Genomic DNA, 72,089 nt, shown 5'->3' with positions numbered 1-72,089 from the left:
AAAAGGTTGTTAATGTTATTTAGGTTCCTTTTCTACAGAAATATTCTTAAATCTTTTCCCCCAAGGACTTCATTAATAATGAGGCCAGAAAACAAGGAATGTTGGTAAATTCTAAAAAGATTCAGGAACATATGAATTGCATAAATTTGTTTTTTAATAAGTTGAGTTTAGCTCAACTTTTAGTGAAAAGTAAACTTGTGTGGAATGCACATTGGGATAATATTTAACAATGCTATCTTAGTAAATAGTTTTTCTTGTAAAAGAATGATAGTGTAGCTTTGTTAATTAGCAGCCTTAATATTGCATCATTGTATCCTCAGCATATCTTCATATAGATGGATCTTTTATGGTTTCACAAAGGACTTCAAGGGAGTTGCCTATTGTGGTCCTCCAGCAGCCTGAGGAGCTGGCAGCAGAGTCGGACAATGAGGAGAGGAGGAACATGGGTCAGTCCTGGAGTTTGGGGAAGGCTTGGACGAGGGCTCTGCGTTGGAGGCAGAGATGGGGCCAGGGCCGTCTGGGAGTTATGTGTGGATTCCGGAGCCTCCAGAGTCGGACATCAGAGAGGCAGAGGAACAGGGGGAGCCTTTTTCTAGTGCGCGCATGCGCAGAACTGCCAGAAGACAAGAACAGTTAAAACAAAAGGGATGACTTGGGAGTAAGGCTTGGAGATGATTGGCCCCTCCCATAAGACATAACAGAAGAGAAAAGGCACATGGCCCTTTGCAGGAAGCAACGTTGTGGATGGTGTTGGTTTGTATTTTGAAGCTCCGTTTTTGACTCCGTTTCCATGTGGCCTTGCCAAGATAATTGCCAATTAGGTCTTTGGCAGCGTGTCAAAGAAGATAAAGGTGGGTGTTCACCAGCCTTATCCGAAGGACTGTGGCAAACTTCTGTTGGACTATTTGTAAACTCTTGGTGATTAAGCACATGCTGTGAATGAAAGGAATTCACAACCATTAAAATAAAAAAAGGGGTTGGTACTAATTGTGTGCTTTTTACTATATCGGGAAGCCTAGGTCAGAACACTGCCACTCTGTTCCCGTGTTTGTGTGTGTATGTGTAGTGTGTGTGTATGTGTAGTGTGTGTACCCACACAGGCATGGACACATATATTCTGTCTATAGGTGATAAAAGAAGAAAAGTTATATCCTATGGCATCTTTAATATGAAATATTCTTTATTACCTATATGAAGTTTCGAGGAGTAGATGTTGAGATTTGGAGTGGATGTTGAGAATATTCTTATTGGAATTATGATATTCAAACCTAGTTTTGTTTCTGTCACCTGATATTGGTGATGTACTGGAAATGTCAAACTGTTAAGTGGAGAAGTTTCGGAATGAATTGGTCTAAAATCAATGTTTATTAAACTTTTTGGTCTCAGGGCACCTATTTCACTTTTAAAAATTATGCAGAATCTCAAAAGGGCTTTTATTCATAAGGTTATATTTATATCTACCATATTCAAGGTAGGATGCGGTGGCTCAGTGGCTAAGATGCTGAGCTTGTCGATCAGAAAAGTTGGCAGTTTGAATCCCTAGTGCCGCATAACGGAGTGAGCTCCCGTTACTTGCTCCAGCTTCTGCCAACCTACCAGTTCGAAAGCATATAAAAATGCAAGTAGAAAAATAAGGACCATCTTGGTAGAAAGGTAATAGTGTTCCGTGCACCTTCGGCGTTTAGTCATGCCGGCCACATAACCACAGAATTGTCATCAGACAGCACTGTCTCTTTGGCTTAGAAACGGAGATGAGCACTGCCCCCTAGAGTCAGGAATGACTAGCACATATGTGTGAGGGGAACCTTTACCTTTACCTTACCATATTCAAAATTCAAAATTACACATTTGTAGGATATTTATTGAATATGTAAAAACAGCAATATAATGTCCACGAGATAGTAACATTGATAAAATACATTTCATGAAAAAGTCTACATTTTAAAAAAAACTAATAATGAGAACAGTGACATCGTTTTGCAAATATCTTTAATATTTGGCAAATAATTTTGATTTCACAGACCCCTGAGGGACTTGGGGACCACCATAGGTCATTGTACCAGTGTTAACCACTACAAACATTATGACAGATATTGGCATGATACAGATATAGGATTATCTGTGTATTGGAATATTTTGTAATGCACATTTTAATTCCTTCATTAAGAAAGTGCCATATAAAACACAGAATTTTCCAGAAAATAACCTTGTGCTGTTCACTATTGAAGTTAAATAGGTGTGGGCCTGATTACTAGAATGAAAGTTTTTTTTATTTACATCAATTTAGAAGTCTAATAAATGTCATTTAAAATATATAGCTAGGGCAATTTCAGGCATTGGAGTATTGAATCAAATAGTGGAGGATCCTCTAGGGCAGGGGTGTCAAACTCAAGGCCTGCAGGCTGGATACTGCCCATGGGTGCTTAGATCTGGCCCGTAGGGCTGCCCTACAAACAGCGAAGGACCAGTCCAGGTGCCTCTACCAGCACAAAAACGGAGTTCAGGAGGCCTATGTGCGACCCTCCCGAGTTCCTTTTCCCTGGCAGAGGGTTGCAGGAGGCCATCGCAGCCGAAAATGGAACTTGGAAGCCTGTTTTTGCTGGCAGAGCACTCAGGCCACCACAGGCGCCCCTGACATGAGTGATGTTGAGCTGGCCATGCCCACCCTAGCCACATATCCCCGACATCAAATACAACCCTGATGCAGCCCTCAATGAAATCGAGTTTGACATCCCTGCTCTAATGTAAGAGGCTATGCATCTTGCCACCAAAAACTGTATTTCCAAGGAAAGAAATCAGCTGCAAAGTATTGTTTGGAAACATAGTTTACCAGCTTGTAAAGTTTATGTTATTTAATTGTGTATCCATAAAGTACTATTTTTAAATTGGGTATCAAGTATGTATTTCTACATCTGCAGATCTTATACATCTCCTTCTGCTCAGCAGAACGGGCGTTCAGCTAAGACAACGCCCTATCTCCTTGACCTGAGATTATAATCTGCTGAAAGCAAACAGACTTCATCTTTTAAAAGATAGGAGAGTGCTTCAAGTACTAATGTCTCATTTGTTCTAGTAATAAGAATAAAAATGAAAAATAGATGATGGTACTGAAGTATAAGGATGATACTAAACCAAATATAGCTAGTTCAGAGCATTGATTGCAGAATGATTCCGCAGTCAAACTAAAGATGAAGGAGGGCTTCTAAACTGCAGTCTGCTCATTCATTGGCATCCTTCAGTATCAAAAGACTCTGGTATCGTAATTACAACTTTGAAGGACTTCCTGTTTGCTGCTGGCCGCCGCCAGACGTTCCTTTGGGATTGTCAGCTTCCACTGCCTGTCAGAGCCGCCTTCACAACGGAACGGCGGCTCGAAAAAACTCCGTTCCCATGAGGAAACGGAGATAGAGCCGGCAGGGGTGGGTAGAACTCTCTGCAGAGTCCCAAAAGTTTTTCTTTTACTTTTGGGATGGAGCGGATGAGATGCCCCATATCCCCAGCCGCTGCTCCGGGCTTTGGGAGACCTCTGCTAATGCAGAGCCAGGCGTCAAAAGCAAGCCTGCGAATTTGACAGATTACTCAAAGAAAATGTGAGCTGGACCTGTAATACTGAAGCGCAAGTATTTTACTTATCTTTTAAAAATTACTTAAGAGAATAGAGGAAGAGAAAGAGGAAAAAAGTTTCTTTTTAAAATGGCGTCTGCCGCGGCTGGAGAAGAGTTTGAGAGGGAAAGTTCTTCCGTTTTTTATTATTACAATGTAGCGGAATAAATACCACTGGCTACATTTGTAGACAAAACTCCGCTCCTGTTTTTGTTTTTCTCTTTTTCCCCTGGAGGCCGGATTGTTGCTGGCTGGAAGTCTTTTGTCTTGTTTTTTTTTTTTTTTTTTTTTCTTCTAACAAAGCCTGCTTAGGCGGAAACATGGCACTGAGGCTTGTGAAGCCAGACAAACAAATAGGTGGGGGGGATTCCCCCACTAAGAATTTAAAGGAACAAGTTTTAACTCTTCAGTCCCAGAAACCTGATTTTAATATAATAGAATTTCTCTTAGAGGAGATTGAAAGAAGGGATGAGATTGTGAATCAGCAACTTGAAAAATTTAAGCAGGAAACTAAGGAATTGGTGAAATCCAAGTTTGACTTTTTGCAGCAAAAAATTTTAAAAGTGTCAGAATTCATGATTCGGTTGGATACAAATACTAATTTACTAGAGTCAAAAATGGATGAAATTCAAGATAAATTGGACAATAGAATTCAAAAAATTGAAAATGATTTGTTAAATATTCAGGATTATAGTTCAGAAGAAAAATTTAAAATGGATGCTGACCAAAAGTCTGGTAATGTAGAAAATCTGCAACAGAGGATTGAAAAAGAGGTTCTAAAGATACAATATAATTTCACAGAATATGCAATAAGACTTAGAGGTTTGCAGGAAAATAACAGAGATGACTTAAGGAAAATATCTTCTGAATTTCTAGCTGGGATTTTAAAGATTCAACCTGAGGAAGTGTTTTGTAGGATTGACAGAGCTTATCGAATAAACTCCTGGACTGCCAAGCAAAGGCAATTGCCTAGAGATGTGGTAATCTATTTTTCAGATAAAGAAATTAGGAATAAAATTGTGCAAAATTCCTTCAATTCTAATTTGCAATTGTATGGAAGAAAGATTTGGATTTACAAGGAACTCCCACCTAAGATATTAATGGAAAGGAAGAAATTTGGCTTTCTGGTGTCTGAGTTAAAAAGGAGAAATATTCAATTCCGGTGGGATGTCCCAGTTGGTATTATATTGAGATATCAAGGAGAAAGATACCAGTTAAATACTGTTGAAAGAGCGGAAGAATTTTATCAAAATAGGTTGAAAATGAATTTAACGTCTTCAGATATAATACAGGATAAGCAGAAGGAGCTGGAACTAAAGACAGAGACTGTACCAGATAAATTGCCTTTGGATTTATCGGATACCCCAGCTGGATTATCTACAAATTTGAGAGAAGTGCCATCTGATTTTAATGTGATGACTTATCAAGGCAAGGACAAGCATGGAAACCAATTAGAGGATATACAAGGGATAAAAAAGAAATGCGAGACACAAAAAATTAGGATGGAAGTCAAACCCACAAAAAGAAAACAAAAAAAGAAATAGGTTGTACAAAAATAGAAATTTCTAATCCAAGCAACAGTGAAGCCAGTGATTTTAAAATATGAATGATTATGTGAAAACATAGAGGAGGCGACATATTGGTCAATATCATCCTGAGGATAGTGGCAGATCTCTGCATTGCCGTAATTTTGGGACATGGAAAGAGCCTCAAATTGATGGTTTTGAATTATCTACTTTGAAACTTCTTTTTGTGTTGATAAATATATTATAATTATCTTGAATTATAAGGCAAGAGAATCACATTGGGACATGCAGAAGATCGGGTTGTTACCCAATACGATGATGGAAATTAATAATCCTGATGAAACCCACAATTATTATTATATGGAATATAATTATAATGTCACTCGGGTGGTTGTTTTTACTTTTATATATATAAGAAGATGTTTACTACTGATGGGGGCAGATATGATTGGAGATCTTGAATAAACTGTTGCATCAGCAAGCTATGTTACCCTATTATGGATGTTGGCTTTAACAATCCAGTGGAAAGACTACAAGAAGATATTATATGGACTATAAATTTAAAGTTATTGTCTTTTCTTTTTTTATTTAGATATAATGGAATATATATATATATATATTTTTAAGTAGTGTGGGCAGTGAATTAAAGATATCAAGAATTGTTGTGTATGGTAAATTTGTAAGACAGTGGGTGAATAAGCTAGCTACAGACTGATTAGTTTAAGAAAAGGGATTTTTAAGTGATACATTTAGGGGAGTGGAGGAAATGGATAGAGTGGAATAAATGTTAAATTAGATTTTATGGGGAGTCCGCTTTGAAATGTTACTAAAGTAGGACTTATCGTATAGTCTTAAAGTGGAAGGTGGTTTTGAATTGTTGCAATAATGTATAGATATAAAACACTATTATGCTAAATTAGAAGTTATTTTATAATAGTTATAGTATAATGTGTTTGTTTTTTTTTTGTTTTTTTTCTCTTCTTCTTTTCTGAAATGTATGGATAAAGGGGGATTTATAACACTTTTAGTAAGTAAAGGTCAGTATTTTGAGGAGGGAGTAAGTAATCTGTTATGAATTAGGGTTTTTTTTTGTTACGAAGAAGTCACAGGGGGGGAAGGGTGGGGAGGGGGGGTTAGGGAGGGGGGGAGGGGGGGAAAAAGGGGGAAAAATTTGTATTTGAAAACCTTTTCAATAAAAAAAAAAAAAAAAGACTCTGGTATCGTGTTCTGGAAAGAGGTCCTAAAACAGCATCTAGTGTGACTAAAAAGGCCAATTCGAGAGTGGCAATTGCTTCCACACTGAGGGCAGATACATTCTGTCCCCTGCCCAGATTTCGCTGGTACCGGGACTGCCTTTTTGCCTCAGCCTGCCGAACAAGTGTCTGTTTGAATTGGAGAAGGCCATGCTGTGTCTTTAGCCTCCAAGCTGAACAATCGGAGGTCAAGGTTTCCCAATTGTTAATGTCCATTCCCAGGGCCTTTAGGTCCCTCTTGCAGATATCCTTATATCGCAGCTGTGGTCTCCCACTGAGGTGCTCTCCCTGCACTAATTCTCCCTGCACTAGATCTCTACAGGAGATCTTTCGGAATCCGACCATCAGCCATTCTCACAACATGCCCAAGCCAGCATAGACGTCACTGTTTCAATAGTGTATACATGCTAGAAATTCCAGCATGTTCCAAGACTGCGCTATTTGGAACTTTGTCCTGCCAGGTGATGCCAAGAATACGTCGGGGACAGCACATATGAAAGGTGTTCAACTTTCTTTCCTGCCGTGCGTAAAGGGTCCAAGACTCACTGCAGTACAAGAGTGTGCTTAGGATGCAGGGTCTTTAGACCTGGATCTTTGTATGTTCTGTCAGCTTCTTATTAAGCCATACTCTCTTTGTAAGTCTGGAAAATGTGGTGGCCACTTTACCAATACATTTATTCAGTTCCGTATCTAAAGAGAGAGTGTCAGAGATAGTCGAGCCGAGGTACACAAAGTCATGGATGACCTTCAGTTCTTGTGCAGAGATTGTAATACAGGGAGGTGAATCCAAGTCCTGACCCATGAATTGTGTTTTTTTCAGGCTGATTGTTAGTCCAAAGTCTTGGCAGGCCTTGCTAAAACTTTAGCAGTCTGCTAAACGTTTATAAACTGGTCTGACACATTTTATGCTGCCAGTGGTTAATAAATTGTTCAGTCAATACATACATTCTAGGAAAATTATGTGGATGTATCCAAGAGTAGAGAGCCACTTTGGCATAGTGGTTAAGACATCAGGCTTGAAATGCATGATTTCTAGTCCCATTTTTGGCATAAAGCTAGTTGGGTGGCTTGGACCAGTCATTCTCACTCAGCCCTAGGAAGGTGGCAATGGCAAGCCACTTCCAAAAATCTTGCCAAGAAAACTTGAAGGACTTGCAGAAAACAAACCAAAGGTAGCCCTGAATATAGAATTCTATTCTATCCTATCCCTCAGTGGGGATCTCACTCAGTGGGATATATAGTGGTACTGACTTTGCTTGCTAAGACTGAGCTCAGTTCAAATGAATATTGAAACAAATTACCATGTAGTACTTTTAATAATGAAAAAATAAAATAAAATGTTGGTAGTATTGTTCCAATGTTTCCATGGATACAATATGTAACTTCTACATGAAAATTTATGGATAAAATTGGATTCTATAATTAGGAATAATTAGGAATATAGTTGATGATATAATAAAGGATTTATTATTCATTAGATAGTTTTGGATGCTAAATATATTTCATCTCCATCTCTTTCTCGTTATCAAATGTTTTCCAATTGCTTTGCAAACACCTTGATGAAGATTTAGATGAAAGCCTTATAATCTACTTTCCCAAAATGTCCTCTGTTGCTGAATAGTATCAATAGGAGCTAGGGATCTCAGCAGTACTTGTTTATCAATGTATTTATCCAAGGGAAGATGAACGTAAGTCAAGGACATTCCCTCAGACTTTTCAATGTCTCTCTGCCCTTATTTTTCCTTGCAATATTCACATCTTTGGTAAAGGTTGCTGTCTCCAGGGAAAAAGTCCTACAGCTCTAAAACAAGGTTTGTCCCTATATTACCTTATAAATGCGATGGCTTTTAAAGAGGCTTCGGCACGGTTTTAGTTTCTCTGTGAGTTAATGTGAGATCTGGTTGTTTCATTCTTTAGTTGCTTATTAATAACCACGGTTTCAAATGATTATCTATTTACCCGTTCCCTACACAGACATTTTTATCTCAGAGCATTATTTGAAATGTATTGGTATTGTATTGGTTGTTTTAGTGGTCATATTGTTTTAATATATTACAACGATTGTTTGGATGGTACTATTCGTTTGTTGTGTTCTGAAATTTTATTGAATTGATTTTGTGTTGTGTTTTCCTAAAGATGCATAATATATATTAAGAGTGAACTGATTAGTCTAGATCAGAACCATCTGGCATAAGGAGGGAGCATGTTGCTCCTTTCCCCTTGCCCAATTTTTCCTTTGTCTGGAATTAATTCATAGATCATTTGTATCTAGCAAGTATTGCTCAGTATAGTTTTTTAGCTATCTCGAGAAAGGGAGCTCACTTGATCTTTGCAGCTTGCAACGTCTTCATAGTCAATTTGTTAGCTTCTCCATTGAATCAAAATCTGAATTTTTAGAAAGCTTGAAATCCTTTAAATTGTCAACTCTAAGTTTATTAAAGCTATTCTTGACGTTGCAAGTTACAAGTGAAGTTGGTTATGGAGGTTTTCAGTCATCCAGGTCATGGTAGTCCCAAAGGTGCTTTTTCAAGAGGCAACTGGACTTTCTGGTTTGAGAAACCAGAAAGTCCAGTTGCCTCTTGAAAAAGGACCTTTACACGTGAAGTTGTATTCATTTAATACTGCCTTGTTTAATTAACATAATTACAATAATAATGAAAAAGTAACTTTACAACCAATCCGTGCACTTTTGCAGGTCTGTAAACAGGGTGGATAAAAATCAATGATTTTTTTAAAAAAATAAAAAAAAACAGATTTTTTGATTTAAATCGGATTTTTTTGATTTAAATCGATTTAAATCAGATTTTTTTGATTTTTATTGAATTTATTTTAATAAAAAACTTTTGGGGTAAAAATCTATCGTAAGAGTTTTCTATTTAAGATACATAAATAATTTAGTTTATTCAGCATGAAATGGAGCTTAGTTATGTAGCACAAGGCTGTATATTCTGCAACACTGGGACTATCGGTGAGTCAACATCTCTCTGAGATGACAGTTGGTCTTTAAAAATTATGATTTAAATCGAGTTGATCTAAATCAAGTCTTTTTACTAGTGATTTAAATCGACTCAATTTAAATCAAATCCACCCTGTCTATAAAACAAAGGAAAACTGAAGTAACAATATAAATACAGTTGTAGTTTCACTTAGGATATCTTATGATGACTTTTGTTAATTATACAGATTTTTCTTTGGTATTATTTGTACCTCTTCCAAGCTATTGAGTAAGATGTAATTGTGTTGTTTCATTTTTGTGAAATAGATTAAACTAAGAGATGCATTATCCAATATACCTAGTGATTGATTGGCTATAGAAAGCAAGCCTAAATTCAATACTCTTCATCCAAAACTACAAGAATATGTTAGACTCCCTTGATTTATTTAGCATACAGTTAGGTTTCTCCACACAGAGGCTATATTTTATTATTTTATACTAATAGTTGTTTTATTGGAAGAATAACTATCATGTAGTGGTCACATTTATTTTATCCAGTTTTATTGGTATTTCTATTGAAGAAATTTCTAATTTTAGTCCAAAGCAAAAATCTATCTTAAGCACTATATGAGTTGCATTCTTTATCTGCAAACTAGAGTAATAAGTGGTCATTAATACTTACATGTAAGTCTTGCTTTTAGTGGTAATACTAAAAAAAAATATTCCTGTTGATGCATCTTGTAAAGAAATTTGTATCTTTTTTTAGTACTTAGGTGTTTTGTGGGATAGGAGGTGTTATGTCTTTTTTCAAATAATTTTAGAAACTACCTAAATTTTCTTGAAGGGGTTGTTCAACTGAGTGAATAATAACTATGATGACAAATGTCCTCTTCTTAAAACCATTGCTGTTTATTTGATTAGCATATGAATGGAGACTCTTGAAAATAAATGACTGGGACGAGTATAAAAAAGTCAAGGAATGGTTTCTCTGCCTTGTGACCGCCCACAGTTGAATTTTGAAAGAGAGTTGTTGCAGTAGAAGATAATATATGTAACTCAGGGCTGAATTGGTTGAATGCTTAATGCTTAATGCTTTCTGAACTTGGTTTACAGATGTTTCATTACCCAACTATGTAACATAAGTGCCTTCATCAGAGAGTTGTTGATTATTCTTTACTTCTTAACTAATTATGTTAATTACATGGATTTCAAAGCATGGCATACATATATAGTTCTATATTGTCACACAATTTAGATTTTATGAAACAATTTCCCAATAAATATCTTTTTTTTAAAAAATCACACAATATAATTAATCTCTAATTAACAGAGTCCTTATATTCTTTCAATTTCTTTTCCCGCAATATATTCTTGCTAAGTTATTGTGTGTATTCTTGCAGATCTACCTTAGCCAAGAAAAGAAATTGCATGCACACAAACACACACACACACCCATGAGCAAAGCAAATTAGAAGAGGGGATATTTAATAAAGAGTTGCCTTAGGAACAAGCAACGTTCAGCCAATATGGGCTAATTTCTTAAGCTAAGTAGAGTCAGAATTGGTTGGTATTTGGATCAGAAATTTCCTGAAGATTTTATGGTTTTGGGTTAGATTGAAAAGTAAAAAAAAAATTCCACAAAGCAGTAGAGGAAATCCATAACATTTCTTAGGGGGTTTATGCAGACATCAGAAAATATACTTGATTCCATTTTTGTTTGGCTCCATTTTATGTTAAAGCTCAATATTCCAACTAACACTGAGCTGCTTAATGTTTTCAGATGCAGATGGAAACCTGTGTAAAAATTACCAGCTCCTGACAGTAATTTTAACCATGCATCGACTTATCATCTCCTCATCTGAGATACTACGAAAACTAATAGATCTATATCCTTTTATATTTTTTTAAATTAATGCCTTAATTGCTGATCTAAAGCTATGACAACACAATGATTTGAAAATAATATTCCAACAAAATATTTTTTCTTTGGATTAGAAATAGTATGTAAATCGCTATAATTTTTATATATTTAATTAAATTGTGTCTCAAATATTCTTGATCTTATTTCAATCTATGATTTTGAAAAATCTGAACTTTAAGAACAGTAATGGCTATATACACTAAATCTTCATATCATAAAAATATTGTAATGGTTGTATGTATGTGTTTCTACTTCTACCCCTCCCCCCCCCCCCCGCCTTCCCAACCTTGTATTACTTGGAAATGTATCCTCCTTGGAAAATATTTTCCAAAAAGATTTTGTCTGTTTCAAAATGAAAAGTTACTATTCCTTTTACATTTGCCAACTAGTTTGTATTGTTTTCAGTTTCTGTTTATATTAATTTGCCCCACAGAATTTGTTGTGGATTTTATTCACAAACTTTATTTAATTTCAACTTTGTGATAATATATTTGATCAGATTATTCCTCATGTAGGGTTTTAATATATCAAGCAGCTAGTCCTTTGTCATACTTTTGAAATTAAAGTAGATGTTAAATACAAGCTATTTTCAATCAAAATAAAAATATATTTAAGCTACAAAAAAATGTATGTTGGGTTAGGTAGGACCACATAACAAGGGAACTCTTTATCAAAATGCAAAAGTAAAAAAAAATGACCTACACAGCTGAATTGAAATAGAAGACTGATTATTCTATTTTCCTAACAGGTATATTGAGAACCCTTGGTGCAAGCTAACAGTACATGTACCCAGTGGTGAAATCCAATTTTTTTTACTATTGCTTCTGTGGGCCTGGCGTGGTGGGCAAGGCGTGGTGGGCATGGCAGGGGAAGGATTCTGCAAAATCCCCATTCCCTGGGATTATAAAATACCGCTATGGTTGGATCTTGGTCATACCCTGTGGAATACAAATATAATGTCACTCGGGGGGGTTTTATACAAAGAGGTTCTTTTTACAGATGCGGGCAGATGGCAGCTGAAGAATTTGCAGACACTGTTGGACGAAGGGATTAATTTAACTTGGTTACAATATAATCAATTACAATTGAGATGGAAAGAGGACCAAAAAATTGGTATTATGTTGCATGAGGAAGAATTGGTTAGACATATAAGAGAGAAAGGTCCAATGCATATTAAAAGGCTTTATAATGTTTTGCTAGAAAGAGATTCAGAAACTGAATTAGTTAAAGACTGTATGATTAAGTGGGCACAGAATTTTGAAGAACCAGTGATGCTGGAAACATGGGAAAAAATTTGGGTCCAGAATGTTAAATTTACACAGTCGCAGAATTTGAGGGAAAATTTTTACAAAATGTTTTATAGATGGCATCTAGACCCTAGGAAACTGTCGTGTATGTATCCTAATGTTCAGCCAAAATGTTGGAGGTGTGATTGTACAGATGCTACATATTTTCATATTTGGTGGACCTGTAAGAAAGTTAAGGCTTTTTGGATAAAAATTTGGTGGGTTATGCAGAACGTTTTGAAGAAAAAAATTCAATTTTCTCCACAACTGTTTTTATTGGGTATAGCTAAGGGTTTTACAGTGGATGAAACAAAGTTGATTTTGTATATGATTACAGCGGCGAGATTGTTGATAGGTAAATATTGGAAAAATGTAGCTTTGCCCACCGTTCAAGAATGGACTTTGAAGATGGCCAGTTTCGCTGAGATGGCGAAGATCTCAGCATATTTAAAAGACCGCTCACAAGAGACTTATGAATGTGAATGGAAAAAATGGATAGATTATGTGCAGAACAAATATCAAACTAGGAAGTATCAAATAGCTTTTTATTGATAGTATTATATTACATTAAGATAGAAATATTTGAACTATGTGAAGATGAAAAATGATATGGGGGTTGGAGGGGGTTTAAAGTTCAAGGTTTTTTTTTTATATAAAGGGGATAATGATGGGGTACATTCTATGGAAGTCCGGGGGGGAGGGGAGGGTTAGGGGGGGTTAGGGAGGATGGGTTGGGGAGCTTGGGGTGGGTTAGGGGGGTGAAAACGGGGTGAAAATGTAATTGTAAAACTTTTACAATAAAAAAAAAAAAATCCCCATTCCCACCCCACTCTGGGGCCAGCCAGAGGTGGTATTTGCCAGTTCTCCAAACTACTCAAAATTTCTGCTACCAGTTCTCCGAACTGCTCAAAATTTCCGCTACCGGTTCTCCAGAACTTGTCAGAACCTGCTGGATTTCACCCCTGCATGTACCTGATACGATCCAGTCTGTATAACTAGGTCCTTTTTTATTTCTGGATTTTAATTACCTGGTCTGCTGTAGGGCTCTTGTAAGCTTTTCCATTTTTCTTATATGATTGTGAATGTATATCTTGTTGTTTTTAAAGTATAAAGAGAAATGGTCCTAATCTGCAAAAAAAGATTAGATTAAAAAAAACTACTTATCTGGAGGGGCACCCCCACTCTAAATAAACATGTAAAACATATCTAAATTAGAGGAAAAGGTCATGTTTATCTAAACAGAAATAGGCACTTGGAGTTCATATGTGACCATCAGGACTATATTGTACCCTTCCTGATTGTATCATTTAAGTTGGTGGCAGAATTGCCAAATTTTAGCAACATGATTTGAGGTCTTTTTCAAATTTTTGGTTAGCTTTGAAGATGGAAGTGGGAAGAGTTTGCCTGTGGATATTCTTCCTTTCCCATCTAACCTTTTCAAGCCAATATCCCTGGCCAAGAAAAGGAATGAAAAAATGGCTTATGTTTCTTTTGATGAATTATAGCTCTTCAGACACTTAGAAGGCTGAGTTGCTGTGCCAGTGGCATATATCCCTATGATTATTTCCCCCCCCATATCTGATTTTTAATTGGTCTTTCTTTTCTATTTGATAGTTCAAATTCCTTTGTACAATTTTCTTCTGGAATTTGCATTCCAGGAACTAAAGTTCCGAAAGACTTTACTTAATTTTTGTAATAATATCATGGTAAAAATGATGCAATACGCATAGCTTGCATAATGATATAATGATGCAAATTATATAAATCACTGCAAATTATATACTTCCACATTTGACAGATATTTGTGAATAAGCTCCTAATATAAAAAACATTTTCTGTTCTAATTAAAATGGTATATTTTCATTGTTAATATGGCATTTAATTTCTTATTTTTCGTGTGTTTTAACATATTTTCCTTAGCATATACCTACATATAAGGGTGCCTTGGAAAATAATTCTTTGCTCTGCTGTAAGATATGTTACCTTGTGAGGTGAGAACACGTTTATTTATAAGAATTAACCTGCAAAATCTCCTTTATTAGACCTCAGTGCAATAGCTTTTGCATGCAATGGACCAGATATCTGTGGCGATTCATATAATTTACATAATTCCATCAATTTGCAAATCAAAAATCAGGTAATGTATATCATTTTGTTTCATCTTGCAGGTTTGTGTATTGACATTTTTGTTCAAATGAGCAAAATTTCTACAATGACATGCTTAGAGCCTTGGTGGTTCAGCGGACTAAGGGCTGTTATGTAGCACTTAGCTGCCAGCTGCCTGCAATTAGTGCAAATTCAAGTCTCACCAGGCTCAAGGTTGACTCAGCCTTCCATCCTTCCGAGGTATGTAAATTGAGGACCCGGATTGTGGGGGCAATAAGCTGGCTTTGTAGAAACACCACTTATGGGGGGCCAAAAGCCCTAATAAGCAGGTATATACAAAAGAATGAAGGCTATTGCTATAAGTGCATTGTAAGCCGCCCTGAGTATATAAATTGAACTAATAAATAAATAAATAAATAAATAAATAAATAAATAAATTGACATATAATTTGCTAGTTTGTGAATCCTTCTTGTGAATATCCCAGAGCCACCTTTCATTTTTTTTGTTTCTCCATATATAGTTGGATGTACTGATAGTCTTGGCCATACACATTATGCTTTAGATTGTTACAAATATAATTTTAAGCATACTTAACGTATTGGGAATGAGCTAGATAGAAAATTGATAGAAATAAATTTTAAGAAAACCTCCATAAGATAATACCGTAAGAAATGGAAAGCAGTCATATTATAACCTTAACCTAATATATAACTATATTTTAGTTGTTAATTCTTTGGAAATCACAGCATTTTTAAATTAAATATATATAAATTTAGAAAAATGCTCAGAAAGTGCAATACAGTCATATATTTAACTTCAAAAGGGAATATTTCCCAGAAATAAGTAGAAGTAGAACTCAAAAGTCTGAAGCCACCATAAATGAAGAAGGAATTTGAGGAACACACTGCTAAAAGTGAAAATGCGAGGTATTAATTCAAATTTATTGTCAGAGTACAACATGTGTATTAAGAGATTGGCTGAGCCTCCCTTCGCGCACCCCCCCAACACATGCAGTTTGTTTTAGTCATAAGTAGTAATCAAATCTATTCTTTGCCCAGGTATTTGAAAGATATGTAATTAATTAAGTTAAATTAACTCTGCCATTACCTATTAATTTTTTATGCTACATTCATTTGCAATGCCTTAAGGAAGCACATATATGAAATATATAGGATAATATTCTTATTTGTATAAATACAAATAGTATCCTTATGCTCAGCCAGAATAATTGATGAAAGCTTTAATTAGACAAAACAGACTGAATTTGTGATATGGCTCCATTATTAACATCCTTCCATCTATTTTTTTTTTTACTTTTTTATTTCCACTTTAATAGTTTCTAATATTTTAATAATTTTTATATAATGGTTTTGGGTAATGATTGTTTTATATTTATTGTGTTATTGGATTATTGTATGCTGCCCAAAGTCACTTTCCATGACATGGGCAGTCATATACATTTGAAAAATAAATAAATAAAATTGTACAGAAAAACAATAAAACAGAATATTTTTTAAAAAAACAGTGTAACACAAATTCTGGCTAGATTATATATGTCTCTTTCCACCAAAGTAGCTACATTTTTTTAAAGAAAGACCCACTCTTTTCTTTTACCTTCCTTTTTTCTGGAAATTGTACCTTTAATATGAAGTTCTGGAGAACAATATTAATCTTATATTACCAATTTTGGAAGAAATGATAGCAAGGTTCTGAAAAAAAATCTGGAATATATTGTTTCTTGAAATAAAGAGCTGCAATTTACAATTATATATGGTATATAATTGCAAGTACAATTTACAATTATATATGGTATATAATAGCAAGTACAATTATATATGGTATATAATTGCAAATTTCTTTCTTTTTTGTACACAGATATTGGATAAGAGAATTCTGGATCATGTTTAAAACAGATACCAATCTTACAAATACTATGGAAGAATTTCAGGAATTGGTGAAAGCTAATGGTGAGGAGTTACACTGCCGCCTAATTGACACATCTCAAATGTGAGTGTCAATGCCTTAGTATAGAATCCCCAATAAATAATTTATATGGCCATTGAGGTGTGTGTCAGAAAGAGGGAGGGGGAGGAATTGGCTTTTTTTGTATGAAATGACTTCTTCATATTATTAAATGGCAGTGATTAAAACCATACCTTTTAAAAAAATTTTGTACTGTATATCTGTGGTAATTACAGGTAGTCCTTGACTTATAACCATGCATTTAGTCCATTTGATGTTACAATAGTACTGAAAAAAGTAACTTATGACCATTTTTCAAACTTACAACTATTGCAGCATCCTCATGGTCATGTAATCAAAATAGTTTAGGATGTTTCCAATATAACTAGGGATATTTTTTATTACTAAAATAAGTAGTATATTTTTACACTTTTGTTGTAAGCCATCCAGAGTTACTTGGATAGTAAGATGTGGAAGCATATCAGTATAATGAATAAATATTAATCCACACAGACAAATATTTTTTCAGTGTGTTGAAAATACAAAGCAACCTCTATATGGATAAAATCAGAAAACCCCACAAGAGTTACATATTGTATGATTTTAGCTTGATTTTAGCTAATTACAGAAATTCATGCTATGAATTCAAATCTATTTTCTACCAATAATATAACATTCATTTGCTAATTCAGTCAGATGATGATACCTTATTAGATAAAAAGAAACAATTTCTAAACTTCTCAACTTTCAAGTACATATAATTTTGCCATTTTAGATTCATCTACTATAGAGATATAAGATAGACCTGCTAGAAGTTATTAAACATTACAGTAGCATTTCTTTTCATTGCTGCTCTTTGCATGATTTTGAGACAAAGGAATATGCTAGTAAATATTCTTGTGGGTAAAATTTGATTTTCTTTTTCCTTTGTAAAGAAATGCTCGAGATTGGTCGAGAAAGATAACCCAGAGAATAAAATCTAACAGCAGTAAGAAACGAAAAGTTTCACTGCTCTTTGATCATCTGGAACCAGAGGAGTTGTCAGATCACCTTACCTACCTTGAATTCAAGTCCTTCCGACGAATATCAGTGAGTTAATGACTTTTTATAATTTCAATTATAATTTATTATAATTTATAAATAACTTATAAATTATGCAGTTCCTTTGAATAATGCATGTAGTGAGATAAGTTCAGTATAGAAAGATGAAGGTAATGAAGTAATGGTGCTGAAGCGGAATACATTTTCCATCTAGTTTTAAATTTCTGAGAGCAAGGAAAGAGATGTGATGAGTGTAAATTGCTACATGCTTAATAGTATCCAGTGATCTGTTGTATAACTGACAGATTTTCAATAGAATGCAAAGGTAATTAATTCAAATAATTAAAATTCAAATAAGCTCAAAGTTTTATTATGGAAGATATGGATATTATAAGGAAAGGTTTTCTTTTAACAAGCACACTTCTTAAATATTTTGTTTAGAATATAGAGTCTAGACAAACACACTATTTTTAGAGTCCATTTGTTAATCAAAATGTTGAAGGTGTTGGAAGTATCTCCTTCCCATTTGGTCTTGAATTAAAAGTGGTTCAAAAAAGCAGTGATATAGGGAACAACAGGTGGTGGTGTGGGCAAAGTTAGAAAGTGCACCTTTCAGTTGTGCTCCTTAAACTTTAGTTGGTTGAAACTTGACTGGCCCTCTCCCTGATTATCATTCAAGATAATGTTGGAAATAAATCTTTCTAAAGACAAATGACACTTTTGCTGTGTCTGTGTGCTTAAGTACAATTAACTGAAATTATTGTTTGGCATGACTGGTTTTCTTCCATTTCTAATTTCTAATTAAAAATTTCTAATGATTTAATTTGGAATACACACACACACACACACACACACACTTGGGATGTTTTAGATGTTATGCTTATGGCTGCCAAGTTGTTAAACTGTGATTGAATAAATGGAATAGATGGTTGATAATAAGGAAGGAAGGAAACATATTGTATTTGTAAAAAAAATCGGTTTTGATTGCATTGAACAGGCCACTCGGTTGCATAACAGAGTTGATGATAAATGAATGCTAAGATAATTTTGTTTATGTACAAATGAAAGAACTATTTTATGCACTGATGTAAAATAAATAAGCATTTGCTTTTGGAAGAGCATATTTCAAAGTAGTGTCTATGTTCTGTTGCTTTCTTTTGTTCAGGTCCTCATTCCCATAATAACTCTGTCAAATGTTATAAAAGCCAGGGGAGGACATTTTAAATGAGGCAATATACCTCAGTGTGGATCTTGATGTAAAAATAGAGGGAAAATCTCTGTCTGTATAGAAATTGATAACTAAAACAAGTATCTTATTTTAGTAGATGATTTTTTTTGAAGCAAGTTTCAGCATGGAGATTCTTAATGTAGGAATTTTCTGTGAAAATACTGTGTTCTACTGGAACTATTCTTTGTCTGCCATAAACATCTTTAAGGGTTTACAGCATTGACATAGCATTAAGAGATTTTCCAAGCAGTTTTCTAGACTATTGTTGTTTAATCCTGGCTAACTAGCTTGAGATTATATTTTAATAACCCTGTTTCGATTTCCGTAAGCTAAATACAGGCAGTTTTCCACTTACGACTACAGTGGAGCCCAAAATTTCTGTTACTAACTGAGACATTTGCTAAGTGAATTTCGCCCCATTTTACAATTTTTCTCAATACAGTTGTTAAGTGAATCACTGCAGTTATTAAATTAGTAACATGGTTGTTAAGTGAATCTGGCTTCCCTGTTGACTTTGCTTATCAGGTCACAAAAGGGGATCACATTACTTCAGGACACTGCAACCATCATAAATATGAGTTAGTTGCCAAGCATCTGAATTTTGGTCATGTGACCATGGGTTGCTACAACGATTATAAGTGTGAAAAACGGTCATAAGTCACTTTTTTCAGTGCTGTTATAACTTCAAACGATCAATAAACAAACTGTTGTAAATTTAAGACTATCTGCAGAGGTTACATAGAATAATTTAATTTAATTTAATAATAATTTATAAGCTGTCAATTAATGCTTATTTTACCTGAAGTTTCCAGATTATCAAAACTACATCATAAATGGATGTGTGAAGGACAATCCGACAATGGAACGCTCAATCACACTTTGTAACGGTATTTCACAGTGGGTACAACTAATGGTATTAAATAGACCAACACCACAGCTTCGAGCTGAAGTATTCATCAAGTTCATTCATGTGGCCCAGGTCAGCTCTGTTATGAATTGTTTTCAATTTATTGTAGTCTTTATTTGTTTATTTAATAATTAGCGTTACATTCAATTCACCATCATCAGCATACCCCTCAAGGCTATCAGTGCCTGCTGCTAAATGGGGTCTTTAGAAGTGCTGCAGTGATCAGTCATTTCCCTTTTTCAACTGGCTTAGCTGACATTGCCAGCATTGTTGGGATCGGGGCTGAATGGATTGATACTGAGTATTGTATTGTGAGAAATGCACAAAAGCTGCCAAGAACGTTGGTACCACTGTCCATAGAATATGGGGAAAGGAAATGGGCAAGATAAACATATGCCTGGAGCGGGGCAGGAATCTCTTGCAGCATGTGGCTTGGTATCCATCTGTTTATATTAGATACCCATGCTAGGTCTGGTTCTTTTATCTTATCAGATCATGTTTTCTAGGGGGGAGGGGAAGTCAACATTAAAAGATTTGTAAACTAAAAAAAAGCATTTATCTAATTCAGAGCTAGTGGGTTAGATAACTACAGAGCAAAATTTTGTTAATAACAGTGAATAAAATGTATTTAAAGCTGTATTAGGAAAAAGTTCCTTTAAATATTATTGAGATAACATCCAGTTCAATTATATTAATCAAAAATACTATATTTTTCATCAAATAATTGTACTTCCTTTTTTTTTAATACAGAAACTTCATCAGTTGCAAAATTTCAACACATTAATGGCTGTGATAGGAGGTCTTTGCCACAGTTCCATCTCTAGACTTAAAGAAACAAGTTCTCATGTTCCTCATGACATCCATAAGGTTAGTTGTACTTTTTCCTGGTTTTTGTTTATTTCACAATATCTCTGTTAAAGTTGTGCAAGCAATTTAGAAAGACACTGGGCAAAGTGAGCCCCAATTTTCTGAACGTGCTGTTTCAAATGTTTAGGTACTGTTTCTTCTTACGAAGTTACTTCATTTTGGTGGCAATTCCACAGGAAGCGTCTTTGTTATATATCACACATGCTGAGATGGTATCTTGTCATTTCACACCTTGAGCCAAAGGTTGGACAACATCTCTGCCATTTTGTTATGCATTCCTGTGAATGATTTGCAGAGTTTTAATTAATACACCATCTTTCAACTATAAGACCATTGAAAACAATTCACCAATGTGTTTCAAAGATGAATACATGATAAAGATGATGAAGTTCATAAATATTTAAAAATTATTATTCTATTGAGCAGTTTGGAAATAATGATTAAGTTGTTCTGGTCAAAGTTTGCTATTGAAATTGTATTTTCAAAAAGAGATCATTTATATAGGATTCTAGTATATGATTGCAAAATGCTTAAATATATGTCTCAAATGGCTATAATGCTAAGCCATAATTTAATAATATCAGAACATGTCATAATGACTCTCTGCAAAGAGTCATTATTGCAAATTTGCAATAATTGCAAATTTTAGATTAACTGAATCTGGATAAGTGAGTTTAATCTTAAATTTGATGACTGAAATTCTAATTTGTGCGGCTGACTTTCAGTGGACAATAGCAGTGGTTAATTTAAATTGGAAGCAGAGATTTTTAATCACTTCCTTGCAGTTATGTCCAATGAGGGGAGTTTATGAATTTATTCTTATTATGCTTAATTATTACTGCGCATTATATCAAAACATAGATGTTATACTTGTGTTTCATTGCAAACTTGCTACATCTATTTATTATACTATACTAAAGTGATCCCAAATTATGAACAAAGCTGACTGAATTTGCTTTTGTTGGTTTGCCTTTAGATATTCAATGAAATGACTGAATTGCTCTCATCTGGTAGGAACTATGATAATTACAGACGTGCTTATAATGAGTGCAGTAACTTTAAAATCCCTATACTTGGAGTACACCTGAAAGATTTAATTTCGCTTTATGAAGCTATGCCAGATTACTTGGAAGATAAAAGAGTTAATATGCACAAATTGTATTCTTTGTACAATCATGTCAATGAATTGATACAGCTGCAAGAGATAGGCCCTCCTCTGGAAGCTAACAAGGATCTTGTCCATCTCCTTACAGTAAGTTTCTATATTTATAGATTGTATTTTATGTAATCTGCTTTCACTTTTTTTAAAGTTAAACCAGCCTGAACTATTTTAAATAGCTCAGACACTTTGAAAGTCTCTGCTGAACTCTATATAATGCAAATATTTAACTGATAGGAAAACAGTTTCTTTCATTTCCAAAAAAAAAGTTAATTTGTTTTCTCCATACTCTTTAGTTCCACTGCTTTGTGAGTCAGCTGCTACTTTAGTTGCTTAGTACTGTAACACATATTTCTGTAGAATACTTTAGTTAGTGCCAGAAATGGTTTTCATTTATTTTGGATTTCTGAATGTTTAGAATTCCTGAACTATATTTCTTAACATAGAAGTCCTGAACTACATTGCTTAACATCCATGTCAATGGTCCCTCACTGTGAATGTTGAATGGATAGTAGTTGTATAACAGATAATGAACACATGTAGTTATATAACCAGCTATGTAAGAAGCTGGTTCAACATTATTAGTACAATTTCTTGGTGCTTTGAGCCTTTGATAACAGATTTTGACAGCATAACACCCTGGTACTAAGATCTGAATTGGCTCTAAAACCTTAATCCTAAAAACATTTTTCTAATTATATTTCAGCAAAATGATACCTGCTCAGAATTAATAGATTGTAATCTTCTACAAAGCTAGTGTAAAGCTAAGTGAGAGTATAAATACCAATGCTTTGTTGTGAAAAATGAAATAGGATTTTAATTGGTAATATTGCTCCTCTAAAAATATTGTCAATATTTTTTAAAGCTCAATTCAGTGATTGAAATGAATCCACGCAATAGTTAACATATGATCAGGACATTTCTGGGCTAGGCCAGAGATAATGCTGACTGAACTTTCAGTATTATGATTACTCTAGCCTTTCCTAGCTTGGTATTCTTCAGGTGTATTGTGACCAGAACTCCTAGAATTCAACAGATTGGGGAGAAATGGTCTAGCCTGTCCTGACTTCTGCAGCCCCAGTCCTGTTTCAGTGCAGCTATGACAAGCTTCTGGTTTCATTTGAACTTCACTTATGGTTAAACTTAACAATAGTGAGTGGAATCATACCATGCTCCTTGAGGAGAAATTGATTAGAGACTTTATATTAGGATTTGTACAGGTAGCCCTGGACTTACATTTGGTTGCTTAGCAACTGTTCAAAGATACAAGAGACCTGCCTTGAGGCTATTTATGACCTGCATTTAAAGTTCCAACAGATGCCCATCCCCCAATAATCATGTGATCAAACTTCAGGCACTTGGCAGTATGATGATTTTCAGCATCCCAATTACCATTTTATTATGGTTTTGGTAAAAAAAAAAAAAACCCATGCCTTTGGGGAACAGTTGGTTTGCTTAATGACTAGGATGTTCACTTCACAACTGTGGATTTGCTTAACAATCACTATAAAAAAGGTGTAAAGTCAAGTCGATCATGTAACCAGCCCATTTTATGATTGTCATGACTTACGACTGTAATAGGCAGACTCTATTACAGTTTTAAATTGACTACACTACATATAGTATCTTATTCTTTTATTTAACTGACTCAAATCCTCCCCCCCCGTATCTCTCTCTCTCTCTCTCTCTCTCACACACACACACACACACACACACACAAACACACACACACACAGAAATATAGTATTTTTTGGACTATAAGACGCTCCAGACTATAAGACACACATTAGCTTTAGAGGAGGAAAACAAGAAAAAAAATCTGCCTCTGCCGCCCGTTCGCCACCACCACAGCCCATTCACCACAGCCGTTTGCCGCCGCTGTGGCCCGTTTGCCACCAATTGCTGTAAATGGGTAGCAGGGATAGGCAGTGGCGGCAGTCCCCGCCACCTAGAACAGCTGATCGATGCTGCACCAACGCCCCTCCACCCCTGCAATATTTGCTGTATAAGACGTACAGACATTTCCACCCACTTTTTTGGGGGGGGGGATGTGTCTTATAGTCCGAAAAATACGGTACCTCTTTTTGGATCATCTTGAGCAGTCAAAGGGGAAGATTGTAGGAACAATGAAGATTATATATTAATTTGCCCATGATCCTTTCCTGTCTCATTGTCATAGTTTCTAGAAAACGTTGGAATCAGGGACAAGGGAGAGAACTATATAGTTGTCTTTCCTGATATCACAACTAGTAAATGTGAGCAGATGTCACAGAATAAGGCCTGACAGGAGGTTATTTGACTGAATTGGAAAGTTTACATTAATGAACCTGAAATCCTCATACGTAATTTATTAAGATTTGAAAGTGGGTAACTTTCCCTCAAAAGAGATCTGGACTATTTTGTCACTGCTTGCGTTTCCAGAATTTTTTGTTTCCAGAAAAATATATTTAAAATGAGAGTACAGTTTGAATAAAATGCTTTCGGAGTAAGGTCAATTGCTGATATCATATCAACTGGAAAAATGTGTTCATTTTTTGTTTGTAATGTCTAGGCTCATGATATCTAGGTGTTTGTCCTATATTAGAGACCTCAGATTCAGAAAAACACATTTTTGGAGAATACTATGGCATTTTGAAAGTAAAACTGTTTTTGTATTTATTTTCAGTTGTCACTTGACCTTTACTATACAGAAGATGAAATTTATGAACTTTCATATGCTCGAGAGCCAAGAAGTCACCGGGCTGCAGTAAGAAATTTTACTCCAAAGCAGGATGTAGAGATAATTTAATTATATTACAACAACAATTATAATAATTTAATATAGACTATAATAGTAATTATTAAATACAGTAAGTGCAATGCAAATGCACTTATATATTGCAAACATAAATTTATATGTTGCAATAGCAGTATTAGCTATTAAGATATGCTGAGGGCAAAATTTAATAGGCAGGAAAAAGCAATTCAGTATCCAAGTACAACAACAACAATAACAACAAAACCTTTTCATAGCCAGTCAGTCTGCTAGAGCAGGGAACCTTCCACTGACCAAAGACTTCACTTAACTTTTTTGAGAGGCAGAGGCATGTGAAAGTAGAGTTTCAAGGCATTTTTTAAATTATGATTTATTTGTTAAGTATCAGAAGATATAATACATACAAACCAAAAATATTGCCCTACTAGTGAAATATTTTAGTAGTTACACAATAATCTTTAACTGTGCCATCATTTTCAACAGTCCTGACCAGAATTGTCTGTGAGGGCTATAAGAGCTGCATGTGCTAATGGAATCATAAATATGAAATATCCCCGAATCACAAAATATCTAAGTTTAGAAACTTCTGAACCACAGTTTCTTTTTCACAAGATCAGCAGTATCTTGGAAAAGGCCAGTCCAAACTTCACACCATCAGTAATAATGGCAGGGGATGATGGTTGTGAATATATCCTTAAGAGATCTTCTAAAGCAGAAGGTCTTAAATAATAATAAAGCAGAATGTCTTCTTTGTATTACAGGATTGGGCAACTCCCAATTTGCTTTTGTGACTTTCGGTGTGTTCCTTTCCCCAGTAATGCCTCCATTTCTGGTGACATTAGTTATATGCCCCCTCAGAAACAATATTTTTTTTAAAAAATGAAGGGCAGTCTCCTAGTGTGCAGAGTTCACAAGTGGCTGAAAAAGGAGGATAGATTATGATCCACTAATTTGCAACCCCCTTTTTGCCTTTTTCAAAGGCAATCTGCTTCATAAGAGGTACTTTGCTCTATGGTAGTGGCTAATGATGCTATCCAATGTTGTTCTGGATTGAGATTTTCAGACACAGAGTATTAATAGAAGTGCTGATAATATGGGAAATTAATTAAATTTATGTGTCACCCAACTCTCAGCAACTCTACATAAAATATGTAAAAGGAAAATATTACATAAAGTAGAGTTACCCAAACTATCTGGCAGTTTTGCTTTATTAATGCTTAGAAGTACCATACTAAATATTGAAATATTATAAACATGTAACTGCTTTTAAACATTTATGAATGCTTTTCCTCAATAAATATCCAAATACATTTTACATTTTAGCCCTTGACACCTTGTAAACCACCAGTTGTAGCAGATTGGGCATCTGGAATTGCCCCCAAGCCTGATCCAAAGATAATTAGTAAGCATGTCCAGAGAATGGTAGATGTAAGTATGCTATTTTATTTATTATAAATGTTTTGTGTAGTCTTCTGAGTCTTGATTTATGGTATATTGGTTATGGGGTCCATTGCAGAATTCCCATTTCCATTTGGCTATTACTAGAAGATATGTTTATACTACTGCTGTGCTTCTAGATCTTAATAACTTCTTTTTCATTTAGTTTATTTCATTCCAGTCCTTTGTTTGGAAACCCCTGTAAAAGCACTTTTTCAAATAAAGAGGCTGGAAAGAAATATATGGCTACCACCTATCCATATACCACCATCCTTATGGGAATTAGGCCATTACAATAAATAAAATCTAGGCATTGAACTTCATGATAAGATGTTGTTTAACCCTTTGTCTCAATTCCTGATGTGAAGGAACATTTCTGCTAGCAGCTTCCCATGACACAAACCCGTAGAAATGAGTTTCAGAGTAACCTGAATTAACACTTTTCCCCCCCACACGATTACAAATCTGAGACCTGGCTACAAATCTTTGAAAAGTGTAGCTTGAAAATCATGGTGCATAAAATCTGAGAGTAAATGGTTAAGACACCAGACTAGAAAGTAGGAGGTTCTGAGTTTTATATTTATTTATATTTCATGTTTCTAGTCGCGCCTTAGCCATAAAAGCGACTGCGTGTCTTTGGTCCATTTCCTCTCTCTCTCAGCCTAACCCACCTCATAGGGTTGTTGTTGGATATGTTCGCTGCCATGAGTTGTTTATAAAAATAATAAAGGTGGAATACAAATAAATAAAACAGCAGTTTAACAATTGAAGGGAAAGAAGGAATAGCACTGCAGAAAAAGGCATTGTACCATTTGATGTTAGAACTAAATTATTTGCCAAGTTAAGAAATTTATTTGAAATTTTTAAATAAGTACTTGACTAAGCTACAGATTGTGCATTATATATTATGCAGAGGATTACGTGTAGACCCTATATAGAGAGAGTACAGAAGCTAAGTACTGCATATAAATGAAACACTTTTAAATGCCACATAATTTTTAATGAATTTAGAGAAAAGGAGAAATTTATTTTTTTCATTATATGATACCATTTTAAAAAGTATTTTAAAATTAAACCATATAAACATACCAAATTTATATAGCTATTTGTATATTAAATGCTATTTCATAGAACTGGAAGGAACAATGTAGGCAATATAATACAATTTCCTAGTCAATTAAGGGAACTGCAAATGGTATTTGGTTTATTTTAACTACAGCTTTTCTTATTTTCCTATTACTTCATTGCAGTCTGTTTTTAAAAATTATGATCATGATCAGAATGGATATATTTCTCAAGAAGAATTTGAGAAGATTGCTGCAAGCTTTCCTTTCTCCTTTTGCATAATGGACAAGGACAGGTATTCACTTATAAATGTTCTCTGATTATCTTTATATGTGTATCATTATTCAAAGAAAGTATTGGACTTGTATAATATGTCACAGAATTGTATGTACTTATATTGCCCCCTTATTCTTATCTTCTTTGAAGCCTTAAGTTTGATTCTCACTGAGGATAGGATTTCAAGATCATTCCTTGAGCTTTTGACCAGTTGACAAGGCTTGTCCACTCTCTTTGTGTGGTTGTTGGATAATGTCAGCGAAAAGCTTACTTACCATGCTTGGTCTCAAATAACTGACCTTAGAGCAATAAATGCTTTTATATTTAAAGGATGCCTAGTGTACATATTACCTTTCCCTTTAAGCGTGTTTATTCTCTCAGTCAGAATTAGAATTCATATAATGCAATTTGAAGGTACAGTGCTGGTAATTATCCCCCAGCCTGCTTCTTTGTTTTGATAATTGTACAGCATGTTCAGGATTTTTTGTGAAGGCTGCTTCTCAAGCTGGTTTTGAAGAACTATTAAGGAGCCCTTGTGATCTCCTTGGCAGGATCGTGTAGGGTGTGTGCTTGTGTGTTTCATGTACTTCTAGATATTCTTTGCTGTGAAAATGAATTAGTGCTTTTATATTAAATGAGCTGGCAAATGTGTGGCTGAATTGAAGTGAAGGGGGGGGGGGAGACACTATTAACTCCTTCTGCTTTAGATGCATTAAGCCCCAATTGACCTTTTTGTTTGTTTGTTTGCAGGGAAGGTCTGATTAGCAGAGATGAAATTACAGCTTATTTCATGAGGGCCAGTTCAATCTATTCAAAATTAGGCCTTGGCTTTGCCCACAATTTCCAGGAGACCACTTACCTAAAGCCGACATTCTGTGACAACTGTGCTGGATTTGTAAGTTTGGGGATAGGGGGTATTTGAAAAGTAAAATTATATCTCATGATGTGTGTAACAAATTGTTATCAGGAACTGTTTGGTTGCAGTAGTAACTCCAGCTTTTTGTTACTATGGAATTTGTTTCGTTTCATTTTTGTGCCTTTAATACTTTAATTACTGTTAATCAGAATGGGCCATACCTTCATTATGAGATGCATGGTTTGCATAATTAAGGTTTTAGGTCAAATTTCAGAGATTTTCAGTTTTAGCTGTAGAGCTCTGAGTTCTCTGATGTAAATCCTGAAAAGTTGCTGCTTCCACACCATATTAACCATTGATCTGATTTAATAGAGGCATTGTTCCATCATGGAATTCAATAGTATTGAATGTAAATAGTAGATGTCAACCAGTAGATGTCCTTTGAAGGCAATGACTAGGCCTTCTAACCGTCTCACCTTCTATCAAATGGCTGCATCATGTGTCCTTAAGCTTTAAAAATATATTTCATTATTGAAACATCTGTATTCTTACCAAAGGAACCTTACTATATCTCAGAGCTCTTACTAATCTCCAGACATTTCTGGTTGACTTTTTGTTTCATAGCCTTCAGTTATAATTTATGGCGGCAGTTCCTTACAGTTTCATGAAGAAAAGATTTAATACTTGATAGGAACCATTTAAGCCATCTGGTTTAACTTTTGCTATGCATAGGAATCCAAATTAGTTGCTACCTAACCTCCCCTTCAACACATTAATAAAACCACTTAATTGTTAATTGTTCTATCACTGTGGAACCACTGTTACTCTTAAGGATTATATTTAACAGTCAGTACTTTGCCTTCCTTTAACTTAAATCTTTTATTGCATGTCCTGCACTTCGGAATGAGACAGGAAAAATATGACTTTCTTTGATGTGTTACCCTTTCAAGTATTTGAGGAGTGCTTTCATATCCTCATCCCACAAAATAATGTTTACTCATAGCTAAATATACCTACCTCCTTTGATCTCTCTTCATAGTTTTTAGTTTCTTATGTCCTCCTCTGAATCTGTTTCTATTTGTCTGAATCCTTGTTAAAGTGTAGTGTCCAGAATTGGATACAGTAGTTGGGGTAGGAGACTGATCAAAGCAGAATAAAATGGAATTATTACTACTTGTGATTTGGAAATCATGCCTTTTTTTGATGCACTCTAAAATGTAATTTGCCTTCATTACAGTCAAATCCTTTGTCTTCTTTGCAACTATATCATTCACTTTTCAAACAACTGCTATTCTGAGACCTCTTTTGAAAGTATTTTTGCTAAATTAGATAGCAAATCTCCCTGTCTCCCTTATTATAACTGCATTTGATTTTGATTTTTCTAACTGAAAAACTTTGTAATTATATTTGTTAAATTTCATTCTGTTACTTACAGTATACCGGTATTTCTCAAACCTACTTGATTATTGTTTTTCATTTCATTTCTCTCAGGTGGTATATTACCTATCCCCCAATTTTTGTTATTCTGAAAATTTGATAAGCATTTCTTCCACTTCACTTCACCATTCAAAATAATAATAAAAAAAGAGTAAAATTCCAGGATTGATATTTGTGGAAACCCCACTTAATATCTTTTTTCAATTTGATGCTGAACCATTGATGAGCTCTCTTTGAGTATGGTTTACAAGCTATTTATTTTGCCATGCCATCCATTCCACATTTAAATAATCAGCGTATTATAGGTACTTTGACAAATTCTTTGCTGAAGTTAAAATATACCTATAGTATTCCTGCAATTTATGAAGGAAATTACCTAATCAAGAAAGTGACGAGGTCTGGCTAGATTTATTAGTCTGGCTTTATTAACAAATTCATGATGACTTCTGATAATTTACTGCATGTTGTAATTTTTGCAATGTTTGTAGACTTATACTTTTACTATTTCTAAAATCTTCTCAAATATTGATGCCACAGATCTGTAGTCTCCTGGTTCTTCCTCTCTCCTATTTGTTTTTTGTAGATAAAATCAGATTTTTATTCTTTCAGTCATCTTGTCCTTCATTGTTCTTTGGGAATATTTCAAAGGTAATGCATAAATATTACTTCAGTATTTTAGGAAATGATTCATTTTGTCCTAGAGATTTACACTCATTCAAAATAAAGTAATATTCCTTATCGTGTTTCTATCTGATTCAAAGTTTAGTCCTTCATTTTGTGCTTCACTATTTCTTAATAGAATATATATTTTGTTGAAGAATACTGAACCAAACAGGAATTCAATAGTTCTATGTTTCCTTTGTTTCCTGCTACACCTTTGTGTTCTTTACAAAGCAGTTGATCTTTTGTTTTCCAGTGTACATATCTGAAACCTTTTTGTTATTACCATTATTTATTAGCTTCAGTGCATTCTGCATTTTCCCTTTCCTGACACAGTTCTAGAGTTTTTTGTTTATATGATTTTTTTGTAATTTGACCCTTCAATTTTCTGTATGTATCCTCCCCCACTAAATTTCACAATTTTTTTTCATAGCTACATTGATGCTTTTCATTGGAATTTTGTGCTTTTGACATCTACTTTAGAAATTTGCATCCATCTTGAGTTTTTTTCTTCTTAGCTTCACCTACTGTGGGATCCTATTATCATTGCTTTAAGTTTATTAACATTTGTTTTTTGAAGTCCAAAATGAATATTTGAGAATGCTCAGTTTTAGATTGTCTTAATAGTAAGGACTTCAGAATTACATGATTTCCACCTGTTCCTTTTAGTTTCTTTTCTAAGCCCCCGTAAAGATTAGCGTGAAGTCAAGAATCTTCTTATGCTTTTCCCAACCTTATATATGAGAAAATAGTCATAAAGACAAGTCCAGAATTTCCTCCCAACTGATAGCAGATAATTAAAGTCCTCCCTCACTACAACTTCACTTTCAAAGATGTGGTATTTGCTTCTGGATAGTTTTGTCCTTCTTGGTTGGGACAATAGATTCCAATAGTTTTTATTTCCTCCTCCACTAATTTAAAATCCAGATGCTTTTTACAGCATTGCCAAATTAATTCACTTAGACTTCTAAACAGGAATGCATACAGTGTAACTCTAATACATGCAGTATATGTATGTATTAGAGTTACATAACTTCCTTTCTGTTGCTTCAGTTCATGGAATAAAGTATATGTTTCATTTGCTATATTCCAGAGCTGTCAAACTCACGGCCCACGGGCCAGATGCATCACATGTTGGCCACGCCCACGCCTGGTTTAGCGAAGAGGGAAAAAGTCACCATATGTCACATGACGCTGTGATGACATGTGTTTCACACCCCTGCTATATTCCAATCCTTGACAGTCTCTTCAGATGATTCATTATACCTGTTAAATCATATATTTTCTTCTGTACTACAATCGCAAACTCTTTTTGGTTATTTAGCATATTCTGAACATGAATATGAAGGCATGGAAGGCTACCCATTTCTACTTTTAATCTCAGGGATTATTTAATAGTATTATTCTAATACTATTGAGATTTCTCTGAAAAACAGCTTTTTGAATTCCTTGCACTGAAAATAGCTATAATGTGAGTCAGGAAAAATGATTAGTATTTAAATCTTCATAATGATCCACAAACCAGTAACTAACTGTTCTTAAACTTGTATAAATTAAGTTGAAACTCTTGCATCTTCTCTTGATCATTTTAAATGCAGTTCACAAATCAAAATAAAGTTGGAATTATTTTAAAATATTCTAAATGCTATGAAAATTGTAGAGAATGGTTAATAATTAACTAAGATAAATACAGAATCAGAATATTTTACACTGTGTCTGTTGTATCGTACCGTTATTCCGGGGGGGGGGGGGGGGCGGGGGGGCGGGGAAGATAATTTCTTCTTTCATTGGTTTTCTGCATGGCATTTTGCCTACTTATATTGAGGAAAAATACTGCTTTGAAATAGAAATAGCCAATACGTCTTACATTTTTGATGACTTAATGAAACTAAACTTTGAAATAAGAGTTGAAATGCAGCTTAAATGTATGGTTTAACTTGAATGCAATATTATAATGTGTTTTTCCTTATTTTTTTTTTTAGCTTTGGGGTGTTATTAAACAAGGATATAGGTGCAAAGGTAAATAACTTTGTTTGAATTAAATAATCTTTTGATGGCAAATTGTCCATTGTGGTATGGACAATTTTTTCCATTTGAATAACAGATTTTAAATTATTTTAGAAATGGGATTTTTAGCATAAATAACCTAGAACCTAAAAATTTCCCTATCTATATCTATATTACTCCATTGCTTTGTTAGTTTCCTGGGTAACTGCAAAATCTGGGAACAAACCATCGGGAAAATATGCAGAGATTGTTTCATCAGTTCATGTTCATCTTAGATTATTAACTGGCAGGTGATTTTATTGAAAGATGTAATTTGACTTTTAGTTAAGTAGCAATGCCATATAATACTGTTCTATATTTAAAAGTATACTTTAAATGCATTAAAGGTATGAAAAAGGCTTATCTCTGGTAAAACCTACATAGACCTGAATTAGTTCATGTAGCGTTTTCTTGGTCTTTGGAAAATTTGGAAAGAACAGGACAGAATAACAGAGTTAGAAGGGACCTTGGTGGTCTTCTAGTCCAACCTCCTGCTCAGGTAGAATAAGCCTATGCCATTTCATACCAATGGTTGTCCAATCTTGTCTTAAAAACTTCTAGTGTTGGGGCATTCACAACTTCTGCAGGCAAGTTGTTCCACTGATTAATTGTTCTAACTGTCAGGAAATTTCTCCTTAGTTCTAGGTTGCTTCTCTCCTTGATTGGTTTCTATCCATTGCTTCTTGTCCTGCCCTCAGGTGCTTTGGAGAATAGCTTGGCTCCCTATTCCTTGTGACAACCCCTGAGATACTGGAACACTGCAATCATATCACCCCTAGTCTTTCTTTTCATTAAACTAACTGCTTTAATTTAGGAAGTAGGAAAGGAATTGAGATAGAAGAGGAATTAATATGTGGAATTAGTATTTTATTTTTTGCCACTAATCTAGTAAACTGACTTTGTTTTTACTTGTTTCAAGATTGTGGAATGAACTGTCATAAGCAATGCAAGGATCTAGTTGTATTTGAATGCAAAAGAAGACCCAAAATGACCACTGTGGATAACAGTCCAACATCAGCTCTTGCATCTAGCCTCTGTCCCATGGGACTTAAAGAGCATATGCATGGTAAGTTCAGTTTAATGAAACATTCTGGTATCGTTTGTTACTCAACAGTTTGTCTATTTTTTAAGAATAATAATAGCTAGCGATAGTGATTTTCAAAATGGTGTTCCATTGTTAATACATCAGCAAATTCCATTCACTCTGCAAAAATTCATCAGGGCTTCCGAAGACATATCTACTTAGGAAACAAATGTTATGTGTAACCTTGGATAGTGGATGATCACCCTTTCTATGCAATATTTTTGTTTTTGAAGCCAACACAACTAATTATCGGTACTAAACCAAGTAAGCAGTAAGTAGAACTGTATTACAGGGCAGGGAGATGCTCCTTTCAATGTTTCAGCATAAAGACAATGATAGTAATTAAAATATATTATTTGTAATTAATGTCTGAATTCTAGCTAGAATTCACACAGATTTACAAAGATATGTATCATTGAGGTGGTTGTTTTTTTTTTTTTTTTTGCATTTTATGTGTAATAGATAAACTTTCAGGTTTCTGGGTTCTATAATCTCCCAGGACTTGAAATGGACATCTAACATTAGAACCATCATTAAAAAGGCACAACAAAGAATGTGTTCTTCCTGTATCAACTCAGAAAGCTCAGACTCTCCAAGGAGCTGCTGATACAGTTCTACAGATGAATTTTTGGAATCTATTATCTGTACTTCTATAACAGAATAGGTTATAGGTACAGACTTCAACAGATAGTTAGGACTGCAGAAAAAACAATTGAAACTAGCCTGCTTTCCACAGAAGACCTGTATACTGCATGAACCAGAAAGAGGGCTGAGAAAATAAACTGGACACAATTGTTTCAGTTCTTCCCCTTAGGATGCTGCTACAGGCATTGCATACCAAAACAACTAGATACAAAGACAGCTTTTCCCTCCTGCCATCACTCTGCTGAACATCTCATTTCTACAGCACTCTCTTATGTCTAAGGATATTTACCCATGTAGTAGGGCTATATTACTATTATCCTTCTCTTCTTTTGCCTTCTATTATTAGTATCTTATGATTATATTACCTTTTTGTTTATATATACACTGAGAGCTTACGCACCAGAATAAAGATTCTGTTCTGTTTGCTATTATTTCTATTTCTATTTCCTATTCTATTTGTATTCCTATTCTATTCATATACCCTAGCTCAGAGATAAATTCTTTAGAGTTTCATAGTACAATTGATGGATGGAGATTTAATGAAAAATCCTTTTGGACACGCAGCTTATTTTGCCAGCACTTTATTAGAAGGTATTTATGATATATATATTTTAGACAGTAGTTCCTTCTAATTCTCATGCACTTTTTATCCAAACTACAATTTCTGTTTAAGGAGTTTGTCTATCCCTGTGTCCAATTTTTCTTTAGATGCCTCAAACTTACTTTCTGACCTTGACTTTGACTCCTTTTCTAGACTATAGAACTACCTTTCCCAGGCTGGTATTCTCTGTTGTGTTTTGGGGGTGTTTGGAGAAGTCCAGTATATCTGAAGAACAGTTAAATGAAAGCTACTGCTGAATTTTTTGAGTTGTTACTTTACAAATAAGAGATTATATTCTTGCTTAATATTGTGAGTGAGTATTGGTAATGAGTAATGGAGCATGTCAGAGAGAAGAAGATGCCTTATACTGACATAGACCTTTGATTTGTTAGTTCAGGCTTTCTGACCCAAGTATCCTCTATAAGGGTAAACTTTCGCTCCCAGAATTCTCAGACATAGCCTGGAATCACAGATCTGGGACTGAAGTCTCTGTTCAACTTTGAGTGGGCTGATCCAATTCAGTGCAGGAAATTGGAGTGTCAGGCAGGAATGTTTTTCAGTTCTTCCTAGAGATTTCAGAAATTTAATATGATTTTTAGCATGTGTATATATGAACCCAAGTTATTGTTGTTTGTAAATTATAGATAATATGATAAGATGTGTTATCTAACCACAGTTGTTCATTAAGAAATAAGGGTGAAAACAAGCCATAGCTTAATGTCATGTGTGAGATCTGATTGAGTACCCTTTATTTAGCAGTGATCATTATGAGCATGTCATTATATCCGTTATTTTTTTCTGTTGTAAATCTTGCATACTCTTAAACCATCACTAGTAGGATATAAATGTTTCTCACCAGAAAGCATTAAGTTGTAAGGCCAATATTGTTAATCTAATGGACAAATTACATGATGAAATGTATAGTAATGCTAGAAATAAAGTTAAGGAAGTAAAATAAATAATGGTCTTTAGATATTGCCTTTATTATTTTCACTTCAGAATATTGTGTAACACATTATGATCCCCAGTGCTCAATGCTTGTGTTCTACGTTTTTCCCCACCTTAGGGCTGGAGGAAGGAGGATATCCATTTCCTAATGGCGAGGTGGTTGAACATAATGAAGGCAGCAAAGATAGAACTATTATGCTCATGGGAGCATCAGCCCAGAAAATCTCAGTAAGGCTAAAGCCATCTGTGGTACACAAGGGTATACAAACTGATATAATGATGGCGCTCGGTAATGAAGTGTCTAATCTACAAAGAGAGTCTGGAACATCATCTGAAAGTAGTTTTCTCCAGCCGTCTCCTATGTTTCCATGTCCAAGTCCACTTCTTGCCCGGAAAAAGGCGTATGTGAAATGGGAAAATAAGGATTGCAGTCAAAAAGTGAAGGAAGATCCACAAACACTAAAACCCACATATCAAGAACTAGAAAAGGTATGAAATAGCTTTGAAAACTGCACAGAATAATTGAGATTATGCGGAAACCATGTAAACTCTCTTGCTCTGAGTTTAAAGTATATAAACGAGTACTTTTTTTAAATAGAAATTTTCAGGTACACCAACAGCCCTTTATGACACTAAGAATAAGTGAAATAAGTGCAAAAATCCTGTGGCTAGGCTCCTTGAATTTCTGGTTTTAAAATGGCCATTTGAATTAAAAAGGATATTTCCAAAATTAATACAGGTAGTCATCAAGCTACTAACAAGCATTTAAAGACTCCTCCTCCAAACTACCGTGTTTCCCCGAAAATACGACCCTGTCTTATATTTTTTTGAACCCTGAAATCAGCGCTTGGCCTTATTGCCATGTGCTCAAAAGTGCATGGGCTTATTATCAGGGGATGTCTTATTTTGGGGGAAAACAGGGTACATATGACCCCATTTCAAAGTTACAACAGATGCAGCGGCCCAGCAGTCATTTGCCCTTATCACCCACCACAAGGTTGCTGCAGCACCCCTCCACTTCTCTCTCCACATCCCACATCCCACCCCGCCAGAACCCAGCAATTCTTGGCGCCCCTCCCCCACCCACATATGCTCACACAATGCTTACCTTTTAAAGCTCTCCCTACCTCATATTGTGGAAGGAGAGCAGACTGTGCGTCCCCAGGATGTGATCCAAATGTGGCCACCATTTTGTTCTCTCTGCTTGTAGGCCAGACAAACTGCTTCATTTTGCTGCCTTAGAGAGTTCTGCACAGTGCTTCAGAAGCTTCTGAACATCACTGTACAGACCTGGGTCTTGTGGCAGCAACCTGAATGTGGCTGCCATTTTGTCCCCACACCCACAAACTGGTGGGGACAAAATGGCAGCCGCAAGACAAACTGCTTTGTGTGGGGTGAGGAGGAGGGTGTGGGATCCAGGTAGGCAGGGAAACAGGTCCAAGACCCGAGGCGACCCCAAGGGGTGGGAAGTTGTTCTGACCTAGGCTTCCTTAGAAACTATAAAGCACAATCTTAGTCCCAGCAAAACTTCTTTTATTTACATGGCTGTGAATTATTGTCATTCACAATCCACAAGGCTTCACAAAGAGTCTTTCAGGGGAATGTTTATAAACACCCACCTTATCTCCCTTGGAATGCTGCCAGAGAACTAATTGCCAAATGCAGGGCAAGGCCAAACTTGGCACAGAGTCATACAGAACTTTTCAAAGCTTGAACCGACCAGATGAACTAATTGCTTCCTGCAAAAGCTCACATCCCTTTCGCTCCTCTGTTATGTCTTATGGGAGGGGCCAAACATCTCCAAGCCTTACTCCCAAGTTGACCCTGTTTTCATAATTGTTCTTGTCTTCTGGCAGCTCTGAGCATGTGCACACTGGGAACAGGCTCCCGCTGTTCTTCTGCCTCACTGATGTCAGACTTCGGAGGCGCTGGAGACTCCGGAGGCAGCACATAACTATCAGATGGCCTTGGCCCCCTCTCTGCCTCTGATGCAGAGCCCTCATCCGAGCTTTCCCCAGCCCCCAGGCCTGACCCAAGTTCCTCCCCAACCTCCTCATGGTCCAACTCTGCTGCCAGCTCTGCTGGCTGCCGGCAGGCCACAACAGAAGTGAAGTAGAGGGTGCCTCAGGAGCTGGAGGAGGCCTGGGGCAGGCTACATGGGGGCTGGGGAGATGATGCAATACGAACCTGGGCCTGCTGTAGGCCCCCAAGACTTCCCCCATCTCTGAAGCACTCCATGCTCCGCTTAATAACCTATGCAACTTGAGTTACGTGGAGAGCCATTATCCATCACCGCCTTCCTCCTCTCCTGCGGAATGGAAAACTCGGGTGGCAGAAGATTCATCAGTTAAAATATTTTCTTCCAATTACTCAGAAGATGCTGTTTGCAAATGAAAGCATGTGTTCACCAAGCTCTCTTTTCTCAGAGTCAGTTGTGGTAATTGCTCTCCTCTTGGGCAAACAACTGTGTATTTTTCACTCCATTTACTGTTCAAGTCACATAATTCTTAAACTAACATGCCATTCAGGCAAGTGTTCCTACTAACAAAACTAAACATTCAAAACTATTCTGTTCTGATGGTATATTTTTGTTTAGGAAAGAAATGTTCTGACTGCAGAGAATGAAGCTCTCAAGCTGCGCCTTAAACAAGCTCATAAGAAGATTGAATTCCTCAGCATTCAACGAAATCACATACTGGACACTAGGGAACATGGAGATTGCTTGTAGCTTAGAAGAAAGACATAGTGAGGAAAAGGATAAAACCAGTGGGTTTTCTGAGTGTATTTAAGTGTATGTAATTAAATGTGTGCAGCATGGCAGGAATTTAAAGTAAGGTTGTCTTATTTTGATTGCTGTTAGTACTTGTGGATGTATATATTTTGTGCTATCAGTTTAACTAGTTTACCTTCTGTTTGGCTGAAACTGCATCGTTTGGAGTTCCTGTTATTTTTAGAACAAGGAACACACCTGTTGCCAAAGTAACCAAACTGCATTATCAAATAGGAATGTGTACCTTGGGCTAATTGTTGCTAATTTTGGTAATGCAAACTTGAAAATGGGTATGGTTTTTTATTTGAAACTTAACCACAAATGTTGCTGCTTGAATGGGCATATGAGTCAAACAGCCATTTCCATATTCTTTTTGAATTGGTTAGTCTCTTTTTCTAAGGATGCACATTTCAGATAGGCAGTTCCAAAAGCTTCCTCTTGGCAGCGGTGCACAGAATATGGGCAAAAATATAAAGATGCTAGCCACAAAGGTACAATCAAAGTTTCATTTGTTTTTTATGTACATTGCACACACACACACACACACACACACACACACACACACACACACAGTGGCATGGTAGCTCAATGACTTAAAAGACATTGGAGAAAGTCTGTATTCCAGCAGTTCAAGTCCTATCACTGTGTGACAGAGTGAGCTCCTGTCACTTGCCTCAGCTCCTGCCAGCCTAGCAGTTCAAAACCATGTAAATGTAAGTAGATAAATAGGTACCACTTCATGGGAAGGTAACAGTATTCTGTGTTTCATCAAACACTTTTTGCTGAAGCATGATGTCATGTTGTCCATATAACTACAGAAATGTCTTCGGATAGTGCTGGCTCAATGGCTTAAAGAAACGGAAATGAGCCCCCCCCCCAAGATGGCTACAAGTAAACCCCACAGGGACTCCTTTTCCATACACACACACATACAAACCAAACTGACAGAACTGTGATGGCCTTGGCACTACACCCTCCAGTCTCACTATGCGAAAAGATTTTCAACTTGGATTTTGGCACTGACATTCTAAAACAAAGTCAAAATGAGCAATTTCACTGGCTATAGATTTGCATGATCCAGCTTTAAAAAATACCTTTTTTAAAAAATATCCCCAGAAAAAGGCTCCTGATACTGATGGTTTTGATTTAGTTTCTATTGTAGTCAATAGACCAGATTCCTTTTGCTTGAAAATCTTTAATCAGTTCAGGCTTTCATAGAATACCTTTTAATGAGAAGGAATGAACCAGATTAGCAGCATTATTTTTTTACTGTGCCACATAGATTATTTCCCGCTGACAGTCAAGTCAATGCTGGTCAGTTTTGGTCTGTTATGGCCATATGTTACAAGGTAACTTAGCTATAATCTTATTGCTTTTTTTTCTATCGGGTGGGAAAATGTGGCTCTTTTACAACCTGTGGACTTCAACTCCCAGAATTCCTGAGCTAGCTTGGCTGTCTCGGGAATTCTGGGAGTTGAAGTCCACAGGTTGTAAAAGCCACATTTGCCCCCCCCCCCCTGCCCTAGCTGGAAGTTGTAGGTAATTGTTGACTTGACTGTTGAAAGATACAATGCATCTTCCCTGGGAATACTTATTACTCAGTTCCAAAATTCTGATGACCACCTCTCCCTGCGTATTTACAGACATTTGTAGCACCCTGTGATCACCTGACCATGTTTTAGAATGGTTTTGCTGAAAACTGCCATTTACTTCAGGTTTTCAGCACACACACAAAAAAACCTATAGCAAACCATTGCTTTCCCTAAAAGCCTCAGCATTTGCTTAGTGGCCAAGGTAACTGCTTTATGATCGCAATGGTTGCTATACAGCTGTCACAAAAAGCTCATAAAATTAAGTCAGTCATGTGGATGAGCCATTTTACGATCATCATTAGTTATGACCATGATGGGCAGGCTCCATTATAGTCATAAGTCAAGTAGCCATACATGCAATGTATTGATACAGTTAGAATGCAAAATGAGAAGAAATAATGTGTAAATTCAATGTGTACCAATGTGGTAGAAACTAAGATGGTTTGCAAGAATAGAAAAGAATGGAGAGTTATAGCAAATTGTGATTGTGCAAACTGATTTAATTGGATTTCTTTTCTCTTTTTGCACACCACTTCTGTGCTTTGCATAACATTTGGCTTGCACTGAAAAGGAATAGCAAAAAGAAATAGCATGTTGGGTGTGTACAGTACGTATTTATGCGTATAAATACAATATTTATTTGATTCCTAGTGAAAGGTGCTATACTTCTTTTTCGACCATTGTGAAAGAAAATATTCTCTCACTTGCCAAATCAAGTGTGCAAGATTCCCCAGTCCCTCTGCACTTTTGCCAACCCAACCACTTATAAATATCTGTGTACCTTCCTTGACCTGCAGAGCACCTCTTGTGTATATCTCTCTGACCATAATTCAAGAACCACCTGATAAGCACAAGCGATGCTAAAAGCCACTTTCATGTCTCATGTCTACATTTCTTTTTTAATAGTAATTTTATTAAAAATTGCAATTAAAATTGCAACAATAAAAATACAATTAAAGAAAAAAATAGAAAAGAAAATATATAAAGAAAAAGAAAATATATAAAGAAATGACTCCTCTCTTCAACACAACAAATATAAACAATTATAGTAACATATTACCCTTAAAAAATAACTATGACTTCTTCCCATATCCTATCTATTATCTAGAAACAAATAAATAAAGCCTCATCATTTAAGCCCTGGTGTTAGCAAAAGTCAATTAAGGATTACCAGAGATAACATATCTATTTTAACCTAGATCAAATAAAGCAAATTTATATTCCTTTGTTTTACTTCTAATGTTGATCTTTAGTCCCTTCAAATAATGTCCTAGAACTTGCTTTCTTTTCACTTTTTTCTCCTGTCACAAAATTCTTCAAAGCTTTAACAAGTCTCTTTTGTAAATCCAAAATGGGAAAATTATCCAGCTCACTCTATTGATTTGTTATTCGTACATCCCTTTTAATTGTTAAGAAATGAGCTGGGTTTTATTGTATTTTTAACATAACGTCATTTTCCATGTCATTCTTTACAATTTCTGAAGGTGATTACAAAAGAAAAGTATGCAAAGCTAGTGTTCTTTTAAAGGCACCGACTACGATTTGAGCAAGTTGGCTATTCCCTCATCTGCCAGAGCTCTAAAGCCACTGGTGACTGCTGTCTTGTAGTCCTCTCACAAGATGGAATTGTCTGGAACACTTGTGGGTGATCTCAAGTGTTCTTGTCTGGAGGGGAATTACAAACAGCTTTGTTAAATTGTCTCTTCATTCTGCCATGGTTATTGGCTCTGCTTTTCATGGAACTGTCTTGAGTTCTTCTCTGGAAATGTATACATTTGCATTCCATAATGATTCTAGAACTGACAAATCAGTAGTACACTATAAAATATTGTGTAGCACACTGTTGATTTTCATGTAACTTTTGTTCTATTTATTTACAACCTTATTTTAAGGCTTTGTTCCAAATGTAATTTATTTTTTGTAATGATGTATTTCCCCAGCTAAAATGGTATTTGTACTTTGTATGTAATATATAGTTACTCTTTTTTTGAGTAATGTCATGGTACTATTATATTTGTACATTTCCTTGTAAGGCTCAACTTAATCTAGATTCTTTAGATTCTTTAAATAAGTAGCTTTTGTAATTTAAATATTTTTCAGAAACATCTCCAATTGATGTTAGGTAAGTCTGATTATTTAATGTAAATTATTGTATAATAAAAATGATCAATGCTTGTTTTTTTAAGGTTGAACTGAAAACTAGAAGTTATACACTAAATGTGAACTGAAGCAATGAAAATCGCTTGATTGCACTTGATAATTGTTTGTATTCTTTTCCAATATTTGCTTACCTTTAGCAGTCATGTATAAGCCAGCATAGGATGCCCCTTTAAGGGGAAGCTGACAGTTGTGATGTGTATGTCTGTTCACATTGAATTACCTTTTTTTCCTCCCAGCCTGTGCAAGTGTTTTTGTGTGTGTGTGCACACATACATATGTACCATGTTTCATATGTACCGTGTTTCATGTCCTCAACTTATGGACATAATTTTGATCATAAATCATTGTGATTGTAAGTCATGGCACTCATGTGACCAGAGATGATTTTTTTTTTTACCATTTTTATATTGGTCTTTCAGTAAATCACATAGTCGTTAAGTGAATCCATTCTCAAGGGAGTGGGCATTTTTTTGCCAGAAACCAGGAAGAAGCATTGCAAGTCAGTTATGTGACATGGGATACTATAATTGATCACAAATGCATGCCAATTGCCAAGTGCCCAGAATGTGCTTCTGACCATGGGGGTGGGGGGTGGGGAGGAGGCAACATTTTATAATGGTTGAAAGTGTTTTAGAGATTGTAAAATACCCTTTCCGAAGGCTGTTATAATTTCAAATGGCTGTTAAACAACTAGTCATAACTCAAGGACTATCTCTACACAAGGTGATTCTGTTACATGCTGACAAAAGAGTCGTAAAAGATGGATTGATAAGATTTATATAGACTTACATTTTCCAGAATGAGTTTTTATATGATTTAGTGTTGCTTCTCTCCCTAGATAATCATGGATAACAATGCATTTTTGTAGTAATAAGTAGTGTATTAGAATTCTGTGCGTAAGGGGTCTTTTGACTGTCTGAATCCAACCTTCTGATTAATGGATGAATTCAAATTAAAAGTTGGCTTGTCCGATTTCTGCTTGAACACAGCCAGTGTAAGGGCCAAAGTAAATGGTTCAATTGTCAACAATTAGGAAGTTCTACCATTTAAGGCTAAACATCCAAGATCTCTTGGCTCAAAGGTTTATTTTTCAATTTTCTCATCAAGCTCTTCGCTGTTCTGCCCCAGCTACGGAACCCAAGAAATGTAGCACACACAAAACTCTGAACAACTCCGCTTACTACAAACAGTCTTTTTCAAATGCAGGCTATTACTAAAAATGTCCTTAACAGCCTGCCAGAAATTCCAAAGATTAGATAAAGGCTTACAAGAGTTGGCAATTAGCCCCGAAACCAGGTTTGCAAGAAAAATTCACACTCAAATGCTCAACGGATGACTGTTGAAATGTTTCTTGCAACGTTTGCCAGCTGTGTGCAAACTTAAATAGGCTAAGGGAGTGGCCAATTAGCCCCAAGCCTTACTCTCGAGGAGACCTCCTCCTGAGTAACCACTCCTGAGGAGACCTCCTCCTGAGTAACCACTCCTGCCTTTTGGCAGCTCTGCGTGCTCGTGCATTGAGAAGAGGCTCCTCCACTTCACTTTCTTCATTTGAAGGAGCCTCTGGAGGATCTGAAGGCCCTGGCTGAATCTCTGCCTCTGGCACATCTTCAGCCTCCTCGCTGTCCAACTCGAGCCCCGGCTGCACAGGCTGCTGGCGTGACACCACACCAGCCTCCTTGTCAGGATCAGCCACAATCCGCACAGGCCACTGGCGGGCCACAACATTCGCCCTTTCACCTGCTTTTAAGTTTTTCTACATCTTATGGCGTCCAGTACTAGGTTAGGCATCTATTGAAGTAGGGCCTAAGAAATATGGAATGTAGTGGAAGAATTTCCTTCCATGATAAACACACACCTTTTAGAAAACCTTGTGTCCCATCGGCTTGTAATTAACTACAATTCCAAAATTGTGCATTGAGTTTGTCCAGAGAAGTGCAACCTCATGACACAATGCTAGATCTTGGGGAGGCAGAAGCCCCAAAGCCACTGTCTTGCTAAAGTAGAATTGGAGCTGATTCCTCCCCACCCAGATCCTCACAGCCTCCAGCTGCTGGGCCAGCACCTCAGCAGCAGCATCTGCCTGGCTAGAGGTAAAGATGTATAACTAGCATCAATATCATACTGTTGATACTCCACCCCTTGCCACTGAATGACTTCAGCTGGCAGTTTCATTTAGATACAGATATTAAAGGAAGCCTTGATTAGCCAAATCAGGAGGGGCATATGTTCCAACTCAACTATAGATATATAGTCAGCCTCTTCAAGGAAAATTGGAATAGTTTAAAATATACTGTATTTTACCAATACAACAGATTTTATTGATCATTTGTGACTCCATTTCTATGTAAGTTATTTATTTATCCTGAGGAAGACAGAACTGGCAAACTAAGCCAAGCATATCATATATTGAGCCTAGTTCTGTCTTTTGCAATTACCTTAACCATGTCATGCTTATGGGGAGTAGATTCTGTGACAATCAGGATTTACTTCTTAGTTTAAACTTAGTAAAATGATTAAATGATCATTTGCAATTCCTCTTTCCAAGCTAATTATATACATTTCATGAAGAAATTTTACTGCCACTGAAATCGTATTAGGATTATTTGCTATAGTTCAAGTCATTATGTTATGTTAGCAAGTGTTCTGAACTTAAAACTACAGTAAGACTTTTTTAGTCCACTTCATCTATAAACAGAATTATTACAAAAACTCTCATTTAAAATGCACTGTATCTGAATATGATAAAAGTATAATTTCCCCTTACATTACAATTAAATAGATATGATGGTGAGAAATTACTATGGTTGCATTGGTTAAAGAAATCCTGTTAAGTGATGGCTTGTAGAACTATATCTGGTCACTTTAGTTTTGACTATTGTATCAAGATTTTCCTAGCTCAACAGAGCATGTTGCTTAAAGGAGGTGCCCCCATGTGGTGATGGCTAGTATTTATATCAGCCAGAAAAAGAAAATCAATAATCAGAAATGTCTACTGACTACTACCTGCAGACATGCAAACACATTCAGAATTAAAACTGGACATCTGCTGAATTCCAGCAGAAAGTTAGCTTATCCAATACTATGGCGGTCATCTCTCTTCCATCCCCTCTCTCCTGCAGTGCCAAACACTGTACAACTGATAATATGAAGGCATATCAGCACTCTGTAAAACCCCTACTAGGTTTTGAGTTGATTTGGATATTTTTCTTTTCTCTGTAACCAATGGTTAATAAAATAAATGATTACCTCTGCAAATTTTGCTCAATCAGTAAAAGAAAATGAACTGTTGATTTTCAATGACAGCAAAGATAGGTATAGACACTTCCATTTTCAAGAGGTGAGCAAAACAATCCAAACTGAAAATAATTATTTTACATTTGAATGTGGTCAAATTTTAATAAAAGTATTCTAAAAATACCGATTTCAAAATTTGCTATTTTAAGAAAACCTGCAATTTTTCAAATGCATTTGTTCATAGACTGCCACATATATCCAACCATTTATTAGCCACTTAATACCACCTTGCTATTAGCAAAATGGGTATGTCTTCCAAAATTAAATGTGTTTTTAGATATATATGAAATACATATAAGTAGCAAATATATTTGAGCATTTTTAACAAAAGATTCTTTTGAAGGAATCAGTTTCTATTACATCTCTACTAATGTGTAAGAATGCTACAGCAACAACTACTATATTTTATTTCTTAGTGTTCACAATTGTAAATGATCTATTACTTAAACCGTTCTCTAGGTAGCTATTAAAATATTTTTTTTCAGTAGATGTTCCATGTATACGAACAGAAACACAACACTGGATTACTGTTAATACAAACTATTTATATAAGAACATTACGTTCTATAAAATACACTATTCAGATTTAAACATATAAAAGGTATTGGATTTTTATTGCATTGTTAGAGGTTGTCAAAATTACAAGCAATTACCAGAAATTATTATTCATCCTTAACTTTGAAATGTTTTCTGATTTGGGAAGATCACGAAATGTTAAACAATTACAGGTTTAACTAGTTAAAAATAATCTCTCTTCACTTTTGGCTCAGAAGAACAGTATGTCTTGCTTTTCATTTTTATCAGTTAAAATAAAATATTATATAATTTCTGGAATAATACCTTAGTGTACATCAGTATTTCTTAACCCTGGCAACTTTAAGATGCGTAGACATCAACTCTCAGAATACCATAGTATGCATGGGATTTGAGATCCAACTTCTTAAAGTTGTCAAAGTTGAGAAACACAGGCGCACATAATTGGAACATGAGAACAATGAATTTGAAATCTAGAGAAAAATTAACAGAATTGTAAGACATGGCAGTCAACTAAAATCAGGAAAAATTGTGCTCCATTAATCAGTCAAAAGATTCTTGTTTCTGCTGCTTTTACTTCAAAAGACACATGTACCATGATCTTTGGCCAAACCAAGAACTACAGAAAATACTTTTGTTCAAGAAAGCCTGCTTTGGCCTTTCTTTTAGAAAAAATTAGTGGAGATAGGATGCAGAATACATTCTATGAAACTTTAAATGTTCTATGTGTCCTCAGGCACGAAATCAGAGTATTATCGCCTGAACATTCCTATCAGAACACCAGTAGTGATCTGAGTGCATCTCCTAGCAGACTATATTGATTGAAGTACCTCATGTACCTTCACTAAGCTAAATCCAATGCTTCTTTCTTTGCTTGGTATTTTGCCAACAGAAAGGTTGGATGGGGCAAATGGCAGAAAGGCTGGATGGGGCAAATATCAATTTCAGGGTCGTATCTTTTTCAGCAGCCTTGTTAAATAAATAAACATCCAGATGAACAATAATGTGAAACAAAGAAACTAAAAAACCCGAGCCAAAAATAATTAGGGACACTTTACACACTTTTAAGAGATAGATGGGTTCTGCACAGAAAACACCACATACCCTGCATGTTTAGCATCAAATTTGTACATCAAACTTGTACATAACAATTTTGTTGTGTATTTGCAACCCGAAGGTTTTCCATAAGTCATTGCTTCCATTCATGTATATGTTGCTGGTAATGACAAATGCGTGAGTACATATGCTTGGATAGACAGAAGTCATCTCTGTAGTGAAAATTAATTTTGTATAAGGTGGTTTTAAATGAATGGAACAACCAGGATTCTTCAGTAAGGAAGATCAATGCAGTTCAAGCATCACATTTGCCCATCAGCAATAATGTATTCCGAGACCCTGCTCTCAAGAGTATGCATGTCGGTCAACATTAAGATGTTAGTATTTTCTATAGCCAACTCCCCTTCTACCATATGAATCACCATATCCTCCTCTCCCACTATAATCACCCCTTCCTTGATATCCACTTCCTCCCCTCCAGCCACCCCCACCCCCTCCTCTACCACTCCCACCCCATCCACCCCCTCCACCCCATCCACCGCCGCCTCTATTTCCTCCACCTCTTCCTCTTCCACCATCTCCTCCCCAACCTCCTCTTCCTCCCCTTCCTCCTCCATCCTGTCTCTTCTGCCATGGGGGCATTTCAGGAGGTGGTGGATCAATTTCTGTTGGTCTTCCACCGCGATCTGGTACTCTTCCCATCAAGACCTGTTCAGAAAACATATACAGCCCAGTAAGACCATATTTCCTTGACTTTAGAATTTCAAATTATTGAGAGAAAGCATGTTTATGTATGTATGTACATATCTCTGTGATTAAAACCACTAGGGTTTCACCCATTACTGCATTATTCTAAGAGTATAAATAATCTATGATTGAATTTCATACCAGTAAAAACAGTTAACACAATTCTTTAGATTCTAAATGGCACGGAGTATAAAATATAAGGCTAATCTGTATTAAGTATACATTACTATATTTTATGTAGTGCAACAGTGAGCAAGGGATTCCTGAGATTTTGCAAATTACCAAAAACATTAAAATTTCTGAGAACTAGCACAAATTCTTAAAAGTTCAGTAGTAAAAGAAATCTATAGCTGCTGCATTAACAAAAAGTATACCTTATTGATTGCACAAATAGTCTTTTCCCGCGTAGATCCACTGCTTGTTCTTATGATCTTTGACAAATCTTCACGAGCAGCTAGAAGATGAGCTACTGAAATTGTTGATTTAGAAGTGAGTCCATAACGTTTGGGTTGATAAATCCTTGCAATATCATCTGTTTTCACCTAGGAAAATGGATAGACATTTGCAGTAGCTACAAAAACTATCACAAAGTGACATTAGGAAGTTTAATTTTACTGTACTATGTACTACCAGTAGTTATTTATGTCATGTATATTATTAGCTTCCACTTTACAGTTTAATTTCAAGTAAATTCTTAATGACAAAGAAAAAGCTGCTAAAAGGAATAACACTTGATTGTTTAAAGAATGCCATAATGCAGTTAAACTATATTAGATAAAGTAGATTGTTCAATTAATGAGAACCTATAGGTTATTATTTTAATTAAAGTTTATATTGTTCTGATGTCATAGCTTTCATCTTCCGATGCCAAAGTTCATGCAGAAATTACTTCCATCAAAATCAAGATTAGATGTGTGTGTGTGTGTGTGTGTGTGTGTGTGTGTGTAATAGTAATTGAATATGCAACTGAATTAATATTCAATATTTTTAATATAATTCGAAATCAGTAAATATACTGAAATTTTTCAGGGAAAAAACCCCCAAAATAATTTTACAGTATCAATACAGATTGTCCTCAATGTACGACCACAATTGAGCTCAAAATTTGTTGCTAAGTGAGAAATTTGTTAAGTTGATTTTGCTCCATTTTACAACTTTTCTTGCCACACTTAAGTGAATCACTGCAGTTGATAAGTTAGTAACTTGGTTGCTAAATGAATCCGGTTTTCCCATTGCCTTTGCTTGTTAGAAGGTTGCAAAAGGGGATCACATGACCCCGGGACATAGCAATCGTCATAAATGTGAGTCAGTTGTCAAACAGCCAAATGTAAATGACATAACCATGCAGATGCTGCAACGGTCATGGGTGAAAAACGGTCATAAGTCACTTTTTTCAGTGCTGTTGTAACTTCGAAAGATCACTAAGCAAACTGTTGTAAATTGAGGACTACCTGTATATATTGCAAGGTTACATTGTTTTTTGCCTGAAAAATTTTAATGTATGCTTTGAAGACGTACTCTGGCCAAGGAAGGTTATGGTTACAGATCCATCCACTTTCACTAGCTGTAACATAGAAGTGGTTTGCCATTTCTTCTTCATCTTTGAGAGTGATTTGCAACTACAGAGTCAAGCTTGCAGCACTGTTGCTCCCTCATGGTTTCCCACCTAAGGCCCTTTTTAGCTTCTATGCCTCTTCTAATTTGGCCAAGGGCTTCATCTGCTGAAATGTATATGAATAAAGGAGAAACCAATAACTGGTATTCTCTTTTTTTCTGTATAACAGAAAAACTTGTCTTTACATCTTCCACACCAGGATTCTACTCAATCAACAAGAACTTAAAAAATAGCACATACTCACCTTAGCTCTATCAGACCACCCAAAGGACTGTACAGTTACATCTAAACGCTTCATTAACATCCGCCTGCGGCATTCATATTCAGTGAGAAGAGCCTCATTGATTTTTTCCAACTGCTTCTACAGGAAATAGAATAAATAGATTATAGAATATAAAATTATAGAATATAATAGATTAAAGTAATCCTTTTGTAGAAATTTACTTATGTTTAAATCCAACAAGATGGGAAGCACGAGGATGGGGACACATCACTGAGAAAATCTGTCTCTGGGTGGCTGCTAAAGAGTCGATACTGACTCGATGATACAATCAGTCAAATCCAACATCCAATATAGCAACATAAATTGCTATATTCAAATAAACGCAGACAAACCCTACAGCATATAATATATCCAATAATTAATTTGTATGCCCCACTACATGTGCAAGTTTTTTTAAAAAAAGATGTTACCATTTGCTTTGTATTCAAAGGAGTTTTTAGCAGAGGTTTCTCCAGGTATGCTTTTGGAACTTTTGACAAAACATCCTTAAGCTGAAAAAAGTAGAAAAGACATCTCTTTACCTTCATGACTTCCAAAAAATAATATCCTATATATCTAATTATATTAAAGCATAAAATATCCATCATCAGAAATTGGATGCAATGATTTCAAGCGAACGTACTGCAGCCAATGTCTTTTCAAATGCAGACAACATGCCTTTTACCTGTTTCTCTCCCCTTTTTACAAGGATGGAGAAATAAATAATTTCTCAGAGAGGGTAAATACAATCTTCCACCATTTCCCAATTATGAAGAAATTATATGGAGTAATAAGTAACCGGCTCACCTAAAGAACTCTATATTTTCTTTGTTGCATGTTAAATGCCACCTCCCTTATATATCCTCTTTGGATTCCTCTACCAAATGAAGTGAGGTAAATTGCCAAAAAGCCTTTTTAGCTGTGGGATCATTGTGAAATACCTTTCCAAAAGTTACGCGCCTGACCCCCGTCTGGGTGGCAGATCACAACATTCCTCTTTTTCTAGTTTTATAGATTTGTATTCAATGACTTTAATTCCATTACAAGATTGTTTTTATACATATATTGTGGCACGATGGGAAGCATAGAAATTAAATGAATAAATAAATATGGGCTGAATTGTAAAGTTCTTGGTTCTCTCCAAGCTTGACTGTTTCCTTAGAGAGATTTCACTGCCTAACTATGTAACATCATCTCTCTCTGTGTGTGTGTGTGTGTGTGTGTGTGTGTGTGTGTGTGTGTCTATGTGTAGTTTGCTGCCTGTTTATATACCGTAACTTGTCTTGCTATTTTAGTGGGAGTTCGGTTTCCTCTTTGGTGGTTCCTTGGCTATCGTTTTGTATTTTCTTCACAATAGATTGAAGCTAATTATAAGGCATTCAAATGTACAAAATATACTATACCTTTGACTCTATATTGTTTAATGAGACAGGGAGAGAATATAACTCAGAAGATGCTGACGATTTTGGTACCCCTAAAACATCACAGATCATCTGGATTTCCTGATGAACTTCATCATTCTTTGCCAAATGAGAACCTTTACATTGTTTAAACTGTAGTATCTGCAAAGCCTGAAGTTCTGTGCTTAAAAACACTATAAAATGAGGAAGAAAGAGTTATGTTAACTTGGTTTTTGTGTTTCAGCAATAATAATAATAATAATAATAATAATAATAATAATAATGAGTGGGATATCAATATAAAAGTAATTAAAATAAAAATTAAGGCTTGAAACAAATAAAAACTAGATTTAAAGTATATTTTATAATAGACCAACCATTATTTATAGAAAAAATGTTAATGGATTAATACCAATACTCTCATCCACCATCACTTGGTTATCATGAATCAGACTGTTCTTGCTTAGCAGAATTTAGCAATAGGAATGAACATACTACTAATCAAATACTAATAACATAGTAGGCAGACATACCCATGATGGGTATGTTCCAGATCTCATTACCTAAGGAAGGGTAGCTGGCAGGACTCAGAAGACAAACCTTTTCTGGCATAGTACCTACCCCCACCCCCCGAGATCAGATTGACCCCATACCTGTTGGTTCTTGGCTTGGATCTAGACCTACAAGAGTATAAAGTGGCTGTGTCCTAAATATACTAATCACTACTGTTTTCTCAACTGCTGAGTATTGAAATATTTTTTAAAATTATTTACTTTTTTAATAATGTGAGTTGCTCAGAGTCATTTGTTGAGATTGCAGCTATATAAGACAATTAAAAAGTAAACAAAAATCCTATCTCCTGCCTTATGTCCCTTTATTCTGTACACTTGGTGTCAAATCTTCCATGAAGTAACTTTCAGAAAAAGTAGAGTTCTTTTTTTTCTGGAAAAATTCAGGAAACAAAGCAAGCAGATATAATATTGCAGCAAGGAACTTACTAACTTACACAAGACTTTAAGACAATCTTCTTTCTTTTTTAACCGATCTTTAATTTCTCCGGACACAAGTGTGGAATATGGACAAGCCAGTTCTTTTAAAAAGCCACTCATTTCTAGTTGTAAACTTTCAACATCGTCACCACCTAAAAAAAAAGTCAAGTTAAGAGAGAATTAGACATGTTCAACTTCATTATCTTTAGGCACACTTATAAAAAAAAGTCCAGAATCAGTAGTCTTTTAAGGGCTTTGAGCAAGCGTCATTCTGCAACTATGTCCTTTTCATAGTAATGAATTATTTGCTTTATTTGCGATGGAACATATTAAAGTACAACTTGTGTATGTTTATGTGTATCCTATTAATATGCTTTAAACCTTCATCCTCTAAAAAAGTAAATCCACAAAAATACGTAAATAATATTAATCTTATGCAATCATGTTTATACTGGATTGTACTCTAGACAAATAAATATATTTGTCTTTCATGACAACAAAGAGAATATCCTGTAATTTAAATTCATGGAACAGTTCTAAGAATATTGAGAAAAGAACTAGAACTAGTCACAAATTATAAACCATAAAAAGAGCTAAAAAATTAGAGAGAATCACACAAGGGCATTTCTAGAGAATATCAATAATAATCAACATGTAAATAGTTATAAATTGTATTTGCATAACAGAGAGTTCCAGTGGCAGGCATCACCTATTTTGGAACTGATAATCATTTGGAGGAAATTACTCAACCATATTGCTGCTTAGTTTTAGTCTTTAGAACAACAAGGAAATAATCAACTGGCAATCCTTTCCTCTGTGTACTTGAAATGTTAAAAAACTGAACTAACAAAAAATGTCTACAAATGTTAGCAACAAAGGCCATCATCTCTCTACTTGGTATCTCATTAATTGGATTCACATTATCTATTAAACCATATTGATATTTCTTTGAGCTAAATATAATGAATGAATGAAGTAACATCATATTAGTGGTATAAACCATGATTTGTTTTTAGTTCATGAAATCAGTTCGGAACTGGTTTGCAGTTGACATATTGGTTGCAACTAAAGTAAGCTATAGGATTATGCGTTCCTGGTTTACTACTAATTTACATATGTGACCAAGTAAAGTTGCTAACTAATCCACAAATCAGTAGAAGGTAAATGCAACAATAAAAAAGTACTCCTAGAATTGCACAAGGAAGCCATCATTATTTTGTTTGCAAGAACAAGTGGGTTGCTCAACAATTCAGTGTCATGTTAAAGGTAAAGCTGAATGTCAAACATGCATTGCATTGCAGTTATTTTAAAACATGGAAGTGAGTGTAATGACATTATAATGGCTTAATTTCAATTTATGACTCTTTATTTCCCATACATGTATTTCCAACAGTTGCAAATAAAAATCAGGTAAGAAATACCAGCTGTTGAGGAGATGCTTTCTTCCAAGTTACACAATGGCTGTATTCTGGAACTTAGCCAAACACAAAGCTCACAGAAATCTTGGGAAGCCAGCCCACATTCTGCTGCTTTATTAAGAGCATCTTCATCCAGAAGAGGGCCTTTGTATCTAGAGAATATAAAATTCAATATATATATATCAAATACACACACACACACAGAGGGGGGAGGGAGAGAGAGATGCATATTCAACTCTTGGAATCAATAGCAAGTTTATTTTGTCTTATTACAACTTCTCATAAGAGAATGATATAAATACAAGAAACTTGAAGATGTGGTTTCACATCCTAATGCCTATGAAAAATGAGGTCTCTCTTGACTTAAACCCTGAAGACCAATCAATCAATCAATCAATCAGAATAGAGCTGAAGGGGACCTTGTAGGCCAAGGTTCAGACAAGTCCATATATAGACCAACTGCTGGGATTTTTTTTTTACAGTCTACAGAGCTGGAATTTCCCATCCAAGTACTAATGAGATCCAATTCAACTTAACTTTTTCAAAATCAGTAAAGTCTAAAATATGGTTATGTTATATTTATTCATTTTTATTTATCTGTATGTTCACTCAAATATTGACCCTGGTGACTAGCTGGATTAGTTTCTGCAGTTTTCTTGGCAAGATTCTTGAAATTGGTTTGCCACTGCCTTCTTCCTAGGGCTGACAGTGTGACTGGCTCAAGGTCACCATCTGGCTTTATGCCTAAAAGAGGACTGGACTTGCAATCTCCCAGTTTCTAGCATAGTGCCTAACCACTACTCCAAACTGGATCTCTTATGATGTGTTACAATGCACATTATTTGGAAGTTATTGAACTGGATCCAACCTGCCGTATTTCAACGTATACTTCCTTAGGATCAGACTGTCAACTGACAATCAACCAATAAGTAAAAAATACATACTACTTTTAGTGGAATATTTCTTATGAAAATAAGCTTTGGATGTATAGTGATATTTTGAAGAGAAGAGGAAGCACAAAAGGATGCTAACCGATCGATACACTGTCTGTAATTATTTGGGAATGATGATGTTTTTATGTTTTATTTTTGTTTTAAAATAAAATCTTTGTGAAAAAAAAATACATGCTACTTTTAAAAATAATTTCTCCCAAGACTCTAGCACACAGGTGATAATTCTTTTAAAATATCCGCTTCTCTCTAGCAATTGTTAGCAATTTAAATATTTGCAAAATGCAAAGATTGCATTTGAACAGACACATTGGCATATTCGGAGGCCATATATATATATATATATATATATATATATACACACACACACACACACACACACACACACATTAGCAATGAAGCAAACCTGTAGCAGCAACTACAGAAAAATTAAAGCTCTGGGCATCCATGAAGAGGACGGACTGACTGAACCCAGAACATAAAAGAAGAACCTTCATCACGACAACGAATTTTGAAAACATTTCTCCACCAGTCTTTGATTCGCAGAGGCGGGGAGAGATGTTTGCATCTGCTTGGGCACGCGCACAACAAAAACGCCTCCCAACAAAACTGCGGGAACAATCTCTCACTCTCTCTCTCTCCCCCCCCCTCCCCGCGGCTTTTAAAATGAATCACGGCGAGGCACTTGGATTCTCCGGTGGGAGAACCGAGGCGACGAGCGGGAGATCTGGAGGGAGGCGAGGACTTTTCAGCCAGCCCGATCGAGCCTTCCTTTCTGCACCTCCAAGAGAGCTCCTTTTATCTAGCCGCCGGATTGAATGCGCCATCGGCGTCCAAGCGAGAACCCCACCCCCGTTGGCGAGCCTCCTCCATCTCATCTCACCCTAAAGCCTCGAGCGCATCCAGAATCACGCACTCCATGTTGGGCTCTTATCCCGCCAGCGCCGCCTTCATTCCCGCGACTGCAGCGCTCTCGGTCCCTCCTCCCGGTACAAAGAGCCCGGTGTTGCATTCAAACGAGCTCGTCGGGCTCCGTGGGCCAGACCTTTTGGTTCCGGTACTTTGTTCACCACTCCGTGGGTACCGGAGGGCCGCCGTCGGGTGTGTGTGTTTGTCTCTGTCTCTGTCTCTCCTCGAGTGTTGCTGTGTTTCCTTGGCGCCTTGAACTCCCTTCCCTCCGGTCTCACTTGAACACGCATGAAATTGTTGGAAGCCGGACCTTTGCTCCGGCTTTTCTCAAAAAAAAAAAAAAAAGCTCGCTCGTGGGTTAATGCTCCACGGAGCATCTAACTCGCCTTGTTGGAAATCCGCCTTCCGTGAATTTCGCTAGAAGGAGCTTTTCCCCCGAACTTTTCGCTTTCCACCCGAGTCCATAGTCGAGAGGATCGTGTGAAAGGACGTGCCGTCTTACTCGCTTCGCGCCCTTTTCTCAAGCCATGACAACAATCAAGGGAACCTTTTTCGAGGTCTCCCAGCCAGCCTTCACTTCGGCGGGTTTCAACTCTCCGTCCGGCCGCCGGTGGGGCTTGAAAGTGACTCTGGCGAAGTCCGAGCGACGCGGTTGCGGATCCGCGTCTTTGTTGCTCGTTCGAAAAGGCGACCTGCATCTTCGGACCGGGCTGCGTTGGTTCACTTCTTCAATCTCGGCGGCCAGCGGCTTCGTCTCGCTTTCCGGGAGGCTGGAAAGATTCAGGCGACCCCTCGGCTCGTTTGGCTTTTCAGCTTTCGGATTGCAGGGCGACGCGAAGGATGTTTCCCAATACGAGCCCAACCTACGTGAGAATCTCAGCCAGGATGAGTTGATAAATCCTGGGTGAGGAAGAAAAATCGTAAAGATAACGCCGCCATCGGATCTGTAGCCTCGCGTCTTATGCTAAGAGACTGAGATCAGTAAATCCGCTTTGAGCTCAAAATTGAGATGAACTGAACTGACAATGGTTTGCCCCTATCTATTGTAAACCATCGTGTGAAACTCTTCTGTGTGACATCATGGGAAGAAGAGAACCAAAAACAGAGATGGGAAGCCCCTGGGCACAATAAACATTTTGATTTCTTCTTACTGTCCCAAAAGTGTTTTTTCAAGAGGCAACTGGACTTTCTGGTTTTTCTTTGAAGACGTTTCGCTTCTCATCCAAGAAGCTTCTTCAGCTCTGACTGGATGGTGGGGAAGGATTTCATTTTACCATCCAGTCAGAGCTGAAGAAGCTTCTTGGATGAGAAGAGAAACGTCTTCAAAGAAAAACCAGAAGGTCCAGTTGCCTCTTGAAAAAGTACCTTTGGGACAACCATGACCTGGATTGAGTGACAATCTCCATAGACATTTCTTCTTACTGTTGAAATGTACTTGAACTTATAATTAAAGTACATTTCAACAGTAAGAAGAAATCAAAATATTTATTGTTGAATTTTAAGAAAACCAGCCACTACAAAACACACTACTGATTAAACAATATAAAAAGCACTATACGTTATAGGAATTAAAATAAACCAAACAACAGTTTGGAGACTTGGTTAAGGCACAAGCCTATGAACTGGAAACCATGAGTTCTACTCATGCTTTAGACACAATGCCTTGAACCGGTCACTGTCTCAGCCTTAGGAAAGAGGCAATGGCAAACCACTTCCAAAAATCTTGCCACAACAACTAGTGGCTGGCTTAAAGGCACCAAAAACAAAACAAAAATAACAGAAGAAGCATCAATATGGATTAAATTAATCCTTACATTTAATATGTAATTTAGACTAAATAGAAACATACTGCTTCATCTTATTTTTACAATACAAAGACATTTCAAAAATAGATAACAAATACGGAATCCATTCCTTAGCATCAAGAATTGAAAGCTTTTCATAAAAGAATAAACTTTAGGGATATTATTTTATCGTCCCATGAACATGTTCTTTGTATTTCTCTCCAGAACTGTGTTCCCTTGCAGGGTAACTTGAAACCAAAACAGAGCAACAACTAGACACTTCAACACTCATATAATTCTATTTCACATTTCTATATTAGTAAAAAAAATTGCGGGGAGGGAGCCTTTCAGATGCTTTCAAACATCATGCTGTGATGTTTGATCAACAGTGATCAAAACACTATTCTGAAAGCATTCCAAGCTCTCTGTCAAAATGATATTCAAATAGAAGCTGATGTTTCTGGAGTAACATGGAGTAACAGCATTGAAACTGCAAGGTTGAAACCTGAGGGCTTCAAATTCAATTATTTTAAAATGTACTTAAATTTCAACAATTTTACCTGTGGTTACTATATTATATAATCTTGGAAAAATAGTTCCAAGTTTTTGGAAGTTCTTTTCTACATTCTGTGAAAGCTAATAATACTGTACATTTTTGTGTAGAAATTAACTCCAGTTATCTATCCACTGAATACACTGGGTACTCTCACTAAAAGCAATGCATCCGTATATATAAGAACTTTTTATATATAAGCAAGATTTTAATACACATGAAGAGATATTATTTGAGTGACTTTAAAAGATGCTATGACAAATTTCAGGTTACAGTGAAAAGCTAAGGTACTGTATATGTACCTTACAAACTGTAAAAGGTACTGTTACAAACAGTATTTGATGTTATATTTTGTTATCTACTGAATTATCACAAGAAAGTGGCTTGTCACAAGATTGATTAATAGATATGTTTTGCTTCTGAACTTTGCTTAGTTAAATAGTTTTTGGAATGCAGGGCAGAGCAATAGAGCATTACCTTTCTATTCTGCAAATTGGAGTTGTTTTCTATTATTTACAATATTTTATATGTTAATATGTGTAAAGTAATTAATATGTTTACTATATTACTGAATGAAAGAGATGATAAAATGACTGGTTCTGAATATTTATCCAGATCAAAATATTTTTTGTATTAAGATAAAAATGTTGCCACTGGAGAAAATCATAACTTTAGATGAAACTAAAAACATTAAAAAAAACAATTTTAATTATTAATTTATTCCTAAATGAGTATATTATTTTTAATATTCTGATTAAAATCAATTTAATAATATAGATGGTAAAAGATAAAACTGATTTTGAAAATGCTCTGTCATTTGCTGTAAACTAGAATTAACAGATTAGCTATAAAAATTATTTTCGAAATCAATATTAGTTTGATATTAATATTTAGAAAAAGCCATGGCATATAAATTTAAGTAAATTATATATTGGAAATACTTTTCTTATAATTACTTTAAAAGATTTTTCTAAACTTTCCCTAAGTTTTTATCTTTACTAAGAATAAAATAAAGGAATGCCTGTATCTTTATTCTTGTGTAGGTAAATATTCAGTATAGAATTATTTTTAACAGGAGGAGGGAAAAACCCAACAACAATATCCCCAATGGGCCAACCTTCCTAATGAATTACTGTATTTTTCAGTGTATAAGGCGCTCTTTCCCCCCCCCAAAAGTGGGTGAAAATGTCTGTGTGTCTTATAGAGCGCACCAGCCCCGCCTACCCGCCAGCCCCTACCCTTCAGCCTCTGCCTCCCAGCAATTTGCCTCCTTGCACCAAACAGCAAACAGCCTGGTCAGCTTCAGCACAGCCTGATTTATCATGAGCCGTCTGGAATGGGCTGAAAATGGAGCGCCCAGAGGCCGAAAACGGGATGCATGGAGGCCGAAAATGGGGCATGCGGAGATGGCGATAGGTGGTGGCAGTGATGGGCGGTGGCGATCCCCGCAGCCTGGAATAGCTGAAAGGCGGTGTTCCGGGAGGCCGATTCAACCACCAATCAGCTGCTCGTGCTAAATCAGGCTATGCTGAAATTGACCAGGCTGTTTGCTGTTTGCTGCAAGGAGGCAAATTGCTGGGAGGCAGAGGCAGATTTTTTTTTCTTGTTTTCCTCCCAAAAGCTAGGTGTGTCTTATAGTCCGGAGTGACTTATGGTCCGAAAAATACGGTAAGTTGAAATGTTTTAAACTAGACTGTCCCACTGACCTGAAGAAAGGGATAATGGAGGCTGTAGTCCATTACATTTGAAGAACACCAGATAGGGAAAGATGTTATAAGAAAATGATTAAGAAGCCCTTCTTCCACATTCCATCTTGAAACAAGCCTTCAAATCATTACCTATGTTATAAAAAGAGAATTTTTCAACCAATCAAATCTCTCTGTTCTGGGAGATGTCTTGGCCAGAATCTCACTTTAAGGCCAGTTGGCAAGCTGATGGACCGGCATTAGGAAACAAATTAGGTGAACAGCAAAGGAATGATATATTTCAAGCATATTCTCACTCAAACACATTTCCTTTTTGTTTCTGTAACTTGTATCAACAGGTATCAGGCTGAGTGATTGGATTCAAAATTGTATCAGGTATGCATATATAATAGACTTTGATGGCTATTGTAGAAAAGTGGTAGGCTGCAATTTTCTGGTGGGTCTGTGAGTGACTTTATTTATTTATTTATTTATTTATTTATTTATTTATTATATTTCTATACTGCCTTTCTCCCGTAGGACTCAAGGCGGTGTACAGTCAAGAAAAATATAGACACACAAACATCATAAAATTGCTAATTAAAATTATTACTTAGTTTGATCAATTAAATAAAACCCAGAATTAGATAACATTTTAAAAAAAAATCATTCACATGTTCATATGTTTAGCCCCGCCTGTTGAAACATCAGGGTCTTGAGGGCATGGCGGAAAGCACGGAGATCAGGGATATTCCGTATCTCCGGGGGCAGTTCATTCCAAAGGGTTGGAGCCCTCACAGAGAAGGCCCTCCCCCTGGGAGTCGCCAGTCGGCATAATTTGACTGATGGTACTCTGAGTAGTCCCTCCCTGTGAGAACGAACTGGTCGGTGGGAGGCTATTGGTGGCAAAAGACGGTCTCGTAGGTACCCAGGTCCTAAGCCATGGAGCGCTTTAAAGGTGATAACTAACACCTTGAATCGCACCCGGAAGACCACCGGGAGCCAGTGCAGCTCGCGTAGGAGAGGTGTTACATGGGCTTAACGAGCTGCGCCCATAATCACCCGCGCGGCTACATTCTGGACCAGTTGGAGCCTCTGGGTGCTTTTCAAGGGGAGCCCCATGTAGAGAGCATTACAGTAGTCCATACGGGAGGTAACTAGGGCATGAGTGACCGTGCGCAAGGCGTCCCGATCCAGAAAGGGACGCAACTGGCGGATCAGGCGACTTGCATCAAATCAATAAAATATTCTTTACTTTGGTTAAAAACTGCAGCAAATAAAACTCTTCTGTCATCTGGATTAATGTAAAATTCCAGTTGAAACCCATATAGTTATGGCATACATGACATACACACACATGTACCTCTGTATCCCACAGTCACATGGGCATCAGAGTGAGAAGGCAAGGAGTCAGCAACAACCAAGTACCACCAAAGTATAAGACAGGTCCTGAAGAACCAGTTCAATGGTTCTTTTACACCATGAAAATGTATGCCCTGCCAGTAATCAGTTACCCTGCCGGTGGGACTAGGACAACTTCAGTCCAACAGAATAAAGCTGGAAGGGACTTGGAGGTCTTCTAGCCCTGTCCCCTGCTCAAGCAGGAGACCCTATATCATTTCAGACAAGTGACTGTCCAGTCTCTTAAAAACCTCCAGTGATGAAGCAACTACAACGTCTGAAGGCAAGCTGTTCCACTGGTTAATTGTTCTCATTGTTAGGAAGTTTTTCCTTCATTCCAGGTTGCTTCTCTCCTTGATTAATTTCCATCCATTACCATTATTTCTTTTCCTGTCCTCTGGTTCTTTGGAAAACAAGTTGACCGCCTCCTCTTTGTGGCAGCCTCTTAAATATTGGAATACTGCTATCATGTCCCCCCAGTCCTTCTTTTCTCTAGACTAGTCAAACCGAAATCCTTCAATCGTTCTTCATATGTTTTAGTCACCAGACCTTTAATCATTTTTGTTGCTCTTCTTTGCACTTTTTCCAAAGATTCAATATCTTTTTTGTAATATGACCAAAACTGGATGCAGGGCCCATTGTTCAAGTCTGTCAAGATCTTTTTGGATCCTGAGCTTGTCTTCTAGGGTGTTGGTTATTCCTGCCAGCTTAGTGCTAATTCCGACCAACTCACCTGGCTGTCTCTGTCCGGCCTACTTGTCCCAGCAGACTCACTGTGGGACAATTTGTCATGGGACAATTCAATGCAGGCTAACTCAAGAGAGGGACAAATGAATTGCAGTGGCCTTGTTTTGCTTTAGGTTTGAACCTAGGTTAAAAAGTAAAAACATCTCCATATCAATATAGATTTCTGCTAACACAACCTTGCAGTTTCTTAGCAACTGTGTAGAAGTGATTTACATTGCTTTCTTCTGGGATGTTTTTTTTTACTTTTCTGAATAGCTTACAGCTCTAGAGTTTTCTGCCAATTCCCTACAGATAATCTTCACTTAACAATCAGCAACCGTTCAAAGACAGCGCTGAATACAATGCTGTCCTTGAAGTCCTCCTGTGGTCACATAAGTAGCCCAGATTTACAACTATTGCAGCATCCCCATGATTTCTAGCCTTCCCTGTTAGTTTTCTACAAGCAAAGTTAATGAGAAGGTAGCAGGAAGTCAGAAATCATGATCACATGAAATTGCTTAATGGCTCTTGATGGTTTGCTTAACAACGGCAACTGGAGACTGCCAGAATGGCCATCACTAAGCAATGTGGTCACATGACTTTATGCCTGCATTGCTCACTGACAGAAATTCCAGTCCGAATTGCTACCCTTAAGGACTTGCATGTTAACTTGACTCAACTTTGCTTGGCTTCTGATCTCCAGACAAGATTGACTAAATGCTATCCCTTGCTGAGAACAACCAAGATAGCAACAATTCCCATGAATAATCACTTTTCCCCTAGTTCTCATGATCACAAGAATTGCAGCTGGCAAAACCAAAAAGTAAAATGCTCTCCATTTATCTATTTAGTTTTTTTTTATATTAAAAACATCTTGTTTTACAGTAAAACACAGATTTATACAAGTGTTTTAAAAAACAATGTTTTCCCAAATTTGGGCAACTTCTAGAGGTCTGCATTTCAGCCCACTGAATTATCCAACCACTATGGCTATGTTTAAAAGTTCTGTGAAAACTAATCAAAGTAAGAGTTAGCTGGACCATTTTCTGCATTTATAGTGAAAAACAGACAGGCAAGTTTTATCCTTGTGAACATATGGCTTAGACTGAATGATGTGTAGTTATTCATGTGTAGAGTAAGATATGAACTAAGCAACTCTTATTTAAGATGGAGGAAGATCACTGTGGTGGACTTCTTATTCATTAGTTACTCATTGAGAAACTAATTCTTCCTGCTGACTCTTCTCTTAGTATGCAGTTATTACTGATTTAATGGATGTAGCTAATGAGCATGCAATTACTCACCAACTAGGAACTGCCAAAAATAAACTTATGGTACTATCCAAATCTAATTCAGTGGGGCTTTTTTTTTTCCAGATCTAGTTCATTATATGTGGATATAAAGTCCAACAATGCACATTGCACAGTACATGTAAAACAATGCACTGCCAGAGTTATTTTAAAAAAAAAACACAGGGAAAAAGTAGGTAGCACACAGAAATAAAAATGACTGTAAACAAATTTCTGCTGGGTTTCAAACTAGCAATAGTAGCAGCAGAATTGTCTTGCAAGATGTCTTTGTGCAGCATTTGTAGGATTCAAATCTACCCTTGATTCCATATCAAGAAAAGTATTGTGGAAGAATCTGCAATCTACCAATGTAGAAAAACAATTACTTTTATTAATACATAAACTGTACACTAATAGCAACTTGAAGGTAAGATGTGATCCCCAAGGACTGTTAACTTAGTCAATCATTACAGTAGAGGAAGTAAAGCAAGGATGTATTCTTGCTCTATTACTGCTAACATTTACATAAATTGAGTTACATAATACCTCCATAAAAATAACTTTCACCATCCAAAACTAACCAGTAGACACCTTTCAGTTTTCCTGTATGCTGACAATATAGTTATTATGTCACTGTCTGTAGTAGGAATGTTAAGGAAGGGAAAAGATGATAAATTACTCCTCCCCCAATCTTTGAAAAAACACTTAACATTCATAACTGACCTGGTAATTAACCCTAACCCTGGAGGGAGTCAATGGTTTAACTACTTGGGAGTTATCTTTCATTCATCAGGACATAGAGTCCCATACCTGGCCCACATATCACAATTGGCTCAGAGGAATGCTCTAGTTATCCTGAAACTATTTGAGGCAAAAAGAATGGCAATAATTATGTAACTATATAAATGTAACAAAAGTTCCCTTCTCACTCTTAAGTGTAGTATATCTCTTCCTCAAACCTGGATCATCTACCAGAAGCCTGGAGTTTGAAGGTTTGGCCCAGTATCTTTGCCATTCCTAGCATTCAGTCTTTTGGACTGTTGGCTTAATATGGCTTCTAGGTATGTGCAAGTATTACAAAATTCATCCTATGTGGCCCTAGGGACAGAGAGCTCTGATGTTGTTCCTGAAACATATTGGAGCCACTCTCCCATCTTAGAAACCATAGGCCTGAATGTTCCTTCCACTACTGGGACCTTTGTATGCCCTCTCTAGTTACTCCTTCCTGGTATTTCTCCAGCTTCTTATACTCTTTCCTGATGTTGCTGTCACTTGGCACCATCATCCATCACTATTGCTTTCTTCTGGTCCTTATCTTCTTCCACAATGATTGGTTTATTGGTCAGGACTTGCCTGTGGACTTGCCTTCTGGACTGGAAGTCCCACATGATCTTAAACCATATTATATCCTCCATGACATTCTGTGGAATTTTCCATTTGAACTTGGGAAGGTACATTGTGCAGATGTTCCTATAAACAATGCCAGCTACTTGGTTGGGCTGTTCAGTGTATGCTGTTCCCATCTGCATCTCAAACCCTACCACTGTGTGGTGGACTGTTAATGAGGCTTCTCTACATAGTCAGCATCTCAGATCCTATCTAGTGTGGTAGAGCCTTACATCTATGGATTTGTTGCTTAGTGCCTATTCTTTTACTGCTATGATTAGTGCCTCAGTGCTTCTTTTAATACAGTTCTTTTTAGCCACTTGTAGGATTTCTAATGTTAGCCATCTCAGTTATCTGTGAATGGTACCTTCCCTGTAGAGTCTTGTCTTGCTGTGGCATTTCCTCTACTTGATCATCATGTCTACTGATGCCTCAGGCATTTCTCTCAGCAGTTCATCTTTGGTGCCATCTTATTGAAATACTTCTGAATGCTCTGAGTTTGTCCAGGATAGTGGCTTTGACACTCACCAGACCCTGCCTGTCCTCTTTCTGCCTGGTGTATAGTCTCTGGGTGTTGAACTCCATACATTGTGAGGAATTTCTGAGTTTTCACGTTGCTTGTTCATGTTCTCTTTTGACGAGGTCACTATACTGGCAGACAGAATTGGACAACTCACCCTGGCCAATTTGCCACAGGCCAATTCGTCAAGGGACAACATATCAAGGAACAATTCAACGTGGGATAATTCAAGAGAGGGACAAGTAGAACTGCAGCTTACCCCAGCCTCGAGTAATATGAGATTATTTTGACACTGAAATATTAAACAGCTTTTCTGGAGAATGAAATATTATATGTGCAGTGAATCACCTTAAGACAAAACTAACTTCATGGTGTTTTTAATGAAGCTAGTTCAGATGCCAGCATCTCCAGGGAAAAATATAATTGTAATTCGAAACTGCTGCTTTTGGCAATGGCTCCATTTGTGAGAAAGTCCTCCTCCAGACGACAAAATAAATCTGACACCAACACACATAAGCTTTTGGCAGGGTCATTGGCATCAAATTTAAGGTGGAGGATTCCTTACCCACTCATGAGATTTCTTGAAGAAGAGTTTGAAATTTTTCCTGGTCCCTAATATAGTATATCAATCAAAATATTCTTAATACTATCTTCTGCAACCACTCCCAAAGAAAAAACAACTGCTTTAAAGAAGTGCATCAGCATGTCCCAACTTCTGATGATTTCCTAATCTTAAATATGCATAGCTTTTACTCATATGGGCTATGCATCTGCAGAAGTGAGGTTGTAGCTCGTGGAAGCTTATGCCTTTTAATAAATGTTGTTAGTCTGAAAAGCTGTTATCAGAACTCCTAATTTTGGCTATCAAAGAGTAAGATGGCTGACTGCCTACAATTCTTGTCACACTTAAATCATAATGGAAACCTGCACTGAGTCAACCAAATGTGCCTCTGACCTCTGACCAAGCTTGAATTGAGATTGAAATAGACTTAAGCAAACTGCTTCAGCCAGAATTCCTAGGGCAGTTTTTTCATGAGCATCTTGGCTAAAGCGTGGACTAGTCAGGACCAGCTGGAAATTATATAATGCAATTAGTTCCAGCATCATCTTTTTTAGAAATGGTGGCACCATAATGTTTTGCAGACATGTGTCTTTATCCTAATCAGTATCTTGAAAACCTTTTATAAATTAGGAATGACAAGAATTGAGCAAAAACATGACAGGTCTCAGCCTGCCAAATAGATCGACATTCTGCTGCTGTACAGATTGTAACTCACATGTAAACAAGCTGGCTGGACTTTACAAATCATGATATTGAAACTGGGACAAGGGATTTCAACTCTGAAAAATGTTGAACAATAAATCTAAAATTGAATTGCCATATTCCGAGTCAAAATCTCTCATCTAGTGATCCCCAAATTGGGCAACTTTCAGATATATGGACTTCAGCTCTGAATTTCTAAGCAGCCATTTCTAAGGATTCTAGGAATTGAAAACAACAGATCTGGAAGTGGGGAAAACTGCTGTTGGCTTTCTGGGGAAAAAAAAGTTCCATCTGTGCAAAATTGTTCTACAGTGGTAATGGAAAAGCATGATGTTTTTGTTTTCTCTGTGGTCATAAAGTTTGAAAGTGAATTCCAAGTCATATTCATCAGTCTCTTTTAAATCCTTCATGTATCCAAATTGTTTCATCACTTTCAGTAACTCCAAGCACCAGAGAACAGATTTTGTTCCAATAAGCAATTTCCATCAGCTAAAGGAAGCTTGAGCAGAAATGTGCAGGCACACAATATCAGTGATGCACCATCATATCTCCAGGTAGTCCTCGATTTACGACCATAATTGAGCCCAAAATTTCTGTTGTTAACATTTGTTAAGGGAGTTTTGCCCCATTTTATGACCTTTCTTGCCACAGTTGTTAAGTGAATCACTGCAGTTGTTAAGTAAGTAAGATGGTTGTTTAATGAACCTGGCTTCCCCATTGACTTTGCTTGTCAGAAGGTCACAAAAGGTGATCACATGATCCTAGGACACTGCAACCGTCATAAATACGAGTCAGTTGCCAAGCATCTGAATTTTGATCACGTGATCATGGGGATCCTGCAATGGTCATATATGTGAAAAATAGTCCTAAGTCACTTTTTTCAGTGCCATTGTAACTTTGAATGGTCATTAAATGAACTGTTGTAAGTCGAGGACTACCTTACATCCATATAAATTCATTCTGGTCCACCCAGCATACTTTGTAACACAGTGGGTATCTGTGGCAGATTTGCAAGGCTTGCTTGCCAGAGAAATAAATCTTGGGGAGGATCCCTGAGAAAGGGAATTTTAAAAAGCACTGATATAAATTTAAAACTATTTTGCTAAGAAAATATTTTTGTTTGAAGCAAGATATGTGAAACACCCTTTCCAGTGGGGCTTGACTTGAGACACATGCTTTGTAATTTCCTGCAAAGTGGATTGCAGCCTTTATTTGGTGGGGGTGGCAGGAGTGTGTTGCTGTTATTGTTTTTGGAATTCCCATCTCTGATGTCAACAAATTCCTTGGTAAGATGAGACTTGCTGCTTTAAGGAATTGTCAACAAGAATTTTCAAAACCACAATCTGAAATTGCTTCAGAGGATTTACATTCATTCTTGGAGCCAAATATCGCATGTTTATATTGACATTTCTTAAGGAAACCTCCATATAATATCCATTGAAGAGCCTTCGTGGCGCAGCAGACTAAAGCACTGTTAAGTAACACCAGCTGCCTGCGATTACTGCAAGTGCAAATCTCACCAGGCTCAAGGTTGACTCAGCCTTCCATCCTTTCGAGGTAGGTGAAATGAGGACCCGGTTTGTGGGGGCAATAAGCTGACTTTGTATAAAAAAGAACACCGCTTTGGGAGGGGGGCGAAAGCCCTACTAAGCAGGTATATACAAAAGTATGAAGGCTATTGCTTAACGCATTGTAAGCCGCCCTGAGTCTCCGGAAAAGGGCGGCATATAAATCGAACCAATAAATAAATCGAAATCGAACCAATAAATAAATTGAAATCGAACCAATAAATTGTGGTTTCTTATAAATTGTGGCATGTTGCAAACTGAGGAAAGCAACAAATGATGGAGAGACTTGATCTCAAAGCTGATTTGAGGTGTGTGGAAAGAATGGTAAATTTAATCAAACAATTGTTTGAAAATTGTTCAGTCCTCTGTAGATCAGTGATTATCATAAGGCCATCATTTGCTGTTGAGAAGGAAAGTGGTAGTTTTGGTATTTACATAGAGGAGAGGTAAAGCGGAGTGGTGTGATGGAGCTCTCACCTCACAATCAGGAGGCTGTGAGTTCGATCCTAGGTAGAGGCTGATATTTCTCTCTCTGTGAGAATATATCTGCTGAACAAAACTCCGCATTGGTGATAGGAAGGGCATCTGGCCATTAAACACTCTGCTAGCTCCATTCAGTTGCCCAGACTCCACCCTGCAAGGGATTATGGGGTCGTTAAAAGATGATGATGATGATGATGATAGAGGAGAGGTAAAGCGTGAGGCTGCTTTCAAAGAGATACCTCCCTACACTCACCTGTCAAAGCCTTTGCTCAGGTATTCCATCCTTCTCTTCTTAATTGCCCAATTACTATCCTTATTACTGACTGGAACCTCCTTAAGAACTTATTGCTGAAAAAAGAAAAAAAATGAACTGATGATTTATGGATTTGATGATTTATGGATGTGATGATTCAAAAGGGTAGATCATGGAAAGAAGGAAATTTTGAGTGAGAGAGTAAACTATATGTCTACTTATAACTCTTGTTAAGTAGATTGGAAGTCAGTTCTTTATTATTCTTTAATTTTTTTTCACCTTTTCTCTCTCTTTTTTATTTATCAGTTTTCAATTACTTTTCTCTATTTCTTTTATCTTTAACTTAAAATTTGTATTGTTTTTATTCTTGGGAAAAAAATTCTTAAATAAAAATTAGATACAAAAGAAAATGTTTCAGCATGGGCACTCATAAACCTCTCCTATAACGTTCTGATGGTTTTGCTCTTATTTTATTTTATTTGGATTTATTGTTATGGTCATTATATGGCACGTTAAGTATTACTCATATTATTGTTATATAATAATGTATTGTCCCAAAGGTGCTTTTTCAAGAGGCAACTGGACTTTCTTGGTTTTCTTTGAAGACATTTCGTTTCTCATCCAAGAAGCTTCTTCAGCTCTGAAGAAGGTAGGGAATGGAAGAAGGAATGGAATGGAATGATTTATATTCCTTGCAGACAGCTGATCATTTGTATTCTTTTAGAGAATTGTAGAGTTTGTCTGTGTCCTCAGGGTCACAGGCACAAACCTCCAAGTGGCTTCCGGTCACAGTGATAAGGCTCCAGGTGGCCTTAACAACTCTCTAAAAGAATACAAATGACCAGCTGTCTACAAGGAATATAAATCCTTCCATTTCCCACCATCTAGTCAGAGTTGAAGAAGCTTCTTGGATGAGAAGCGAAACATCTTCAAAGAAAAACAAGAAAGTCCAGTTGCCTCTTGAAAAAGCACCTGTGGGACAACCATGACCTGGGTGGCTGAGACTCCCCATAGACTCCATAGGTCATATAATGTATTGTGTTTATTTTGGTTTTGATACTAAATTTTCCATGGAGATTAGCGTTCTTTTCGTCATTCTGTTCAGTGCAGGGATAGATAATCTTGAGCCGCTGTCCTTCCTAAAGTTCTTTTGGATTACAATTCAAATCAGGACTCTTAGGAGACTTAATATGTTGCAATGCAGGTAAACCTCAGCTTACAACCATTTGTTTAGTAACCATTTGAAGTTACAATGGCACTGAAAAAAGTGAGCTATGACCGTTTTTCATACTTACAACCGTTGCACCCTCTGCATGGTCACATGATCAAAATTTGGATGCCTGACATGAATTTATGAAGGTTGCCGTGTCTCAAAGTCATGTGATCACCTTTTGCAATCTTCTGACAAGCAAAGTCAATGGGGAAGACATTCATTTCACAATCATGTTGTTAACTTAACAACTGCAGTGATTCACTTAACAACTCCGACAAGAAAGATAATAAAATGGGACAAAATTCACTTAACAATTGTCTTGCATAGCAAAGAAAATTTTGAGCTCAATTGTAGTCATAAGTCCATAATTTCTTAAGAATAGGAAAACTTATAGCTGTGTCTCATACAGGTAGTCCTTGATACAGCTACAAGTTTTCCTATTGAGATACTGCACAATTCAAAAAGAGGGCTGTGAAAATATTTATAGACCCCTTGCATCCTGGACATAAATTGTTTCAACTCCTACCCTCAAAACGACACTATAGAACACTGCACACCAAAACAACTAGACACAAGAACAGTTTTTTCCCGAACGCCATCACTCTGCTAAACAAGTAATTTCCTCAACACTGTTAAACTATTCACTAAGTCTGCATTACTATTACTATTAGTCTTCTCACTGTTCCTATCACCCATCTCCTGCCACTTATGACTGCATGACTGTAACTTTGTTGCTTGTATCCTTACGATTTATATTGATATTGTTTCCTAGTATGATTTGATTGCTTATTTGTACCCTATGATTATCATTAAGTGTTGTACCTTATGATTCTTGATGAATGTATCTTGTCTTTTATGTACACTGAGAGCAGGGGTGAAATGCTCCCGGTTTGAACTGGATCGCCCGATCTGGTAGCGATAGAGACGGGTGGTTCGGAGAACCGGTAGCAAAAATCCCTGTTCCCCCCATGCCCAACTGAGCCTCACAATCATCAGAGGCTTTTTTTTTTACTTTTAAAAGCATTTTTTTGATAACCTCTTTGGCCGAAAAAATGCTTTTAAAAGTAAAAAAAAAAAGCCTCTGATGATCAGGCGGCTCACCTGGGATCGTCAAAGGCTTTTAAAAGAAAAAAAGCCTCTGCTGATCAGGCAACGCAGCTTGGATTGTCAGAGGCATTTAAAAGAAAAAAACCCTTTTTTTCTTTTAAATGCCTCTGACGATCCAAGCTGCGTTGCCTGATCGGCAGAGGCTTTTTTTCTTTGAAAAAACCTCTGACGATCCAAACTGAGTTGCCTGATCGTCAGAGGCATTTAAAAGAAAAAAAGCGTCTGCCGATCAGGCAACTCAGCTGGGATCGTCAGAGCCTTTTGAAAGCATTTTTTTACAACCTCTTTGCTGAAGAGGTTGTAGAAAAAATGATTTTAAAAGTTAAAAAAAAAATTGGCCACGCCCACCCAGTCACATTACCCCCACCACCAAGCCACCCCAACAGAACCGGTAGTAACAAATTTTAGATTTCACCACTGACTGAGAACATATGCACCAAAGACAAATTCATTGTGTGTCCAATCACACTTGGCTAATAAAGAACTATTCTATTCTATTCTATTCTATTCTATTCTATTCTATTCTATTCTATTCTATTCTATTCTATTCTATTCTATTCTATTCTATTCTATTCTATTCTATTCTATTCGCAGTGAAGGTTGTTCATCTGAATTGTGAGAGAGGAAACTCCCTCTATCTGGGGTTCTGGCGCGTGTGATGAGCTTGTTTGAGCACTAGCTTTCCTCAATCTACAGGGAATTCTGCGTGTTGCAATCCTGACTCATCTAGATGGTATCCAGTTTGGAGAAAGTTGTTGCATAGTACAGCTGTAAATATTTGTATGTATTCAGGAAGAAATTAGCTAACCAGAACAGAAGAAGTTACTGAGTCAAACCATTGGTCTGTTGAATCCAGTGAACCATTGGTCTGTTGAATCCAGTGGAATTAACACATGAAGTGTTAATACCACTTTATAATGCCTTGGTAAGAACACATTTGGAATTCTGCATCCAGTTTTGATCGCCACACTGTAAAAAAGATGTTGAGACTCTAGAAAGAGTGCAGAGAAGAGCAACAAAGAGCCTTGGTAGTACAGGGGTTTAAGGCACCCTGTTATTAAGCTTATTAAGACCAGCTGCCTGCAATTACTGCAGGGTTCGAATCTCGCCAAGGCTCAAGGTTGACTCAGCCTTCCATCCTTTCTAAGGTAGGTGAAATAAGGACCCAGTTTGTGGGGGCAATAAGCTGACTTTGTATAAATATACAAAAGGATGAAGGCTATTGCTGAGCACATTGTAAGCCGCCCTGAGTCTTCGGAGAAGGGCGGCATATAAATCAAATTTAAAAAAACAAACAAAACAAAACAAAAAAAAACAAAGATGATTGGGGGACTGGAGGCGAAAACAGAAGAAGTATGATTGCCAGATTTAGGTATGTCTCATTTAATGAAAAAAAGTACTAGGGGTGACATGATAGCAGGGTTCCAATATCTAAGGGCCTGCCACAAAAAAAAGGGGGATCAAACTTTTCTTCAAAGGACTTGAAGACAGAAGAAGCAATGGATGAAAACTAATCAAGGAGAGAAGCAACCTAGAACTAAGGAGAAATTTCCTGA

General features: G+C 36.5%; 2 protein-coding genes across 2 annotated transcripts; one reads left to right on the top strand and one right to left on the bottom strand.

Annotated features, from left to right (window-relative positions):
* Positions 1-14,461: 14,461 nt before the first annotated feature.
* On the top strand, positions 14,462-38,429 carry RASGRP1 (RAS guanyl releasing protein 1). Its single transcript, XM_060687455.2, has 14 exons — positions 14,462-14,515; positions 16,507-16,638; positions 17,529-17,682; positions 19,668-19,841; positions 20,520-20,636; positions 21,613-21,888; positions 24,461-24,541; positions 25,874-25,978; positions 27,238-27,347; positions 28,079-28,223; positions 32,264-32,300; positions 33,247-33,393; positions 35,724-36,094; positions 38,202-38,429. The coding sequence occupies exons 2-14, from the start codon at positions 16,532-16,534 to the stop codon at positions 38,331-38,333; spliced, it is 1,956 nt and encodes a 651-aa protein (XP_060543438.2). The 5' UTR covers positions 14,462-14,515; positions 16,507-16,531; the 3' UTR covers positions 38,334-38,429.
* A 7,516-nt stretch (positions 38,430-45,945) lies between these two features.
* TSLIG3B (tRNA splicing ligase complex subunit 3B) lies at positions 45,946-56,267 on the bottom strand. Its single transcript, XM_034417922.3, has 8 exons — positions 55,276-56,267; positions 53,446-53,594; positions 52,042-52,176; positions 51,039-51,229; positions 50,067-50,147; positions 49,618-49,734; positions 48,133-48,300; positions 45,946-47,719 (listed from the first exon to the last, which is right to left on the bottom strand). The coding sequence occupies exons 1-8, from the start codon at positions 55,311-55,313 to the stop codon at positions 47,390-47,392; spliced, it is 1,209 nt and encodes a 402-aa protein (XP_034273813.1). The 5' UTR covers positions 55,314-56,267; the 3' UTR covers positions 45,946-47,389.
* Between the last annotated feature and the right edge of the window lie 15,822 nt (positions 56,268-72,089).

This window comes from Pantherophis guttatus, chromosome 1, assembly GCF_059756535.1.
Source record: "Pantherophis guttatus breed Tessera chromosome 1, ASM5975653v1, whole genome shotgun sequence".
Lineage (NCBI taxonomy): Eukaryota > Metazoa > Chordata > Lepidosauria > Squamata > Colubridae > Pantherophis > Pantherophis guttatus.
This window is presented reverse-complemented; position numbering and strand designations above follow the sequence as displayed.

What these genes read in the sequence shown, in the direction of transcription:
- RASGRP1 (XM_060687455.2), top strand. Translation starts at nt 16,532, where the DNA reads ATGTTTAAAACAGATACCAATCTTACAAATACTATGGAAGAATTTCAG. An exon ending in GTGACAACTGTGCTGGATTT is followed by an intron (nt 28,224 to 32,263) that starts GTAAGTTTGGGG and finishes TTTTTTTTTTAG; the next exon opens with CTTTGGGGTGTTATTAAACA. An exon ending in ACTTAAAGAGCATATGCATG is followed by an intron (nt 33,394 to 35,723) that starts GTAAGTTCAGTT and finishes TCCCCACCTTAG; the next exon opens with GGCTGGAGGAAGGAGGATAT.
- TSLIG3B (XM_034417922.3), bottom strand. Translation starts at nt 55,313, where the DNA reads ATGGAGTGCGTGATTCTGGATGCGCTCGAGGCTTTAGG. An exon ending in TAAACAATATAGAGTCAAAG is followed by an intron (nt 50,148 to 51,038) that starts GTATAGTATATT and finishes TACTTTTTTCAG; the next exon opens with CTTAAGGATGTTTTGTCAAA. An exon ending in CTTTGAATACAAAGCAAATG is followed by an intron (nt 49,735 to 50,066) that starts GTAACATCTTTT and finishes TATTTCCTGTAG; the next exon opens with AAGCAGTTGGAAAAAATCAA.